Raw genomic sequence first — 71,499 nt, 5'->3', positions numbered from 1 at the left:
AATTCGAGGTGAACAGCAGTATGCATGCGTGCCTAGGTATACTTGAATTCGAGATAAACAGCAGTATGCATGCATGCCCAGGTATACTTGAATTCTACATAAACAGCAGAACAGATGCGTGCTCAGGTGCACTTGAATTCGAGGTGAACAGCAGTATGCATGCTTGCCCAGGTACACTTGAATTCGAGGTGAACAGCAGTATGGATGCATGCCCAGGTACACTTGAATTCGAGGTGAACAGCAGTATGCATGCGTGCCCAGGTACACTTGAATTCGAGGTGAACAGCAGTATGCATGCGTGCCCAGGTATACTTGAATTCAAGATAAATAGCAGAACAGATGCATGCCCGGGTACACTTGAATTCGAGGTGAACAGCAGTATGCATGCGTGCCCAGGTACACTTGAATTCGAGATCAACAGCAATATTGCATGGGACGTACTTCTACCAAAAATGCATATGCCGTTTCTCTGAATAAATGTGGAAGAAATGAAAGTTCTACATGCCCAACAACTCTTTGCCTCCATTTCCTTACGGTCGTGAAGCCACACCTGCCAGGAGCTACTAATCTATTTCCTCAGCACCAGAACCCTCTTGCTCATTTGGGGAATCCGTCTCCCTGCAGTTGACCTGTGGACCTCCAGCATCCTTGGGCAACCTGAGGACCCTAAGCCTGTAGCTGAGTCTATGATACGCAGGCTGGGAGGAATGTCCCCTCCACGAGGCTGCTGTGGACTCCCATTGCAGGAGAAATGAAACTTCGTAATACAGCGGAGGTCCCTGAATGAGCTTTTCTCCCTGGTGCATGGAAGTGAACTCAGTGTGTCTCTGGAAATCTGGAAACCTCCTTTTCTCAGTTCAGGCTGCCTGCATCATGCTGGTTTGCTTCCTGCAACAAAACAGGCCATCCAGACACCTCTCTGTTTTCCTTCAAATATATCCCCACGTTACCACAACATTCGTGGGCAGGACCTCGGTGCCTGAGGTCGGAATACAGACACCTCTGACATGGCATGGCTGTACCTGCAGATAACCCTTCCTCGGCCGTCACTGAAGCCACACCTCTACACAGCTGTCTGTTGTCTTACAGCGGCATAAGCTTAGAACAGATTTTTTTTTGACACGTATTATAGCACCTGCTGGCTTCATTTCCCTCCCTTATATCATAACATTGCTTGTTGATTTGTGTCAATGGATTTGCATCTTCTGCCCGGCACACACACACACACACATACACACACACACACACGTCCACCCCACTCCCCCCACTAGTGACCATGTATACTTGAATTCGAAGTAAATAGCACACACAAGAGGTATGTCCAGCACGTCATTCTCACAGGCCTGATTTCACAGCGGTGCTGGAGGCAAACCTCTCAGCCTCCAGCCTGTACAGATGGAATAATGACAAATTGTATAAATATGTGCAAATTGTCCAAATGATGTCATGTGTGCCCCGGCCTGCTCCCCAAGCGGGCAGAACGCTTCAGCGGAAGGTCAGGGCAGGCCTTGCTCTGAATTCAATTGAGGTAATTACATTCAATTTGCTTAAATGTATCACAGAGAAAAGCCCGGTCTGTTGATCTCAATCGTATTAAGAAGTTTATTTTCCGCTGGGGCAGGACTCCACGGCCTCACGGAGAGCAAGCCTTCTCTAGATGATGTCCTTCTCTCTCCTGCTTGATTCCAGGTTCTGGGGGCAGCCCTGAGAATGCCAGAGAGGGCCCCCGCCCCTGCCACAAGAAATACCTTATGGCTCTCTCCCTAGCCACCTGCAGGGCTCAGAATGGCCCCAGATAAGCGTGAGGATTTCTGTGCTTAGGGAATAGTTTGCCAGCTCTTTGCAGGTGTGGTTTGACAATGCCAGTGGTTTGACAATGCCAGTGAGTGAACAGAGCCTGAGGTTTCACCCCAAAAGATCATTGTGTGGTTTGTCTACCAGAGGCTCTCCTCGTTTCTGAGAAGAGGGAAGCAGGGCCCATATGCCTTTCGAGGTTGCCTCTGTCTCTAACGCAGTGTCACTCAATGCCAGCCTCATGACGGTGAGAGTCCCCTGAGTGGCCCACGCTGTCTTGTGACAATGCCACTTGTCTGTGAAGGAGAAAGCCAGGCTGACTTGCACACTGAGTGCTCCAAGGATGGAGGGGGTCCCCGGAGTGGGTACCACACCTCCCTCTTTGCAGACAAGGAGGGGGCAGCTCTGAGACCCACAGGGATGTAGGAGTGAGTGCGTGTGAGGCAGAACCGAACCTCCCCAGGAAGGGAGGGAAAAGCAGGTGGCTGATATCTGCAGGGTCCTCTTGTACCTGAAACTCCAAAACTTTACACTATTTTCAGAATAACAGCAGCAGCAGATAGAAAAGAACTCATGAGGGTTATGTCTTATAAAATAACAGAAAATATCTTAGGCAGACTGGGGAGTTCCTACCTATCTATTACCCATCTATCATCTATCGATCTATTGATCTATTTATCTATAATCTATCTAACATCTATCATCTATCAATCATCTATCATCTACTATATATCCATCATCATCTATCCATCCACCTATCTATCCATCTATCTATATGTGTATTTATCTATTGAATCTATAATCTATGTATCAGTTATCTATCTACCTATCATCTATCCCTGTAACTATCCACTTACCTATCTATCTACCTATCTATCCATCTATCTATCCATCTAATGTATTATCTATGTATTTATCTATTGAATCTATAATCTATGTATCAATTATCTACCTATCATCTATCTGTCTGGCTAGCTAGCTATCTATCTACCTATCATCTCTCTACTATCTATCTATCATTAACTATATATCCATCATCTATCATCCATCCATGTATCCATCTGTCTATCCATCTATCTATATATATTATCTATTGAATCTATAACCTATGTATCAATTATCTATCTACCTATCATCTATCCCTGTAGCTATCTATTCATCTATCCATCTAATGTATTATCTATTTATCTATTGAATGTATAATCTATGTATCAATTATCTATCTTCTATCCATCTAGCTAGCTAGCTGTCTATCTACCTATCATCTCTCTACTATCACCTACTATATATCCATCATCTATCTATTATCCATCCATCTATATATGTATTTATCTATCGAATCTATAATCTATGTATCAATTATCTGTCTACCTATCATCTATCCCTGTATCTATCTATTCATCTATCCATCTAATGTATTATCTATCTATTGAATCTATAATCTATGTATCACTTATCTACCTATCATCTATCCATCTAGCTGTCTATCTACCTATCATCTTTCTACTATTTATCATCTACTATATATCCATCCTCTATCTATTATCCATCCATCTATATATGTATTTATCTACCAAATCTATAATCTATGTATCAATTATCTGTCTACCTAACATCTATTCCTGTATCTATCTACCTATCATCCCTGTACTATCTGCCTATCTAGCTATCATCTATGCATCTATCCAGTTATCTCCCTATATATCTGTTATATATTTATCTACCTATCTCTATCATTTATGTAATCTAACTCATCTATTCCTATGTATTAATAATATAATATTAACTCATCTATTATTAACTAACATTAATAGTATAATAACTAATAAGTAACTAATTATTAACTAATTATATATTATTATATATTATTATATATAATTAGTTAATTATTAACTAATTATTAACTAATTAGCTAATATTATTAGTATAACTAATATAATTAGTATTATTAATGTTATTTAATATATTAACTAATATTTAATATATTATAATATATTAAATAATATTAGTTAATATATTATAATATATTATATTATATTAATTATTATTAATAACAATATATTATTAAATAATATATCATTAACTAATATAATATTAACGAATATATTAGTTATTAACTAATAACTAATATATTATTATTAATATATCATTAACTAATATATTAACTAATATTATTAACTAATAATTAACTAATTATTAACTAATAGTAGTATAGTAACTAATATTAATATAATATTATTAACTAATATATTATTAACTCATCTATTCCTATGTATTAATAATATATCTGTTATCTATCATTTATTTACCTAGGTCTGTCATTGCTTTAATTGTCCTAATTTATCTCTTTTCTATTAATTATCTATCTACCATCTATCTCGTTCTGACAGTTATCTATTTCTATCTAGTTTAACCTATCTAGTTTATTTCTTTCCATCTGTGATATAGTATGTCTATTGTCTATATATCCTTTTTTTCTTTTTTTGAGACAGAGTCTTATTCTGTCGCCCAAGGTAGAGGGCAGTGGCACCATCTCAGCTCACTGCAACCTCCACCTCCCGGGTTCAAGTGATTCTCTTGCCTCAGCCTCCCGAGTAGCCGGGACTACAGGCCCAGCCAATTTTTTACAGACCACCACGCCCAGCCAATTTTTGTATTTTTAGTAGAGACGGGTTTTCATCATGTTGGTCAGGCTGGTCTCGAACTCCTGACCTCCGGTGATCCGCCTGCCTCAGCCTCCCAAAGTGCTGGGATTAACGGTGTGAACCACCGCGCCCGGTCTGTCAATATACCTTTCTATCTCTCTCTCCACACACACACGCACACACATAATTGTTTTTGTAAGCGTCTGGAGAATACGTCTAATCATCTAATCTCCCATTTCAATTTGGGATCCATTTACCTCCACAGTCAACACCATCCAATTAGCAATAGCCACTTAAACACTTCAGGCATCTTGGAATGTCTATTTTTCTAAGCCAAGATCTAAAACCTTGGATGTCAGATTTTCCAGATCTCCTGCTTTGGGGACTGGTGTGAAAACGTCATTCGATGACAGGCCGACCCAGGTGGCCCCTGCCTGAACATCAAACGCCACATCAAACGCTCTGAACACGCTTCGGGCTCCAGGCCGGTGCTGTGTTTTTCCCCCCCGGAAAGGTCAGCTAGAGTCACCCTTAAAATAATGCACTTGTGTATTTTTCATTGTTTGGACAAGAAATTGGGAACAGGTTCGGGGTGCTCCAGAAAAACGTGTTAAGTTTATTTTTGAACAGAGGTTTATTTAAAAAAAAAAAGCCAAGGAAAAGTCACGCATGGGTTTGAGCTTCTGCCTGGCAGTACCTGGTAGACGCTGGTGTTGCAAAGTGGACACTTATCAACTTGATCCCTTCCCCGGGTCATCGGGGAAACCCGTGCCCCACACTCCTCTCACCTGCAGATGTGTAAAAGTGGCTGAGATGGTTTCTTTTAGAAGTGCGTTAAAAAGGACTGTAAAGGGCCAGGTGCAGTGGCTCACGCCTGTAATCCCAGCATTTTGGGAGGCCGAGGCGGGCAGATCACGAGGTCAGGAGATCGAGACCATCCTGGCTAACATGGTGAAACCCCATCTCTACTAAAATAAAAAAAAAAAATCAGCCGGGCATGGTGGTGGGCCCCTGTAGTCCCAGCTACTCGGGAGGCTGAGGCAGGAGAATTGCTTGAACCCGGGAGACAGAGCTTGCAGTGAGCCGAGGTCGCACCACTGCACTCCAGCCTGGGCAACAGAGCGAGACTCCATCTCAAAAAAAAAAAAAAAAAAAAAACCCATTAAAGATCGGATCACAAGGTCAAGAGATCGAGACCATCCTGGTCAACACGGTGAAACCCCTTCTCTACTAGAAATACAAAAATTAGCCAGATGTGGTGGCCCATACCTGTAGTCCCAGCTCCTCAGGAGGCTGAGACAGGAGAATCGCTTGAACCCGGGAGGCAGAGGTTGCAGTGACCCAAGATCGCGCCACTGCACTCCAGCCTGGGCGACAGAGCGAGACTCTGTCTCAAAAAAAGGAATTAAAAAGAAGAAAAAAAAAAAGGGCGACACAGTGGCTCACGCCTGTAATCTCAGGATTTTGGGAGGCCGAGGCGGGCAGATCATGAGGTCAGGAGATCGAGACCATCCTGGCTAACACGGTGAAACCCCGTCTCTACTAAAAGTATAAAAAATCAGCCGGGCGTGGTGGTGGGCACCTGTAGTCCCAGCTACTCGGGAGGCTGAGGCAGGAGAATGGCTTGAACCCGGGAGGTGGAGGTTGCAGTGAGCCGAGATCGCGCCACTGCACTCCAGCCTGGGTGACAGAGCAAGACTCTGTCTCAAAAAAAAAAAAAGGACTGTAAAACCACTTGTCCTAACCATGCTGGTTTGTTGATCTTCTTGATCCTTGGACGACCCAGTGTGGGGCTGTGACTCACACGCTTCTCTAATGTGCGGCCCTGAGCGTATAATCAACACGCTCGCGTCTGAAGTGAACTGGGATGCTGGTTTCCCGCAGACACCTGCCAGCGAGAAAAAGCTGAGATGCTGCTGGTTGCATGGGTCCCCCATAGAGTCACTTAAGAAAAGCAAAGGGACCGGGCGCGGTGGCTCACGCCTGTCATCCCAGCACTTTGGGAGGCTGAGGCGGGTGGATCACGAGGTCAGAAGTTCGAGACCAGCCTGACCAACGTGGCGAAACCCCGTCTCTACTAAAAATACAAAAATTAGCCAGGCGTGGTGGCAAGTGCCTGTAATCCCAGCTACTCGGGAGGCTGAGGCAGGAGAATGGCTTGAACCCGGGAGGTGGAGGTTGCAGTGAGCCAAGATCACGCCACTGCACTCCAGCCTGGGCAACAGAGTGAGACTTTGTCTCAAAAAAATAATAATAAATAAATACATAAAAAATAAATAAAAATTAAATTAAAATTAAAAAAAAAAAAGAGAGGCAGCACAGTAGCTCAGGCCTGTAATCCCAGGACTTTGGGAGTCAGAGGAAGGCAGATTGCCTGAGTTCATGAGTTTCAGACCAGCCTGGGCAACATGGTGAACCCACTGTCTCTATAAGAAGTACAAAAGTGAGCTGGGCATGGTGGTGCACTTCTGTAGTCCTAGCTACTTGGGAGGCTGAGGTGGGAGGATCGTTTGAGCCCAGTAGGCAGAGCTTGTAGTAAGCTGAGATGATACCACTTCACTCCAGCCTGGGTGATATAGCCAGACCTTCTGTGAAAAAAATTAAAAAAAAATAACAAAATAACAACATAACATGAATTTAAAAAGGGGTGATCAGGGCATGGAGGCAACTTTCTCATGAATGGGCTTAAGGCTTTTATGAAAGAGGCTTCCTGGTCGGGCGCGGTGGCTCATGCCTGTAATCCCAGCATTTTGGGAGGCCGAGGCAGGTGGCTCACGAGGTCAGGAGATCAAGACCAGCCTGGCCAACATGGTGAAACCCCATCTCTGCTAAAAATACAAAAATTAGCTGGGTGTGGTGGCAGGCACCTGTAATCCCAGCTACTCAGGAGGCTGAGGCAGGAGAATTGTTTCAACCTGGGAGCTGGAGGTTGCAGTGAGCCGAGGTCAAGCCACTGTACTCCAGCCTGGGCAACAGAGCAAGATTCCATCTTGAAAAAAGAAAGAAAGAAAGAAAGAAAGTAAGAAAGAAAGAAAGAAAGAAAGAGAAAGAAAGAAAGAGGCTTCCTGTAGCATTCATTTCCCTTGGTCTTCCACCTATACCATGTAAGGACAAGGTGTTTCTTCCTTCTGGAAGATTCAGCAGGAAGGCGCCATCTTGGAGGCAGAGAACAGCACTCATCAGATATAGAATCTGCTGGTGCCTTCATCTTGGACTTCTCCACCTCCAGAACCAGGAGTAAATAAATCTCTGCTCTTTATAAACCACAGTCTCAGGGATTCTGTTCTAGCAGTGAAAACAAATCCAGGCAGATGTAGATACATGATTTACGTGGACTCGAAGGCTAATAGAGATGAGGTTCACCTGGAAACTCCACAGGTGGGACCTTGACTAGCTAAGTCTAGGCTGACTGGAGAGTTCCTATCTGTATATTGCTTATCTATCACCTATTGATCTATTGATCTATGTATCTAAATATCTATCTAACATCTATCATCTATCTATATATTCATCATCTATCTTCTACCTATCAATCAATCATCTATGTATCTATCTATCCACCTACCTATCTGTTGATCTATCTATCTATGTCTGTGTCCATCCATTCATCCATCTATCCATCCATCTATCTAATGTATTATCTATCCATGTATTTATCTATTGAATCTATAATCTATGTATCAATTATCTATCTGTCCACCTACCTATTGATATATCTATCTATCCATTCATCTATCTATCCATCCATCTATTAATGTATTATCTATGTATTTATCTATTGAATCTATATGTATCAATTATCTATCTATCATCTCTCTATCCACCTACCTATCTATCTATTGATATATCTATCTATCCATTCATCCATCTATCTATCCATCCATCTATCTAATGTATTCTCTGTGTATTTATCTATTGAATCTATAATCTATGTATCAATTATCTATCTGTCATCTATCTATCTGTCTAGCTAGCTGCCTCCCTATCTGCATATCCTCTCTCTACTACCAGGAGTTCATCAGTGGGTCTTGATCCTCTCATGTGGTAAGTATCATCACAGCTTAGAATCTCACGTCTTCACCATCACCTCCTCTCTGTCCTATATAATTAGTTCCAAGGGTCTTAATTAGGCACTTATGTAACCCAGCACTGCTTATTGCAAAAGTTGAATCTCCAATGAAACGTTCTTAGCCTCCATGGAGATCCTGAGATTCTCTGCTTGGCTGTTCCCAACTTCCATGTCAACCTGGGGCTTGGGGCAACCCCTTCTCCATCTGGCATCTTGCCTCCTCCTTGGTGGCCTGGGCAGAGACCCTGTTCTCCCTGCCTGCCCGCGTCTCCATAAGCAAGGTTGCCCTGCTCATTTAGACCTCAGATCTGTGGAGCTGAGTTTCTGCATGCCTTAGGAGATGAGCTTTGAGGCCGGGTGCGGTGGCTCACGTCTGTATCCCAGCACTCTGGGAGGCCGAGGCAGGTGGATTGCCTGAGGTCAGGAGTTCAACACCAGCCTGGCCAACATGGTGAAACCCCATCTTTTCTAAAGATACAAAAAATTAGCCGGGGGTAGTGGCAGGTGCCTGTAATCCCAGCTACTCGGGAGGCCGAGGCAGGAGAACTGCTTGAACCCCGGAGGCGGAGGTTGCGGTGAGCCGAGATCACGCCATTGTGCTCCAGCCTGGGCGACAGAGTGAGACTCCATCTCAAAAAAAAGAAAAAAAAAGAAGATGAGCTTTGAAGGATGTGTGCAAAACTGTAAAAGCTGCAATGCTTGGTAGCATTTGCATACCCTTTTCCTTTGCAGGCTTAACCTTTGTTTGGGTAAACACGCTAATTGTTTTAAACACGATTTGAAAAGTCTGTTTTGTTTCACGAATGTTGAGGAATGAACCCAAGGACTGAGGCTTGCCAAACTCCTCAGGAAACCATCGACCCTGGCTTATCGCTGTGACAGCTCAGAATCCCAGAACCCACAGGGACTCCAAGCGCCTGTCACCCTCCTCACCGGTGCCCATTGAGGAGGGTGGCAAGGTGCTCCAATGGCCATCACAGGTGGCATCTCACTTTCATCTTAGTGGGCTGGCGAGGGTAGTGGCATCTTTGTAAATCCTAGCACTTTCTATGAAACGCAAAAGGTTAAGAGTTTGGGGACCTGGGACAGCATGGCTGAACAACTCTTAATTTTATGTATGTATGTATGTATGTATGTATGTATTGGAGATGGAGTCTCGCTCTGTCTCCCAGGCTGGAGTGCAGTGGCGCAATCTCGGCTCACTGCAACCTCCACCTCCCAGCTTCACGTGATTCTCATGCCTCAACCTCCTGAGTAGCTGGGACTACAGGCACCTACCACCACGCCTGGCTAATTTTGGTATTTTTAGTAGAGACGGGTTTCCACCATGTTGGTCAGGCTGGTCTCGAACTCCTGACCTCAGGTGATCCGCCCGCCTCGGCCTCCCAAAGTGTTGGGATGAGAGGCGTGAGCCACTGTACCCGGCCAACCCTTGAATTTAGGCTCAGAAGTTGCAATTTCCTCGGTTTTGCAACTTGTTCTCTGAAGAGGCACTGAACAATCACCCACCTTCTAGAAAGTTCTGATGTCTCTTCTGTAAAATGCCTGCCTCTCATGGTCTGAGGATCAAGCTGCATTTTAAAACAAAAGCACTACGTAGAAATTGCGTATTTCTCTCCATAAAGTAAAGATAAGAGGATCGCTGGAGCCCAGGAGTTTGAGACCAGCCTGGGCAATATAGTGAGGCCCCATCTCTCCAAATTTTTATCTTTTTTTGGAGACGGAGTCTCGCTCTGTCACCCAGGCTGGAGTGCAGAGGCGCGATCTTGGCTCACTGCAAGCTCCGCCTCCCGGGTTCACGTCATTCTCCTGCCTCAGCCTCCCCAGTAGCTGGGACTACAGGCGCCCGCCACCACGCCCGGCTAATTTTTTGTATTTTTAGTAGACGGGGTTCTACCATGTTAGCCAGGATGGTCTCGATCTCCTGACCTCATGATCTGCCCGCCTCAGCCTCCCAAAGTGCTGGGATGACAGGCGTGAGCCACCTTGTCTGGCCCCAATATTTTTTTTTAATGAATGGGACATGGTGGTCTGCTTCTGTGGTCCCAGCTACTTGGGGGGCTGAGATGGGACGATCGCTTGAGCCCAGGAGTTTGAGACCAGCCTGGGCAACATAGCAAGACCCCATCTCTACAAAATTTTTTTTTTAATTAATGAGGCACGGTGGTGCTCTGGGTTTGAGACCAGCCTGGGCAACATAGCAAAACCCCATCTCTACAAATTTTTTTTTTAATTAATGGGGCATGGTGGTACTCTGGGCAACATAGTGAGACCCCAACTCTCCAAAACATGTTTAAAAATTAATGGGGCATGGTGGGTCTGCTCCTGTGGTCCCGGCTACTTGGGAGTCTGAGGCGGGAGGATGGCTTGAGTCCAGGAGCTTGAGGTTGCAGTGAGCTATGATTGCTCCATTGCACTCCAGTCTGGGTAACAAAGCAAGACTGTCTCTCAAAAAAAGACAGAGAGAAACAGCTGTGGACAAAGGCAGGATGCCCTCTGCAAAGGCAAAGTCAAGGGATGGGGTCACGGTGTGGCAGATGGAGAGGAAGAGAGGAGAGATCCTTCCCTGTGTGGGTGGCTGTTGCTTCCTCCTCTCCTCCCTCCCTGACTCCAGCTCCCCACCTCCCTGATTTTTGGAGAACTTGACAATGAGTTGCCAAAGTGACATCTTCCTCTTCCTCAACTCTGGCACTGACCTTCCGCAAAACCACCAGCATGATCCCTTTTCTTCCAAAATATGCCCTGGAATTGGAGCACAGAGAAAATACCTTCCAGGGTCTCTCTCTCTGTATCTCTCTCTGTCTCTCTCTCTCCTCTGTCTCTCTCTCTCCCCTTTCTCTCTCTCTCCCCTCTGTCTCTGTCTCTCTCTCTCTCTCTCCTCTCTCTCTCTCCCCTCTCTCTCTGTCTCTCTCTCTCCCCTCTCTCTCTGTCTCTCTCTCTCCCCTCTCTCTGTCTCTGTCTCTCTCTCTCCCCTCTTTCTCTCTCTCCTCTCTGTCTGTCTCTCTCTCCCCTCTCCCTCTGTCTGTCTCTCTCTCTCTCCTCTCTCTCTCTCTCTTTCCGACCAGAGCAGCTGTGGGACCGCCCGTCACAAGAGACCACATAACTTCCCTTCATCAGTTTCCAGCAATCAGCTTGGAAAATTGTCCCATATGTGGGAGCGCCAAGCGGGGTGCGGGGTTAGGGCTGGGACACAGGCCACAGCGAGGTTACTGTCTGGCTGCAATTACGTGCACACTGCGGGAATCCGGGGGTGCCTTGGGGAGCTGCTGCACTCCGGTTCTTTATAATTGCACGCTCGGAAATTACTCACCCTGCAACGGCTGGGGGCCTTCCCGGTGCAGCCTCTGCCCATGTGTTCCCCGAGGAGGAACGGCGTAGTCTTGGCGGGCTTGTGGCATCTCTGCTGTGTTTATTTATTTATTTATTGTTATTTATTTATTTTTGAGATGGAGTCTCACTCTCTCGCCCAGGCTGGAGTGTAGGGGCACGATCTTGGCTCACTGCAACCTCCGCCTCCCGGGTTCAAGTGATTCTCCTGCCCCAGCCTCCCGAGTAGCTGGGTTGACAGGCACCTGCTACCAAGCCCGGCTAAATTTTTGTATTTTTTTATTTTTAGTAGAGATGGGGTTTCACCGTGTTAGCCAGGATGGTCTCGATCTCCTGACCTCGTGATCCGCCCGCCTCGGCCTCCCAAAGTGCTGGGATGACAGGCGTGAGCCACCGCGCCTGGCCCAATCTGTGGTTTTTTGGGGCCTGCCTTTTTTCACAGAGTGGTATCTTTTCAGATTCATGCACATTGTAGCCTGTCTCAGAGCTTCACTCCTTTACTGTTTTTATTTTATTTTACATTTATTTATTGCTTTACTTATTTATCTTTTGAGATGAAGACTTGCTGTCGCCAGGCTGGACTGTAGTGGCGCGATCTCAGCTCACGGAAACCTCTGCCTCCCAGGTTCAAGTGATTCTCCTGCCTCAGCCTCCCGAGTAGCTGGGTTGACAGGCACCTGCCACCACGCCAGGCTAATTTTTGTATTTTTAGTAGAGACGAGGGTTCCCCATATTGGCCAGGCTGGTCTCGAACTCCTGACCTCAGATGATCCACCTGCCTTGCGCTCTCAAAGTGCTGGGATGACAGGCGTGAGCCACCGCGCCTGGCCCTTCGTTGTGCTGGGTTTTAAAATCATCCCAAAGAGACCCTGTGGGCCAGTTATAGAGACAGTGGCCGGTGCTTTTTGAGGGGGATTCTGCTATTTAAAAGTCCAGAGGGTGCCCTGAGGGTGGATCACCTGAGGTCAGGAGTTCGAGACCAGCCTGGCCAGCGTGGTGAAACTCCATCTCTACTAAAAATACAAAAATTAGCTGGGCATGGTAATGGATGCCTGTCATCCCAGCTACTCGGGAGGCTGAGGCAGGAGAATCGCTTAAACCTGGGAGGCAGAGGTTGCAGTGAGCCAAGATTGCGCCACTGCACTCCAGCCTGGGCGACAGAGCGAGACTGTCTCAAAAATAAATAAATAGGCCAGGCGCTGTGGCTCACGCCTGTCATCCCAGCATTTTGGGAGGCTGAGGCGGGTGGATCATGAGGTCAGGAGATTGAGACTACCCTGGCTAACACGGTGAAACCCCATATCTATTAAAAAAAAATACAAAAAATTAGCCGGGGGTGGTGGCAGGTGCCTGTGCATCCAGCTACTCGGGAGGCTGAGGCAGGAGAATTGCTTGAACCTGGGAGGCGGAGGTAGCAGTGAGCCAAGATCACACCAGTGCACTCCAGCCTGGGAGACAAGAGCAAGATTTTGTCTCAAAAATAAATAAATAAATAAATAAATAAATGAAATTCCAGCATTATTATATACAAATATATATGCAGCTTTCCAGGGACAAATGGACTGTTCTAGAAAAAAAAACAAAAACAAAAACAAGGCCGGGCGCGGTGGCTCACGCCTGTAATCCCGGCACTTTGGGAGGCCGAGGCGGGTGGATCACGAGGTCAGGAGATCGAGACCATCCTGGATAACATGGTGAAACCCCATCTCTACTAAAAAAAAAATACAAAAAATTATCCGGGCGCGGTGGCAGGTGCCTGTCAACCCAGCTACTCGGGAGGCTGAGGCAGGAGAATCGCTTGAACCTGGGAGGCGGAGGCTGCAGTGAGCCGAGATCGCACCACTGCACTCCAGCCTGGGCGACAAGAGCGAGATTTTGTCTCCAAAAATAAATAAATAAATAAATAATGAAATACCAACATTATTATATACAAATATATATGCAGCTTTCCAGGGACAAATGGCCTCTTCTAAAAAAAAAAAAAAAAAAAAAAAAAAAGCCAGGCGTGGTGGCTCACGCCTGTCATCCCAGCACTTTGGGAGGCCGAGGCGGGTGGATCACGAGGTCAGGAGATCGAGACCATCTTGGCTAACACGGTGAAACCCCGTCTCTACTAAAAAATACAAAAAATTAGCCGGGCGTGGTGGCGGGTGCCTGTAATCCCAGCTACTCGGGAGGCTGAGGCAGGAGGATGGCTTGAACCCGGGAGGCGGAGGTTGCAGTGAACCGAGATCGCACCACTGCACTCCACCCTGGGCGACAAGACTGAGATTTTGTCTCAAAAAAAATAAATAAATAAATAAATAAATGAAATTCCAACATTATTATATACAAATATATATGCAGCTTTCCAGGGACAAATGGACTGTTCTAAAAAAAAAAAAAAAAAAAAAAAGCTTAAGTGTTAAAAAAAAAAAAAAGGAAACCGTTAGAGGTTTTTGTCAAATGATTCATGGAGACTGGCCTGGCAAATCCCGTTGAAAAGAAGGGCCGTCCTCCCAGACTCTGGGTGATAGACAGGTGGACGCCTAAGAGGAAAGCATTTATTTTCCGTGGTTAAATCGTTATTAAACAAGACACATACTGCAAACATTTCTTGGAAGGGAGCAACGTGAACGAGCCGTGGGCTGCCTGAAGAGCCCCAGATGTAAACCATTACATTATCCGAGAATTAAAGTGTTTTCACATTTCCAGTTTCACCCATCGGGAAGGCATTTGATTTGAAAGTGTAATTGGCTGATGTCATTTTTGGGGAAACACACAGCGTGCTGTGGGAGTATTAAGTCGCCGAAAAGAATGTATGGGGCGCGTGGCCTCCTTGCCTCTTTGCAGGTTTCTGGAACATGGGGTGAAGTCCGCACTATCTATGGGCATCCACAGTTGTGTGGATACCCCACCCACCAGAGGCTCCAGAATGATTTACCCACCAGAAGCTCCAGCATGATCCACCCCCCAGAAGCTCCAGCATGATCCACCCACCAGAAGCTCCACCATGGTCCACCCACCAGAAGCTCCAGCATAATTTACCCCCCAGAAGCTCCACTATGGTCCACCCACCAGAAGCTCCAGCATGGTCCACCCATCAGAAGCTCCACTATGGTCCACCCACCAGAAGCTCCAGCATAATTTACCCCCCAGAAGCTCCCACCATGGTCTACTCACCAGAAGCTCCAGCATGGTCCATCCACCAGAAGCTCCACCATAGTCCACCCACCAGAAGCTCCAGCATAATTTACCCCCCAGAAGCTCCACCATGGTCCACCCACCAGAAGCTCCAGCATAATTTACCCCCCAGAAGCTCCACCATGGTCCACCCATCAGAAGCTCCACCATGGTCCACCCACCAGAAGCTTCAGCATGGTCCACCCATCAGAAGCTCCACTATGGTCCACCCACCAGAAGCTCCAGCATAATTTACCCCCCAGAATCTCCCACCATGGTCTACTCACCAGAAGCTCCAGCATGATCCATCCACCAGAAGCTCCACCATAGTCCACCTACCAGAAGCTCCAGCATGATTTATCCACCAGAGGGTCCAGCATGATTTACCCACCAGAGGCTCCAGCATGATTTACCCACCAGAAGCTCCAGCATGGTTCACCCACCAGAAGCTCCACCATGGTCCACCCACCAGAAGCTTCAGCATTATTTAGCCACCAGAAGCCCCAGCATGGTCCACCCACCAGAAGCTCCAGCATGATTTACCCACCAGAAGCTCCAGCATAATTTACCCACCAGAAGCTCCACCCTGGTCTACTCACCAGAAGCTCCAGCATTATTTACCCACCAGAAGCTCCACCAGGTCTACCCACCAGAAGCTCCAGCATGGTCCACCCACCAGAAGCTCCAGCGTCTTCTAGAAAGCTGATGCTGCATGCCGTGTTTGCTTTCTTTTTCTGGGAGGTGGAGGTTGCAGTGAGCCAAGATTGCACCACTGTACTCTGGCCTGAGTGACAGAGGCAGAGACTCTGTCTCAAACAAACAAACAAACACAACAAAAACAAACAAACAAACCAAAAACCAAAAACACTTTTATTTTAGGTCCAGGGGTACCTGTGTGGGTTTGTTATATAGGTAAACTTGTGTCATAGGAGTTTGTTGTACAGATTATTTTGTCACCCAGGTACTAAGCTTTGTACCCAGTAAGTTATTTTTTCTGATCCTTTCCCTTCTCCCAACTTGCACCCTTAAAGAAAATGTGCCACATATGCGTGGAATACTATGCAGCCATAAAAAAGGATGAGCTCATATCCTTTGCAGGAACACAGCTGGAGCTATGGTATGCTTAGCAAACCAATGCAGGAACAGAAAACTAAATACCACATGTTTTCATTTAAAAGTGGGAGCCAGCCGGGCATGGTGGCTCACACCTGTAATTCCATCACATTGGGAGGCCAAGGTGGGTGGATCACTTAAGGTCAGGAGCTTGAGACCAGCCTGGCCAACATGATGAAACCTCATTTCTACTAAAAATACAAAAATTGGCTGGGCCTGGTGTCGCGTGCCTGTAATCCTAGACACTCGGGGGGCGCTGAGGCAGGATAATCACTTGAACCCGAGTGGTAAAAGTTGCAGTGAGCTGAGATCATGCCACTGTACTCCATCCTGGGTGGCAGAGTGGGACTGTGTCTCAAAATAAATAAATAAATTTAAAAATAAAGAATCTATCATGAAAGAGAGTTACCGGCCAGGCACAGTGGCTTACACCTGTAATCCCAGCACTTTGGGAAGCCGAGGTAGGCAGATCACCTGAGGACAGGAGTTCTAGACCAGCCTGACCAACATGATGAAACCCCGTCTCTACTAAAATTACAAAAGTTAGCCGGGCATGGTGGTGGACACCTGTAATCCCAGCTACTCTGGAGGCTGAGGCAGGAGAATCGCTTGAACCCAGGAGGCAGAGTCTGCAGTGAGCCGAGATCACGCCACTGCAGTCCAGCCTGGGTGACAGAGTGAGACTCTGTCTCAAAAAAAAATTAATTAATTAAAAATAAAAGTGAGAGCTAAATGATGAGAACATATGGACAAGAGACACTGATTTTTTTTTTCCTGGTGTTACCCGCATCACGAAGAATATTGTTTCTTCACCCCACTGATGCTTGGAACCACCTGTCAAGCAGTTTTCTCATATTGTTTTATTTAAATAGAAGGAAGAAGGGAAGACCCTGACCCTCCAGTGTACCTGGGGAGGAAAGAAGTAATCTATGTAACAGGAATGGGGAGAGAGAGCAGGTAGGTAGAGAGCTGAGTGTTTTTCCTCCTTCAGAGCCAGTGGTCATCCGACTGACTGTGACATGGTGTGGTTCCTTCCTCTTACACTTGTAGAGCTGACTGTTTTATACTTGTAGAGCTGACTGTTTTTTTGTTATTTTGCTTTTTTTTTTTTTTTTTTTTTTTTTGGAGATGGAGTTTCACTCTGTCACACAGGCTGGAGCGATCTCTGATCACTGCAACCTCCACCTCCCGGGTTCAAGCAATTCTCCTGCCTCAGCCTCCCAAGTAATTGGGATTACAGGCACACACCACCATCCCTGGTTAATTTTTGTATTTTTGGTAGAGACAGGGTTTCACCATGTTGGGCAGGCTGGTCTCGATCTCCTGACCTCATGATCTACCCGCCTTGGCCTCCCAAAGTGCTGGGATTACAGGCATGAGCCACTGTGCCTGCCTAGTTGACTGTTTTTGTAATCAAGAAACCTTGTGATATATAAACAGCCACTTTCCCCCCCCCAAAAAAAAATCACCAGAATATCTCCAGTATTGACAAACTGTGGGGTGTTGAGAGAATTCGAGATTGTCTTAGCAGCCTGGGACCTTTCCGTAGGCCTGAACAGAACAGTGGACAATGTTCTCATTGTTGAATCGGAGGACATGCTGCTATTTACAACAGCAAAGACTTGGAACCAACCCAAATGCCCATCAGTGATAGACTGAATAAAGTAAATGTGGCACATAGACACCATGGAATACTATGCAGCCGTAAAAAAGGATGTGTTCATGTCCTTTGCAGGGACATGGATGAAGCTGGAAGCCATCATTTTCAGCAAACTAACACAGGTACAGAAAACCAAACACCACATGTTCTCACTCATAAGAGGGAGTTGAACAGTGAGAACACATGGACACAGAGAGGGGAACATCACACACCAGGGCCTGTCTGGGGGTTGGGGGAAAGGTGAGGGAGAGCATTAGGACAAGTACATAAAGCATGCAGGGCTTAAAACCTAGGTGATGGGTTGATGGGTGCAGCAAACCACCATGGCACATGTATACCTATGTAACAAACCTGCATGTTCTGCACGTGTATCCCATAACTTGAAACATTCTGCACATGTATCCCATAACTTGAAGTGAAGAAGGAGAAGGAGAAGGAAAACAAGAAGGAGAAGTAAGAAGAAGAAGAAGAAGAAGAAGAAGAAGAAGAAGAAGAAGAAGAAGAAGAAGAAGAAGAAGAAGAAGAAAAGGAAGAAGAAGAAGAAGAAAAAGAAGAAGAAGAGGAGGAGGAGGAGGAGAAGGAGGAGGAAGGGGAAGGGGAAGGGGAAGTGGAAGGGGATGGGGAAGGGGAAAAGGGAGAAGGAGAGGAGGAAGAAGAGGAAGAGGGAGAAGAGGGAGAAGGAGAAGAAGGAGAAGAAGCAGAGGAGGGAGAGGAGGAAGAGGAAGAAGAGGAAGAAGAAGGAGAAGGAGAAGGAGAAAAGAAGGAGGAGGAGGAGCGGGAGGAGCAGGAGGAGCGGGAGGAGAAGAAGAAAGAGGGCGTGCTCACATGGAAATTTGCTTCTGGCACCCAATGATTAAAATGCACGCAAAATCTGCAATCACAGAGAGGGTGGTGATGATGGTTTTTAAACATGTCATTCGTTTGGAAGAAAACACTCATGTCCTTACTTTTCTGGATGTAATGCCAAGTACCCACGCTTCCTGTACAGACAGAACTTCATTTACTATTTATTCAGTTCCCTCAAAGAGCAGGGGGAAATAGTTCCCTTTTCTATTTTGGGGGGAAATGGGTTATTATTCATGGGGGTTTTATTAAGAGAATTGTAAATGATTTCTTCCCTGTCATCTGTCCAAACAGCTCAAGGGGGAATTTTATTAGAACCAAAGCATGTATTAAAAAGAGTCTCGGCCGGGCACGGTGGCTCACATCTGTAATCCCAGCACTTTGGGAGGCCGAGGTGGGTGGATTACCTGAGGTCAGGAGTTCAAGGCCAGCCTGGCCAAGAAGGTGAAATCCTGTCTCTACTAAAAATACAAAAATTAGCCAGCCACGGTGGCAGGTGCCTGTAATTCCATCTACTTGGGAGGCTGAGGCAGGAGAATTGCTTGAACCCGGGAGGCGGAGGTTGCAGTGAACCGAGATCACGCCACTGCACTACAGCCAGGGTGACAGAGTGAGACTCTGTCTAAAAAAAAAAAAAAAAAAAAAAAAAAAAAAAAGAGTCTCTAAAATCTTCATTGAAAATTCATTTAGTCTCAAGACATCATTTATTTTGCAAATGTATTCTTCACGGGAGGCACGTGAATTTGTAACATGATATAGCAATTTTGAAATTTACTTTTAAAAAGCTTTAAATAAGAAGGAAATATTTTCTAGGTAAATTTAATTGTATATAGAAGACCTAATGGGTGGGAGTCTGCCTTGAAAGCAGGAGACACGTCAATAAATAAGAATAAACAATTAGAATAAGAAAGAGTAACAAAGACACTGCCCTCTAAAGCTTCCATCCTGCTTGGAGGTACCAAGAGAAAGCAGAGAATCTTGGCCAAATACAATCTCGGGTAATGCAGTCAGGGAGCTGCCTGGTGAGTGTTGGAGGCCCCATAGGAATGCTGAGGAAGAAGAAGTTGAGGAAGAAGCAGCTTGTTACTAGGAGAATTCTAAGAATAAGAAAGGAGGAAGACAAAGTGATTTCACCAAAGATGTCCAAGTTCTAATTATCTAGGGGTAGACAGAATAATGGCCCCAAAGATATCCATGTCCTAATCCCCATGTGGGAGACAGAATAATGGCCCTAAAAATGTTACCAACATCCTATTCCCCATGTGGTAGACAGAATAATGTCCCCAGAGATGTCCACATCCTAATCCTCATGTGGGAGACAGAATAATGGCCCTAAAGATGTTACCAACATCCTATTCCCCATGTGGTAGACAGAATAATGGCCCTAAAGATGTCCACATCCTAATCCCCGTGAGGTAGACAGTATAATGGCCCTAAAGATGTCCACATTCTAATCCCATGGGGTAGGCCGAATAATGGATTCCAAGACGTCCACTTCCTAATCCTCATGTGGTAGACAGAATAATGGTCCCAAAGATGCCCACATCCTTATCTTCATGTAGTAGACAGCATGATAGCATGAAAGATATCCACATCCTCATCCTCATGTAGTAGAATAATGGCCCCAAACAACGTCTATGTCCTAATTCTCATGCAGCAGACAGAATAATGACCTCAAAGATGTCCACGTCCTAATCCCCATGTGGTAGACAGAATAATGGTCCCAAAGATGCCCATGTCCTAATCCTCATGTGGTACAGAGAATAATGGTCCCAAAGACGTCCATGTCCTAATACTAGGTAGTAGACAGAATAATGGCCCCAAGGATGTCTACATCCTAATCCCCATGTGGTTGACAGAGTAAGCGCCCCCTGCCCCCCCTCAAAAAAAAACATCCACATCCTAATTCCAGAAATCTGTAAAAACCTTTCATGGCTAAAAAGATTTTGCAGATGTGATTAGTTTAAGAATCATGAGATGAAATGACCCTGGATTATCTAGGTGGGTCTAAGGTCATCACAGGATCTTTGTAAGAGGCAGGCAGGAGTGCCAGAGCCAGAGGAGGTGTTGTTAGGACAAAAGCAAAGGTCAGAGTCACAGAAAGATTAGAAGATGCTGCAGTACTGGCTTCGAAGATGGAGGAAGGGTCCAGGAGCCAAGGAATATTCTAGAAACATGCCTCTAGAAGTAGGAAATGGCAAAGAAACTGATTCTCCCCCAGAACTTGCATCAAGAGGGAAGTTTTGCTGACACCTTGGTTTTAGGCCAGTGAGACCTAGAGTGGGCTTCAAACCTACAACACTGTAAGACAATACATTTGTGTTGCTTTAAGCCAATACGAACATGATCATTGGTGATGGCGGCCACAGGACACTCACAGAAGGAGTAATGTGCTGGAGGTCTGCAACAGGAATGAATTTGGCATGACTGGGGGGACGCCCAAGGAGGTAGCAAAGAAGAACCAGCAAAGGCTAAATGTGACTCCTTGTTTTAGAAGAACCCTCTTCAGAAGAAGAATCAATAAAGCCAAGGCTGAACTCAACTTTGTTTTATTTTCTCCCCCAGACATAATTTACATTCTTTTATTGGGACCGCAGAGTCCCAATTGGAGCAAGTTGCCAGGGACAGAGTTACAAAGAAGCCATAGGGAAGTAGTCAGATTGTATTCCAACTTTGATGTGAAATTATTGGAGGGTTTTGAGTGGCATGAGGGATGTCTTAGTCAGCTTGGGTTGCCATAACAAAAATCATAGACTGGGTGGCTTAAGTAACAGCCATTGATTTCTCATAGTTCTGGAGATGGGAAAGTCCGAGTTCGAGGCATGGCAGATTTATTGGCTGGAGGGGGTTCTCTTGCTGGTTCACAGATGGTGCCTTCAGAGAGAGAAAGAGATAGAGAGAGAGCTTTTGTGTCTCTTGCTCTTCTTATAAGGATACTAATCCCATCATGAAGGTCCCATCCTCATGACCTCATCTAAACCTCATCACCTCCAGAGACTTCACCTCCTAATATCATCCCATTGGGGATTAGGGCTTCAGTATGGTGCATTTTGGAGGGACATAACCAGTAGGGGTTAGGCCTTCAACATACAAATTTTGGGAAACTGCTATTTAGTCAATAGGAAGGGATGAGGGCCACAAGCTAAAAATCATCTCCATTTTAAAAAGATTTCTCTGCTTAAGAATAATTCCAGGATCAAAGCAGAAACCAGGACAGAAGCCAAAAGATCAATCAAGAGGATGTGGCCATGATCCAGATGACATACGTCATGCATCAGGGCGAAGAAGGCAAAGGCAGGAAAATCTGATCCATTTTGACAAATGTTTGAGGTCATTCAAGAGACTTGCCAATGAATTGTATAAGGGGGAGATGAGAGAAAGGAGAGTTCAAAGTTTCCAAAATCTTCTGCCAAAACACTTGTCAGGGGTGGTGGTGAATCCAGTGAAGGCTGTCCAGATGGTTTGGGATGGGTTAACTTGAAAACCCTAATCATTTTCCTGAGCTGAGAAGTTGAGGATACAGTTACATGCTGAATCTGAAATAGAGAAAAGATGTCAAATCCAGAGATAGGAATTTAGGATTTTGAGTGGATGTGTCAAGTCTTGGAGCTGAGTGAGATCCCCCGGAGAGAGAAGGAAGCTTATGTTTGAGCCCTAGTTCAGCCCAACATTTAGAAAAACCCCTTTGGGAAGAGGAGAAGAACTAGCAAAGGCTAAATGTGACTCCTTGTTTTAGAAGAACCCCCTTCAGAAGAAGAATCAATAAAGCAAAGGCTGAACTCAACTTTGTCTTCTTTTCTCCCCCAGACATAATTTATGTTCTTTTATTGGGAGTTTGTTTCCCACTCAACTTTTCAGGTTAGAGCCCTGAAGTCACGTTTGATTCTTCCCTCAACATCAAAGAGACACAACAGTTTGCTTCTGTGGTGACTGTTATTTTTGTTTGTTTGTTTCTTTGTGTGTGTGTGTGTTATTTTAATTTGTTTGTTTGAGACAATGTCTCGCTCTGTCACCTGGGCTGGAGTGCAGTGGCACAATCTCAGCTCACTGCAATCTCCACCACCTGGGCTTAAGTGATCCTCCCACCTCATCTTCCCTAGTAGCTAGGACCACAGGCACACACCACCACTCTTGTCTATTTTTTTATTTTTAATAGAGGTGGGGTCTCGCCATGTTGCCCAGGCTGGTCTTGAACTCCTGAGCTCAAGTGATCTGCCTGTCTTGCCCTCTCAAACTGCTGGGATTACAGGTGTGAGCCATGGTGCCCAGCCTTACTGGTGACTTTGAATGCCTTCTCACTTCTTCCTTCCCACTCCATGCTCCAGGTTCAAAGATTCCATTACCACCATCCATCCCATGCCAGAGGCTCCAGGCTTCCACCTTCAGTGCCATCCCTTCTGATCCATCCTATGCATGGGTTCCAAGGTAATAGGTCTAAACACATTTAGACCTATTTAATATGTATAAGCATAAATGTGGACATGACTGGTCACACAATGTTGGTGGTTTCTCATCAACTGCAGAGAACAGTTCAGGATCCTTACCTAAGTGTCTGAGATCTTTCATAAATTCACACATGGAAAGATGTGGCCTCTCTGTCTGTACTTCATCACCTCACACCCAACACCTCAATCTCTGCCTCCATCATCAATTTCCTAGTTCCCTGACTTTGCCTGCCCAGCCCTGAGTCATTGTAACATCTGATTCATCTTTTAAAGTTTAACAACAACAACAACAACAACAAAATCATCTGTTCTGAGAAGCCAGCCTTTCTCAGGTGCAGAGATTATCCCAGAGATAGACATATGGTGCAAGACAGGCTAATTAACCCTTCCCTTGAATTTGATCAGCAAAGACTGAGAGAAGGTGGGAGAAGCTCAGACTCTAAATCTATAGCCTCAGCAGCTGGATTTTTTTTTCCATCCTATCTTCCAAGACTTTTTCCAAGAGAATCTAGTCTGGAACACAGAGAGAAGCAGAGAGTTGAGAGAGTGACCAGAACTTGGGGGATCCCTGAGAAGCTGTCCACCTCTACTTTTTCAGACTGTTTTTCCTAGACTCCCTTGCAGCTCTGTGTGACAGTATGATGAACTTTGAGCTCATGGGAAGTAAGTAGGAATGTATTAAGACCGTAAAAATCTCCTTAATTTCTTAAAAAAGTGAACGTGAACTCTTCCCTCTCCTTTTGCTGCTAGCTGCAATGGAGATGTGAGGGCTGGAGACCATGTCACCATATTGAACCATGAGTAGAAAGTCACATACTAAAATGGTGGAGGCACAACATGGAGGATGTCTGACATCTTGAATCTGTACAACAACTTGGACCCCTTGTTCTGGCCTCCTATCATATCAGAGAGAAGCAAACTTCCATCTTATTGAAGTCATGATTATTTGCTTATTTCCATACATTTCTTTATGCAGTTATATGATATTTATTCCATCTATCTATCTATTATCTATCTATCATCTATCCTGTCTATCTATCCATCTATCCATCTACCCATCATCTATCCTATCTATCTATCTATCTATCTATCTATCTATCTATCTATCATCCATCTTATTCTATCTATCTATCTATCATCCATCTTATTCTATCTATCTATCTATCTATCTATCATCCATCTTATTCTATCTATCTATCTATCATCCATCTTATTCTATCTATCTATCATCCATCTTATTCTATCTATCTATCATCCATCTTATTCTATCTATCTATCCATCCTATGTATCTATTATGTATCTATCCATCTTATCTATCTACCTATCATTTATCTATCCTGTGTATCAATGTATCTATTATGTATCTATCTGTCCTAGTTATCTATCAATTACGTATCTATCCATCTTATTTATCTATCTACCTATTTTATGTATCTATTAAATAACTACATATCTATATATATTATGTATCATCTAGCTATCTATTTATCTATCTATCCTATGTATTTATCTATCATCTATTTATTCTATCTATATCTATTTTTTCTCTATCTATGTCTCTATCTATCTATCTATCTATCTATCTATCTATCTATCTCTCTATCTAGAGATTTCTTAAGTCCTTGGGAATCCTGAGGTCAGCTCCATCGTAGGATCTCACAGTTATATTAGGTCAACAATCTTCTTTCTTTGCCTAACTTAGTCTGAGTTGTGTTTCAGTTGCTGTTGATTGGAACAAACCTCAAAAAGAAATTGGGACTCTTATAACGTTGCATTTATGAGTGGCTGACTTGTGATGCTGCCTTCCTTGTCTCTGGATCCTGAGCCCTGCAACCAACCCAGTTCCACAGCCTGAGTATCTAACCGTTTCCCTGGCACTCAGTAACATTTGAACTGAAATGCCATTTTCTTGTTGGGATCATTATAATACTTTGGAAAACTGCCTCAGAATTAATGTGGTTATCCTTTGTATCTGTAAAATAAACACACATTTCTTTAGAAGGAGAAACTAAAGTGTCACAAAGACCTTCAGGGTCTGTTTTTCTTACACCAGAAGTCACACTCAGGCCAAGTAACATGTTCTGGTTCTGGCCCTTAGTGCTCCTGGTTGGACTAATGCCTGGGCCTCCCCCAAGGATTTCCTTCCCCATCTCTGCCTATTTTAGCCTCTCCCCAGGAGAAGAGGACATTGCTTTCATATTCTAACACCTTACCTGAAAATCCCACATGTCTCTAAAATAAAGATGGAGGAAGCCCCTCCATTATTTATTTATTTATTTATTTATGTTTTTGAAACAGAGTCTCGCTCTGTCACCCAGGCTGGAGTGCAGTGGGTCCATCTCGGCTCACTGCAAGCTCCGCCTCCCGGGTTCACACCATTCTCCTGCCTCAGGCTCCCGAGTAGCTGGGACTACAGGTGCCCGCCACCATGCCTGGCTAATTTTTTTGTATTTTTAGGAGAGATGGGGTTTCACTGTGTTAGCCAGGATGGCCTCGATCTCCTGACGTCGTGATCTGCCCGCCTCAGCCTCCCAAAGTGCTGGGATTACAGGTGTGAGCCACCGCACCCGGCCAAAGCCCCCTCATTATTAACCCCAAGCCATCCTTTTACGCATTGGATCCAGTGGGATCTCACATGGCTTTTGCCAACCACCCCCATCACTATACCTGGCAAGTGCTCAGAGTTCACCCACAACTCAAAACGTATTTGCTATTTCTGGCCTCGATATAAATCCTAAATTTCATGGCACAGCATATTACTCACTCTGGGGCCCAACCCAGTCTTGCCTTTTCAACAATACCACATCTGAAAACCATGCCGAAACCTCTTCTCCTTGGATTACCTCGGGGTCACCCTCCTCGGCCACTATTTTGCATTTCTACCTGCTCATTCATTAAATAATTCAAAAACGTTGACTGGGCATTTATTGAGTACAATTTATGGAGTATCTACAAGAGGAAAATATCATGCTGAACAAAACAGGAGCATGCTTGAGCTCATCCATCTCATGTGTTGGTGAAGAACAACAGTGAGAGGTAAAATTTAAAGTTTATTCCCCGGTAACAGATGATATGAAGGAATATAAGTCGGGAAGAAGATTGGAGGTTGGTGAGGTGAGTAGCCCCCTCACTCAATGTACATTTGGTCATATTGATCCCCCCAAAACACCCATTCTTAGTGATGTCATCTCTCCCCGTCTATCCATAACCCCCTCAACTCTTACCCCATCCATGAAGCCATCCTGGTCCATGGTCAACCTAGTCAACACCAATACTGTCAGAAAAGGCAATGATCCCCTTAGACAAGGGAAACTGATGTGTCTGTATTTTGACATGGAATTCTGTCTATATTGGACACACAGGAGCTGCAGCCCTGCTGCCCTCCCTATGTGCTTGTTCAAAGCCTGGCTGGTCTTTCTAGCAGGTTCCTCATGAAAGCAGGACTCATTTCAAGGTCTTCCCACTTTAGACAATGACAAATTGCTCCTGCTTCCACTTGAGCTCCTTAATGAGGAGAGAGAGAGCCTCTGGGGCTCCCTCTACCACTTGCCAGATGCAAACGCATAAACGAGGGTTGAATATTTATGGCATAAAGAGTGGGTGTTTACAAAAACAAATTTGCAATAATGTGTCTTATGGAGAATATGGATAGAAAAGTCAAAGCCTTCTAAAGCTGGCAAGCATTCCTTCCCCTCCTAAAGCCTCTTTAATTAATTTAAAGACTTTCTCATTGAAAAGCACAAATGAAGATCCTTATTAATCAGGGAAGCTTTCAGGCTGCTATCAATCATCTCTTATGTAAACTACTGTCTCATCACCCAAACTAGGTGTTTGATTATACTGATATGATTTATTTATCTAAATGGATCTATTTGTTCTTGAAACCCATGCCAAGTGACTGGAAGTCTTGCAGTAAACAACTCTCTGATGACTAGAGGTGCAAGGCAGCAGGAGTCCCTCTCTCCACATCTTTTCTTGTTGCTTAATCTCAGAAATGGGTGTTAAGGGGATTCCAGGGGACTCCAGATGATAGAATACAACAGAGTGGGCCTAGATGCTCTACCATATTGCACTATCATTCAACACAGAAATCCACACACCCCAGGATGGAATGCCCACCATTGGTGTACACTGGGAGATCCCGCATCTCTTAAAGGGTGGCTTTGAAGCCTGTATAATCCACATTGGCCAGTGGCAAAAAATAAATAAAATCAATAAAAAGAAGTGTACAAACATTTTCACAGGGAAGAGATGACGTCATGAAGACTCAGCCCCATGACTCTATGCCTCCCCTGACCCATTTTAAGACCATCCTTATAAGCCAAGGTGTATGAGTACATTCAGCCTCTGGTGCACCCAATCTCTAATAGGGAAGCCCATCATTTTGATGAATGATGACTATTTATTATCCATCTCTAAAAAGAAAACAAGTTGAGATTTATTAGCCCAGATGCAAGAAAGGAATTGAAGCAGACAACTCTCCTTGCTTCTCTGTCTAGACAGGGGGCAGTGGCTGACATTTTTGATACCCCTCCCTGCCTCACTTTTATACCCAGCTCATGTATCCTGCAGCTTCAGATTCATTGGGTTTGATAGCATCTTTGCCTGCTGAGTAGGGCCAGCCGTCCATTGTTAAATACGAATACTTCTGTTCTTCAACAAACCACTAATGAAGACCACCAGAGAATCATGAGGTGCCCCAGGGATTCTCTAGTTTCTACCCATAAGCTGCTGACCCCGTTGTATTATGTTCCCCTGACTTCTTTTGAGGTGAGGGTATCTAAGTTTTGGTCTTTGCCCTGCACCTATCTGAAGACCCTGCAGAAGAGTCTAGCTCAGGGCTTCCTCATTTCAGCACCATTCACATTGGCAGTGTCTCTGTCAGCACGTGCTGCTATAACAAAATACCACAGACTGGGAGGCTTCAACCACCAACATTTATTTCTCACAATTTGGGAGACTGGAAATCAGAGGTTGGAAAGCTAGTATGGTTGGGTTCCTGGTTTGCATGTGGCTACTTTCTAATTGTATCTTCACATGATACAGGGGGAGAGAGAGAGACAGAGAGGGAGAAAACACACCACCCTGGTCTCTTCTTATAAGGGCAGTAATTCTATTAAGACGATCCAACTATCATAACATCATCTAACCCTAATTATGTCCCCAAAGCCACACCTTCTAATATCATCACTCTGGTGATTAGATCTTCATCCCATAAATTTGGGGTGAACACAGCATTCCGTTCATAACAGGATGGGATGATTATTTGTTGTGTAGCTGTCTTGTGCTTTGCAGAATGTTTAGCAACATCTCCGGTATCAACCCCCAGAGGTCAATAACTTGCCTTCTTCTGTCATGACAACCAACAGTGTCTCCAAACATGGCCAAATGCCCCTGGTGGGGGCACAATTACCTCTGGTTTAGATTAAGGCTGAACAAACTTGACTTCTTTGCTCCTTACACTTGACAGGAAGGGCTCCATGAAGAACCATAGGCTCTTCATATGGTGCTGTCTGTGTCTCTTCTTGTTCTTTTCAGAGCCATTTTGTGGATTTGGAACCTGCTGGGCATGGTGGCTCAAGCCTGTAATCCCAGCACTTTGGGAGGCCGAAGCTGGCAGATCCTTTGAGGTCAGGGGTTTGAGACCAGCCTGGCTAACATGGCCAAATCCCGTCTCTACTAAAAATACAAAAGTTAGCCGGGTGTGGTGGTGTGTGCCTGTCATCCCAGCTACTTGGGAAGTGGAGGCAGGAGAATCACTTGAACCCAGGAGGTGGAGGTGGCAGTGAGCCAAGATCACACCACTGCAGTCCAGCCTGGGCAACAGAGACTCTGTCTCAAAAAAAAAAAAGGAACTTGAGGAGTCAAACAGAGGAAGGAGGACCCAGGTCAGGTGCAGACACAAGCTTCTGGGGCGGCCTGGAAACATCAGAAGCTCTGTCTAAAATCAAATCACAAGGCAGTGTCGGGAGCCCACTGAAGTGTAACAGTGAGCTCCAAGAGTATTTGTTAATGCTGTAACAAGCATACCCCCTTTCAAAAGTCTCATATGGGAAGGAGTCCCATGACTTAAAATACCCACGGCATGAGTCATGCCATCGTGTGGTTCTGGAATTATCGTACAGTGGAAGGCCACCATTCTCCCCACAGAGAACCGACTTCTCATCATAGCCTCTCAGACCTCATGGTAAACACACAGTCAAGGACCGTGGCTGGGAACATTTCCTCAAGGGAAAGTTATCAGTCGTGGAGTCTTTTCTGTCTCCAAGGAAGAAACTCAGGGCAGAACGTAGGTCGTCTTTGATGCAGGGAACACAAAGGATGCTCAAGGCAATGAGGTGATATCAGCCAACGTGGAGAGGGTATATCCTCAAGCGCTGTAGTGATTCATACGTCATCTCTGCCTTCTCTTCTGTGTATGGCACAGATTGTCATCGCTTGGAAACCTTATTCTAAAATTGCCTGATTCCGGCCGGGCGCAGTGGCTCATGCCTGTAATCCCAGCACTTTGGGAGGCCGAGGCGGGTGGATCACGAGGTCAGGAGATCGAGACCATCCTGGCTAACACGGTGAAACCCCGTCTCTACTAAAAACACAAAAAATTAGCCGGGTGTGATTGTAGGCGCCTGTCGTCCCAGCTACTGGGGAGGCTGAGACAGGAGAATGGCGTGAACCCGGGAGGCGGAGGTTGTAGTGAGCCGAGATTGCGACACTGCACTCCAGCCTGGGCGCCAGAGCAAGACTCCGTCTTAAAAAAATAAAATAATAAAATAAAATAAAATAAAATAAAATAAAATAAAATAAAATAAAATTAAAATAAAATAAAATAAAAATAAAAAATAAATAAAATTGCCTGATACCTATGTTTCTGCAGCCACGAGGGCTTGCCCATCAAAGACAGCATCTCTCAGCAGGTTAGAGTATTTTCTTCCGGAAGGCCAAATGCAGTGGCTCATGCCTGTCATCCCAGCCGTTTGGAAGCCAAGCTGGGAGGGTGCTTGAGCCCAGGAGTTCCAGAGAAGCCTGGTCAACATACAGAGATCCTGTCTCTGCAAAAAGTTAAAACGTTAACCAGGCATGGGGGTGCACAAGCGTAGTTCCAGCTACTCAGGAGGCTGAGGCAGGAGCATCACTTGAGCCCAGGAGTTGGAGGCTATAGTGAGCCGTGATTATGCCTCTGCACTCCAGCCTGGGTGACAGAGCCAGACCCTGTCTCTCTGTCTCTCCCTCTGAAAAAAAAAAAGAATATTTCCTTCCAAAATTGAAGACCTGAGCTTCCCCGTGACATCACCTCCAGAGAAGTTTCTTTTCTTTTTTTCTTTTCTTTCCTTTTTTTTTTTTTTGAGATGGAGTCTCGCTCTTGTCTAGGCTGGAGTGCAGTGGCACGACCTCGGCTCACAGCAGCCTCCCAGGTTCATCTGATTCTCAGCCTCCTGAGTAGCTGGAATTAAGACATGTGCCACTGTGCCTGGCTAATTTTTGTACTTTTAGTAGAGACGGAGTTTTGCCATGTTGTCCAGGCTGGTCTCAAACTACCGACCTCAGGTGATCTGCGTGTCTCGGCCTCCCAAAGTGTTGGGCTTACAGCTGGAAGTTTCTTTAAAAATGTAAATGTCCCAGGCCGGGCGCAGTGGCTCACGCCTGTAATCCCAGCACTTTGGGAGGCCGAGGCGGGAGGATCACGAGGTCAGGACATCGAGACCATCCTGGCTAACACGGTGAAACCCCATCTCTAGTAAAAATACAAAAATTAGCCAGGCGTGGTGGCAGGTGCCTGTAGTCCCAGCTACTCGGGAGGCTGAGGCAGGAGAATGGCGTGAACCTGGGAGGCGGAGGTTGCAGTGAGCCGAGATTACACCACTGCACTCCAGCCTGGGTGACAGAGCGAGACTCCGTCTCAAACAAACAAACAAACAAAAATGTAAATGTCCCTAACATTGAGATCTCTGCTTCAGATTTTGTGATTATTCAGAAAAGGTGAGATTGCGTTTTCCTCTTGTCCTATGAAAAAGCATGTGTGTTTTTGGTGAATGTCTATGTAGACAGTTTTCCAGAAAACAAATTATCTGCACTTAGAAGGGAAAAGTTATTTAAAATATATATGATAATTGTACGTCTGCTGTCATGTATGTGGCAGAAATTCCACATGGTAAATTTTTACAAATTATTAGATCAAATGACTGTATCTACTAAAAACATTTTTTTTTTTTTGAGACGGAGTCTTGTTCTGTCTCCCAGGCTGGAGTGCAGTGGAGAGATTTCAGCTCACTGCAACCTCCGCCTCCTGGGTTTAAGCAATTCTCCTGCCTCAGCCTCTCAAGTAGGTGGGACTACAGGCATGTGCCACTACGCCCAGCTAATTTTGTATTTTTAGTAGAGACAGGATTTTTCCATGTTGTTCAGGCTGGTCTCAAACTCCCGACCTCAGGTGATTCGCCCGTCTTGGCCTCCCAATTTTTTTTCTTTTTTTTTTTGAGATGGAGTTTTGCTCCGTCGCCCAGGCTGGAGTGCAGGGGTGCGATCTCGGCTCACTGCAACATCCGCCTCCCGGGTTCAAGCAATGCTCCTGCCTCAGCCTCCAGAGTAGCTGGGATTACAGGCATGTGCCACTGCACCCAGCTACTTTTTGTATTTTTAGTAGAGACGGGTTTTCAACATGTTGGCCAGGCTGGTCTCGAACCGCTGACCTCAGGTGATCCGCCCACCTCTGCCTCCCAAAGTGCTGGGATGACAGGCGTAAGCCACCGCACCCGGCCTGTTTTTTTTCCTAAAAGATCTTCTTCTCCAGTGTTTCATAAATTCAAAGTACTTATTTTCTGTGGTTAGTCTGTGTCATGAGACAGTCTCGCACCTGCTCGAATTGCGGTACCTAGAAACTAAACAACTTACCTATTTTTCACCCCAAACCATCTAAAGTTTAAGGTGACCTCCATAAAACGTGTCTTTTTTTTTTTCTTTTCTGAGCACCATCTTCCAGTTTCTCAAGTCATCTCTCTTTGTTGAATGTCAAACGGGATCCCAAAGTAATGCGTAGACTTTGTCCCGGCCATCGACCGCGGTCTGTGAAATAACTTGCGTGTGTTATGTTTTATTTTTATTTTTTTAATACCTCTCTGGGGAGCTGCGTGATCATTTAATTATTTATAGATTAAAGAGCATCGTCCCTAATTAACACTGCTCTACTTGTCGGTGGGCACAGTTTCTCGCTTTGAAGTTTGTCTGATGCTGTATTTTGGGAATTGCATCCACAGTTAGAGTTGGCATAGTTTTGGAATTCAGAACCTGCTTTTCCAAGCAATTATCTGATGGACGGCGATGGCGTCTGTCTGTTATCTGGGTTTGGGCTTCACCGTATCACTTCCTGAGAACCTGTTCTTCTATGTCAGTTCAAATGGATTCCTGATGCAAAGCCTTGTGTTCGCCCACGGCAGAATGTCTACATGAGTCTTTATGCTTCTCACGAAGCACTTTTGTGGAAAAGGGGTGATTACTGTTTGTCTTAGTTCATCTGAATTGCTATGAGAAAAATGTCATACAATTGGCCGGGCGCGGTGGCTCACCCCTGTCATCCCAGCACTTTGGGAGGCCGAGGCGGGCGGATCATGAGGTCAGGAGATCAAGACCATCCTGGCTAACATGGTGAAACCCCGTCTCTACTAAAAATACAAAAAATTAGCCGGGCGTGGTGGCGGGCGCCTGTAGTCCCAGCTACTGGGGAGGCTGAGGCAGGAGAATCGCTTGAACCCGGGAGGTGGAGGTTGCAGTGAGCTGAGATCGCACCACTGCACTCCAGCCTGGGTGACAGAGCGAGACTCCGTCTCAAAAAAAAAGAATAAAAACGACTCACTTGGCTCACTTGGCTCACGTCTGTAATCTCAGAAATCTGGGAGGCCGAGGCAGGTGGATCACCTGAGGTCAGGAGTTCAAGACCAGCCCGGCTAAGATGGCGAAACCCCATATCTACTAAAAATACAAACAATTAGCAGGATGTGGTGGCAGGTGCCTGTAATCCCAGCTACTTGGGAGGCTGAGGCAGGAGAATCACTTGAACCCGGGAAGAGGAGCTTGCAGTGAGCCGAGATCACGCCACTGCACTCCAGCCTGGGTGACAGAGCGAGACTCGGTCTCAGAAAAAAAAAAAAAAAAACGACTCACCAAGTCCATAGGCACCTCAGCCTTCCCTCATTGCAGTGAGAAAGCAGATCTTGCTATGTTTGTAACATGCAGAGGCAATTTTCTGTCCCTTCAATTTGAAGGCAGGATGGCGTTTTCTGCCTTTCACGTTTCCTCCAGGACGCCCCGACTTTACAGACAGCAGAAATTCCAGATACTTTTCTTGTCGTTACCATTTTGTTGGCTGTTGCTGGCGCCTTCCTCCTGTCTGAAGGGAAACTCGAGATCCCGGTACGGTGTGAACCCGGTTCACGCTTTGATTGTGTTTCGGGAGGAAACGCAAGGATTGTCAAGGGTACACCCTGCAGGTCATCACACATCAAAGACAGATTAAGCAGAAGTGAGGGATGCACTGGGCGTGTCTGACAGACGCCCGCAGGCCTCTTGAGTTTCCAGGAAATATTAGACCAGGGTTATGATTTGGAAGAGCGTCCACACCTCACAACAATCCACTAAAATTTCCGTTGCTGGTTATCAAAGAGGGCTGTGGGGTTGCTCACTCCACTCTTATCAGTGTTAACGGGGAGAAGGCTGAGGCTGAGTAGCTCAGATTCTCCAGTGTCTTGGAGGGGGCATGAGGTTCCCATCCACACAGCAGGTCTCGACGTGAAATCAGAAACAGAGGCAGGTGCCCGTGGCTGCACTGGGACCCAGGGACACAGCCCCGGACGGCCGCGCTGCTGGAGAAATCTCCCAGGCACCTGCAACACCATGGGGCCACCCGTCTCTGGAAGACCTGCTCACACCCTGCACAGCTGGGGCCCTCGCATCTATGAGAGCTTGTGTGGGCTCAGGGCACCTGCCTGGAGGTCTTGTCTGGTGTAGCCAGGCCTCCGTCTCTCTCTGTCTTTCCTCCTCTGTTTCTCTCTCTCTCTCCTTTTCTGTCCCTGTTTCTGTCTCTACCTCTTCCTCCCTCTTTCTCTCTCTCTCTCCCTCTCTCTCCCTCTGTCTGTCTCTTTCTCTATCTCTCTGTGTCTCTTTCTCCCCCGTCTATCTCTTGGTCTCTCCCTCCTTCTTTCTCTCTCTGTCTCTTCTTTTCTTTCTGTTCTCTCTCTCTGTCTCTCTCTCTTTCTGTCTGTCTCTCCCTCTGTCTCTCTGTCTCTTTGTGTGTTTCTGTTTCTCCCTCCCTCTTTCTCTGTCTCTCTCTCTCTCTTCCTCTGTCTCTCTGTCTTTGTTTCTTTCTTGTGTGTCTTTGTCTCTCCCTCCCTCTTTCTCTCTCTCTCTTCCTCTGTCTCTCTGTCTTTGTTTCTTTCTCTGTGTGTCTCTCTGTCTCTCCCTCCCTCTTTCTCTCTCTCTCTTCCTCTGTCTCTCTGTCTGTTTCTTTCTCTGTGTGTCTCTGTCTCTCCCTCCCTCTTTCTCTGTCTTTCTCTCTTCCTCTGTCTCTCTGTCTGTTTCTTTCTCTGTGTGTCTCTATCTCTCCCTCCCTTTTTCTCTGTCTCTCCCTCTCCCTCTCTTCCTCTGTCTGTCTGTTTCTTTCTCTGTGTGTCTCTGTCTCTCCCTCCCTCTTTCTCTGTCTCTCCCTCTCTCTCTCTTCCTCTGTCTCTCTGTCTTTGTTTCTTTCTCTCTGTATGTCTCTCTCTCTCTCTTCCTATCTTTCTGTCTCTGTCACTGTCTCTCCCTCTCTTTGTGTCTCTCCCTCCCTCTCTGTCTCTGTTTCTCTCTCCCCCTCTCTCTATGTCTGTCTCTGTCTCTACCTCTTTGACTCTCTCTCTTTGTGTGTGTGTCTCTCTCTCTCCCTCTTTTTTTTTTCTTTGAGATGGAGTCTCCCTCTGCCACCCAGGCTGGAGTGCAGTGGCGCGATCTCGGCTCATTGCAACCTCCGCCTCCCGGGTTCACGCCATTCTCCTGCCTCAGCCTCCCGAGTAGCTGGGACTACAGGCGCCCACCACCATGCCCGGCTAATTTTTTGTATTTTTTTTTTTTAGTAGAGACGGGGTTTCACCATGTTAGTCAGGATGGTCTCGATCTCCTGACCTCGTGATCCGCCCGCCTCGGCCTCCCAAAGTGCTGGGATGACAGGCGTGAGCCACCGCGCCCGGCCTCTCTCCTTCTTTCTATGTATATGTCTGTCTCTCTTTCTCTCTCTGTGTCTCTCTCAGTGTCTCTCTGTCTGTCTTTCTCTCTGTCTCTGTATCTGTCCCTCTGTTTCTGCGTCTCCCTCTTTCTATCACTGTCTCTCTGTGTGTTTCTGTCTCTTCATCTCTGTCTCCCTCTCTCTCTCTGTGTCTGTTTCTGCCTCTCTGTCTCTGTCTCTCTGTCTCCATCTCTTTCTCTCCACCTCCCTGTGAGGTGGGAGCCTCACCCTTAGCCCACTGCCTACCACCCTGGTCCACGCCTTTCCCCCTAACACCAACAGACGTAAAAATCACAGGTCCTTCCAGGACACTGCCTCAAAGTGGCCCCATTTCTCTTCATCAGATCTCTCCCTTCAATGCTAAGAAGTCTGTCTCCAACTCTGTGTTTCTTTCGGAAAAAAAAAAAAAAAAGGAGAGGAAGGCTGGGCGCAGTGGCTCACACCTGTCATCGCAGGACTTTGGGAGGCCGAGGCAGGTGAATCACAAGGTCAGGAGATCGAGACCAGCCTGGCCAGCAGGGTGAAATTCCGTCTCTACTAAAAACACAAAAAATTAGCCAGGCATGGTGGCGGGCGCCTATAATCTCAGCTACTTGGGAGGCTGAGGCAGGAGAATCGCTTGAAACCAGGCGGCAGAGGTTGCGGTGAGCCGAGATCACACCACTGCACTCCAGCCTGGGTGGCAGAGTGAGACTCTGTCTCAAAAAAAAAAAAGGGGGGGGGAATATTCAATTAATAAACAACAGCCTCACATATGCTCGCCACGGGGTTGAAGCAAAGCCTTCTTCCAAAAGCAAAAATTGGGAAAATATGCTACCGACAGCCTGGCTCTAAAGGGAATATTAAAGAGGGACTCCAAAGACAGAAGAGAAGCTGACCCAATGTGACATGAAAATTTAGGAAGGACTCAACAGCAGTGAGAACTCAAGATAATGTCAGTAATTGTAAATATATATTGACATTATAAAACCATCATGTCTTCAGGGATTTAAAACACACAGAGAATTAAAATGCATGACAATGGTGATATCCGAATCAGGAGGAAGTGCATGAATTTAGATGTTACAAGTTTTTTATTTTTATTTTTATTTTTATTATTCTTTTTGAGACAAAGTTTCACTCTTGTCCACCAGGCTGGAGTGCAATGGCACAATCTTAGCTCACTGCAACCTCTGCCTCCTGGGTTCAAGTGATTCTCCTGCCTCAGCCTCTGCAGTACCTGGGATTAAAGGCATGTACCACCACGCCCAGATAATTTTGTATTTTTAGTAGAGACGGGGTTTCTCCATGTGGGTCAGGCTCGTCCCAAACTCCCAAGCTCAGGTGATCCACCCTCCTCCACCTCCCAAAGTGCTGGGATTACAGGTGTGAGCCACCACACCCAGAGAATTTTGTATTTTTAGTAGAGACGTGGTTTCTCCATGTTGGTCAGGCTCGTCCCGAACTCCCAACCTCAGGTGATCTGCCTGCCTCGCCCTCCCAAATTGCTGGGATTACAGGTGTGAGCCACCGCACCCAGATAATTTTGTATTTTTAGTAGAGACAGGGTTTCTCCATGTTGGTCAGGCTCGTCCCGAACTCCCAAGCTCAGGTGATCCGCCCTCCTCCACGTCCCAAAGTGCTGGGATTACAGGCGTGAACCACAGCACCCGGCCTAGTGCAATGAATGTAAATGTTCCAAGGTATTTTTGCTTTGTCAGAAAAGAGGAGTAAAAGTAGTGAGAATTAGACTTTGAAAACCCAGGGGTGTGCTGTGATGTTTACGATAACCTCGGCAAGGCTAGTTAAAGAGTATATTACTTTCAAGTTAATGGTGCTGGTGAAGAGAGTAATTATACTGGAAAACAAAAAACTTAAATACACTAAAAGAAGATATAGACTAGGAAACAAAAACCGTAAATACACTAAAAGAAGATATAGCCTACAAAACAAAAACCGTAAATACACTAAAAGAAGAAATATACCAGAAAACAAAAATCGTAAATACACTAAAAGAAGATATATACTAGGAAACAAAAACCGTAAATACACTAAAAGAAGATATATACTAGGAAACAAAAACCGTAAATACACTAAAAGAAGATATAGACTAGAAAACAAAAACTGTAAATACACTAAAAGAAGAAATATACTAGAAAACAAAAGCTTAAATACACTAAAAGAAGATATATACTAGGAAACAAAACCCTTAAATACACTGAAAGAAGAAATATACTAGAAAACAAAAACCTTAAAGACACTAAAAGAAGAAATACACTAGAAAACAAAAGCCGTAAATACACTAAAAGAAGAAATATACTAGAAAACAAAACCTTTAAATACACTAAAAGAAGATATATACTAGGAAACAAAACCCTTAAATACACTAAAAGAAGATACATACTAGAAAACTATAACCTTAAATACACTAAAAGAAGAAATATACTAGAAAACAAAAGCCGTAAATACACTAAAAGAAGAAATGTACTAGAAAACAAAAGCCGTAAATACACTAAAAGAAGATATATACTAGAAAACAAAACCCTTAAATACACTAAAAGAAGAAATATACTAGAAAACAAAACGCTTAAATACACTAAAAGAAGAAATATACTAGAAAACAAAAGCCGTAAATACACTAAAAGAAGAAATGTACTAGAGAACAAAAGCCGTAAATACACTAAAAGAAGATATATATAGAAAACAAAAATCTTAAATACACCAAAAGAAGAAATATACTAGAAAACAAAAAGCTTAAATACACTAAAAGAAGATATATACTAGGAAACAAAAACCTTAAATACACTAAAAGAAGATACATACTAGAAAACAAAAATCTTAAATACACTAAAAGAAGAAATATACTAGAAAACAAAAACCTTAAAGACACTAAAAGAAGAAATATACTAGGAAACAAAAAACTTAAATACACTAAAAGAAGATAAGACAAAAAATATATGTAAAAAAGATAAGACCAGCAGAAAGCAAAAGCTGCTAATAAGCTGGTAGATATTAACATATGTATCAATAATTTTATTAAATGGAAATAAACTAGAGGTTCTAGTCACAAGATCATCAGATTAATAAAAACCAAGGCTAAGGCCAGGCGTGGTGGCTCACTCCTGTAATCTCAGCACTTTAGGAGGCTGAGGCAGGCAGATCACCTGAGGTCAGGAGTTTGAGACCAGCCTGGCCAACATGAAAAAACCCTGTCTCTATTGAAAAGACATAAATTAGCCAGGCATGGTGGCATGTGCTTGTAATCCCAGCTACTTGGGAGGCTGAGGAAGGAGAATCTCTTGAACCTGGGAGATGGAGGTTACAGTGAGCCGAGATTGCACCATTGCACTCCAGCCTGGCCAACAAGAGTAAAACTCTATCTCAAAAAAAAAAATAAATAAATAAAATAAAAATTAAAATAAATAAAAAAGAATAAAAATGAAAAAATTAAAGATCATTTTAAGATAAAGTCTTAACTAGTGATAAAGAGTAATAATCCTAGTTTAAAATGTTTTATTAATCAAGAAACATAAACATTCTAAATAGGTATGCATATAAAACCACAGCTAAAACATATATAAAGCAAAATGTGAAATTACTAAAAGAAAATGTAAAATATATACAATCGTAGTAAGAGATTTGAACATACTTTTCTCAGTAACTAAAAACAAGCATATAAACCAAGGGCATACTTTGAACAAAAAGATTAACAAGCTTGATGAGCTTGCAGTTATATATGCTGGCAACAAAGAATTAATTTTGTAAACACATATAATAACACATATTCACATAATGTGGAATAAAATACTATTTATGTTTGCATAAAATGATAGCAAAAGCCAGGGAGAAAAGATCAGAAAAAATAACTAATGGGTACTAAGCCTAGTACCTGGTTGATAAAATAATCTGTACAAGAAACCGCCATGACAGATGTTTACTTATGTAACAAACCTGCACATGTACCCTTGAACTTAAAATAAAAGTTTATTTTATATATATAAAATAAAAGTTTACTATGTATATATAATAAAAGTTTTATTTTATATATATAAGTGTATTTTATATAAAATAAAAGTTTTATTATATATACATTATATTATCTATAATATACACTATATTATAGATAATAGGTTATATAAAGTTTACAAATATAGAGTTTATATATAAACTTATTATCTATAATATAATGTATATTACATATAAACTTTTGTATAAAATTTATATACACTTTTATTATATATGATATATAATAGCATATTGTAATGTAAAACTTATATTTATTTATAATATCATCAATTAATTTATTTATAATAGCATAAAATATATTTAAACATAGTATAATAGCATAAATATCTAATATTTATAATAGGATAAAATGTAATATTAAAGAAAAAATCTGACAGTTATATATGATGTCTAGTCAGATAACTGCAAAATCTCACTGAGAGAAATAAAATAGACCATAAATAAATAGTAATATATGCCACGCCAGGTATTCTCCTTCTGAAATCTAAGTTTACCAAATTAGTGTTTGCACAGTGCCTCACACATTCCAGGTGCTTTAAAATGGTGAACTGAATTGTGCAAAGTATTTCATCATCAAGAAGAAGAGACTGAGTCACAGTTTCATGAAAGGTCCCAGTGAGGTCAGACTGTGGGATGCTGGGGAAGTTGAGCCTTGAGCTCCATCATATGCAACTGCAAATGGTGCCTCCACACCTGGTAGACAGGTGAGCCCAGCTAAACTCTGCTATTCTCACACTAGGAATGTGAATGCTTATGGGAATACAGAATTCACTCATTGGGAAACCTTACATGAATGTGAGTTTACAGCCCTAAAGTGAAGCCAATGGGCAACGATGGCTTGATCCCCAGCTGTATGGACTTAGGTATCCTTGTACTGTTACAAGACTACCGTGTGAATGCTCCCTGCAGAGTAACAGACCAAGACACTGAGACAGCAGGGTATGCAACAGAGAAAGAATTCAAAGATTGCAAGGTGCAGAGGGAGGAGATGGGAGGAGACCCTGAAGTCCATCTCCCTGAGGAGTTGTAGGCTGGAGATTTTTTCTTTTTTTTCTGAGACAGAGTCTTGCTCTGTTGCCCAGGCTGGAGTGCAGTGGCATGATCTCAGCTGACTGCAACCTCCGCCTCCCAGATTCAAGCAATTTTCCTGCCTCAGCCTCCCGTGTAGCTGGGATTACAGGCACACATCACCATAACTGGCTAATTTTTAGTAGAGGCAGGGTTTCACCATGTTGGCCAGGCTGGTCTCGAACTCCTGACCTCGTGATCTGCCTGCCTCGGCCTCCCAAAGTGCTGGGATTACAGACGTGAGCCACCGCACCCAGCCAGGCTGGAGTTTTAAAAGGGATCATGAACAGATCAGGACACCAAGAAAGCAGACTTTGCAGCAGATAAAAAACTCAATGCTTGCAAGGTGCAGAGCGAGGATATGGGAGGAGACCCTGAAGTCTGTCTCCCTGAGGAGTTCTGGGCTGGAGTTTTTAAAGGGATTATGAAGCACAAGGGGCTGGAAAATTGGGGTCATTAATTGGCTGGGGTAAGGGGGATGAAGCCATCTGGATGGGGAAACTGAAGTCTTTGGTGAGTCAGCTCCTGTGGGGTCCTTCAGCCCAGCTGGTGTCAGTATTATTTTTTTAAGCTATTATAAATATTAGATATCTATGGTGTCAGTAGCTGGCATGCAGGACCTGGAAGACTATCTCAAAGGGAAAACTAAATGTTTCCTGATGCTTAAGTTGTCACCTATAGAGCAGGGAAGGGGGACCGTAAGCTAGGATCTATGTGACTCTGGGACAATCAGCACCAAACAGCTATGAGGAAGCAGGTCAAAAAGAAAGCTTTTGGGAGGCCATGGTGGGTGGATTACCTGAGGTCAGGAGTTCCAGACCAGCCTGGCCAACATGGTGAAACCCCATCTCTACTGAAAATACAAAAATTAGGTGGGCATGGTGGCACATGCCTGTAATCTCAGCTACTCCGGAGGCTGAGGTAGGAGAATCACTTGAACCTGGGAGGCGGAGGTTGCAGTGAGCCCAGATCATGCCATTGCACTCCAGCCTGGGCAACAGAGTGACACTCTGTCTCCAAAAAACACAAAAAAAGAAAGAAAAAAAGAAAGCTGATTTCATGATGAATGCTGAGGGTTCTGCAGGCTTGGCCTATTTTCGTTTCTTCCCCTCCCTTCTTCCCTGGTTAATTTTATGGAGTTTATAGGGACTGGTTCAATACCCTCATTGACTGAGCCACCTCTTAGGCAATTGGCTGGAGAAGAAACTGAGGCACACAGAGGGAAGGTGGCGGAGCCAGGACCTCTGAGCTGCAGTGGCATGAATCAGGGTTCAGTCCTAGTCCCACCGTGTTTGTGTGTGTGTTTTGAGACAGAATTTTTGCTCCTGTCGCCCAGGCTGGAGTGCAATGGTGCCATCTCGGCTCACTGCAACCTCCACCTCCCAGGTTGAAGGGATTCTCCTGCCTCAGCCTCCCAAGTAGCTGGGACTACAGGCACCTGCCACCACGTCTGGCTGATATTTTGTATTTAGTAGAGATAGAGTTTCATCATGTTGGTCATGCTGATCTTGAACTGCTGATCTCAAGTGATCCACCCACCTCGGCCTCCCAGAGTGCTGAGATTACAGGCCTGAGCCACCACACCTGGGCCTTCCATGTATTTAATGGTGGCATGGATCCTAGCTGATTCTATGGTTATCTGCAGATATGTTGTTCCTGGGTCCTTGTTAGGCTGAACTGTAATCCCAGCACTTTGGGAGGCTGAGGCAGACGGATCACCAGGTCAGGAGTCTGAGACCAGCCTGGCCAACACAGTGAAACCCCATCGCTACTAAAAATACAAAAAATTAGCTGGGTGTGGTGGCGGGCACCTTGTCATCCCAGCTACTTGGGAGGCTGAGGCAGGAGAATCGCTTGAACCTGGGAGGTGGAGGTTGTGGTGAGCCAAGATCGTGCCACTGCACTCCTGCCTGGGGAACAGAACGAGACTCCTGTAATTAAAAAAAAAAAGAGCCAGACTCTGTCTCAAAAAATAAATAAATAAGCAAAAATTAAAAAAAGAGGAATTGTCATTCTATGTATAAAATGTTGGAAATGGAGAGTGGATTTGTCCTTAGCATTATTAAGATAAATTGCAGGGCTGAGATGGGGCAAATAAGAGAGGACCCAGAGATCCGGGTGTGGTGGTTCACGCCTATAATCCCACCATTTTGGGAGGCCGATGCCTGAGGATCACCTGAGGTCAGGAGTTCGAGACCAGCCTGGCCAACATGGTGAAGCTCTGTCTCTAATAAAAATACAAAAACTTAGCCAGGCGTGGTGGCGCGCGCCTGTCATCCCAGCTACTCGGGAGGCTGAGGCAGGAGAATCGCTTGAACCCGGGAGGCAGAGGTTGCAAAGCCAAGATTGCACCACTGCACTCCAGCCTGGGAAACAAGAGTGAAAAGCCGTCTCAAAAAAAAAAAAAAAAAAAAAGAGAGAGAGGACCCAGTGAGGTTTCTCAGGGTCCGTCTTGGAGGGTCCCAGTCGGCTCTGTGCAGCCCCGTCCTCCTGGCAGCCTCACGTACTCAGAAAACGGTCCAACAGTCCCAGGGGGACCCTCCCTACATCCCAGCCAGCCAGGCCTCTTGTGTCTGCAGTGTCCCCTTAACATAAATCTTGGTCCTGTAAAGCAGTCCACCTAAAGACGTCTCCGTGTGGTTTTTGAACACGGGAAGTTAATAATAAATATCATCTTTGTTTTCTAATTTTTTTTTTTTTTTTTTACTGAGTTGATTGAAATACCCGTGACAGCCCCAATCCAATCCTCGGGTGCAACGTGATACGGATGACAGGCGGTGTCTCTATGCAAACGTTCAGTTATGCAGAATCCAATGTTTTCTGGATTTTTAATTGAATCACTCGTCTCAAACTTGTTATTTTTAATTTACGACATTTGATTTCTGACACTGGCTTCTGCATCTCATCAATTATGCAGTCTGGAGACTCGGTTGCACGGGTGATTAAAAAAAAACTAATTAGGCAAGATTAAAATAAAAAAAAAAAAACCTAAAACAGAGACCTCTTAACTATGGACATGTTCCTGGGTAAAGGGAGGCTGATTTCACTGGAAATGCCTCATTTTCTTTGCAAGCGATTACGTTCGGTTTGGTACAATGTGATTGATTCTGACAGATGTGAAGGAACCCGGACTGTTTGCTTCCCCCTTCTCGAATATTCACCAGAAATTGCGTGACGCGGCCCGTTGATGTCAATTCCCCCCACAACTCATTGAATATAATTTTGTTAAGTGGGCAGGAAAAGGAAAATGAACAACGTGGAAGGGAACCCGGCGTTTTCTTTGGCAGCACGACGGGGTCGAGACAGGACTCTGTGCCCCACAGAGGAAACACAATTAGAGTTCCTGCCCTTTCAAGTCCTAGCTAATGACAGCAAAGAAGTAAAGTATAGGGGGAAAAAAAGTGCAACTTTTTGAAAAAAGGCCCTTCCTCATCCAGCAACGTGCAGGTTTTTTTTTTCTTTTTCTTTCTTTTTTTTTTTTAGACAGAGTCTGGCTCTGCCCCCCAGGCTGGAGTGCAGTGGTGCAATCTCGCTTCACTGCAACCTCCGCCTCCGAGGGTCAAGCGATCCTCCTGCCTCAGCCTCCCCAGTAGCTGGTGGTGGCGGGCGCCTGTAATCCCAGCTACTCGGGAGGCTTAGGCAGGAGGATCGCTTGAGCCTGGAAGGCGGAGGTTGCAGTGAGCAGAGATCATGTCACTGCACTCCAGCCTGGGGGACAGAGCAAGACTCCAATAAATAAATAAATAAAACTATCCAAATATGTATATTATATATAATTTAAATATATGTATACATTATATATAAATATATGTATACATTATATATAATTTAAATATATGTATACATTATATATAATTTAAATATATGTATACATTATATATAATTTAAATATATGTATACATTATATATAATTTAAATATATGTATACATTATATATAATTTAAATATATGTATACATTATATATAATTTAAATATATGTATATATTTTATATATATATATATATATTTCTTTATATATATATATATATATTTTTTGAGATGAGACCTTGCTCTGTTGCCAAGGCTGGAGGGCAGTGGCGTGATCTCGAGTCACTGCAACCTCTGCCTCCCAGGCTTAAGCAATCCTCCTGCCTCAGCCTCTCGAACAGCTGGGACCACACGCATGCACCACCATGCCCCACTAACTTTTGTATTTTTTAGAGTTGACGTCTCGCCATGCTGACCAGGCAAGGTGATGCACGCCTGTGGTCCCAGACACTCAGGAGCCTGGGGTGGGAGCATTGTTTGAGCCTGGGAGGCAGGGGCTGTAGTGAGCTGTGATTAAACCACTGTATTCCAGCCTGGGTGACAAAGTGAGACCTTGTCTCAAAAGGAAAAGAAGAAAAAAGGAAAGGAAAGGAAAGGAAGGGAAGGGGAGGGGAAAGGGAAGGGGAAGGGGAGGGGAGAGGAGGGGAAAGGAGGGGGAGAAGGCAGGGAAGGGGAGTGGACAGGGAAAGGGAGGAGAGGGGAGGGGAAGGGGAGGGGAAAAGGGAGGGGAGAGGGAGGGGAAGGGAGGGGAAGGGAGGGGAGAGGGGAAGGGGAGGGGAGAGGGGAAGGGGAGGGGAGAGGGAGGGGAGGGGAGAGGGAGAGGAGAGGAGGGGAAGGGAAGGGAGGGGAGAGGGGAAGGGAAGGGGAGGGGAGAGGAGGGGAGGGGAGAGGAGGGAAGGGGAGAGGAGGGAAGGGACGGGAAGGAAAGAAAAAAAAGAAATTGGAGAAAAGCATTAGGTTTTGGGACTGCAATTTCCAGCGGAGTTAATTCAACTTCTTTGACCAAATAACCAGCCACCCCGACCCCTGTCAATTAAACATCAGCCCCAGATTGCAAACCATTCTGAAGAATTTCGTTTACACACACACACACAGGCACAGTCACACACACATGCACACACACGTGCGTGCACACACACGTACACGCACACGCACACACATACACACACATACATGCATGCACACGCACACACACTCACATACATGCACACATGCACACTCACACATGTACATGCACATACACATGCACACACGCACACTCACACACATGCACGCACGCATGCACACACACATACATGCACACACGTATGTGCACACACATGCAACCTCACAGATTCATGCACACAGAATACATGCACACATACATACATGCACACCCATGCACGCACTCACATACATACATGCACACGTGCACGCATATGCACACTCACACACGTACATGCACATACACACATGCGTGCACACATGCACACACATGCGCGCACACACGAGCGCACACATACATGCACACACGCAACCTCACACACATTCATGCACACACATGCACAAACACACATGCGCATGCAGACACACACGTACCCACACATGCACAAGCTGAATGAGAATCCACCATCGTGTCATTATCGGGTTGATATTTATAGTTCCAAGCTCCAGGGGAAAGGCAGCATATGGAATATGGAGCAATCCTCCTGTAAAAGCTAATTTCTCAGCCTAATAGCTGGTCGCCGTGAAAGCCTTGAATTGCCGAAGGGGAATTAAGAAGTTAACTGCTGCCTGCCCTGATTTGTTGCGTTGCTTAAATTGCAAGGGGACCTCCGTTGCAACTCATGGATGGTGTGTCGGGTCTATGAAGGGGCCTAACCCCCAATTTCTCCCAAATTCCTGCCTAGATCCAAGGAACTTTTAGTCCATGCATGAGACTGTTGGAGAGGCTTTCCCTAAGAATTCCCGCAGAAGAGAAAGCATTCCTGGCAGAGAATTAGGCTCACCAAGTTCAGCCTGGTCTTCTCAAGAGACCACGATGCTGGCATGAGGAACATTTGACTTCTTTTTCATTTATTATTATTTTTTTTTGGAGAGGGAGTCTCGCTCTGTCACCCAGGCTGGAGTGCAGTGGCGTGATCTCTGCAACCTCCGCCTCCCGGGTTCAAGTGATTCTCCTGCCTCAGCCTCCGGAGTAGCTGGGATTACAGGCACACCACTACACCCTGCTAATTTTTATATTTTTAGTAGAGACGGGGTTTCACCATGTTGGCCAGGCTGGTCTTGAACTCCTGACCTCATGATCCTCCCGCCTCGCCTTCCCAAAGTGGTGGGATGACAGGCATGAGGCACCGCACCTGGCCAGAACATTTGACTTCTACCAGGCACGTTGGAAAGTGAACGCCGACCTCTCTGCATTCCCTGACTTATTTCCCCCAGAGTTTTCTTAGCTGGGAATCAGAAATGTGGCTTCCAACTTGATCCTTTCAAAGCTACAAACTCCAGCCAAACACACAGCATCAAGTCTTACTCATTACATCATTACAACCTTGGAACTGACACCGATAATTAGAAACGGGAAAAAAGAACAAATCTTTTTTTTTTTTTTTTTTTTTGAGACAGAGCCTCATTCTGTCAGCAGGCTGGAGTTCAGTGGCGCCATCTCGGCTCACTGCAACCGCCGCCTCCCAGGTTCAAGCGATTCTCCTGCCTCAGCCTCCCGAGTAGCTGGGATTACAGGAGTGAGCCACCACACCCCGCTAATTTTTGTATTTTTAGTAGAGACGGGGTGTCACCATGTTGGACAGCATGGTCTCGATCTCTTGACCTCATGATCCATCCACCTCAGCCTCCCAAAGCACTGGGATTACAGGCATCCACCACCACGCCCGGCTAATTTCTATATTTTTAGTAGAGATGGGGTTTCACCATGTCGGACAGTATGGTCTCCATCTCTTGACTTCATGATCTGTCTGCCTCAGCCTCCAAAAGCACTGGGATTACAGGCATCCACCATCATGCCCGGCTAATTTTTGTATTTTTAGTAGAGAAGGGGTTTCACCATGTTGGACAGTATGGTCTCGATCTCTTGACTTCATGTTCTGTCTGCCTCAGCCTCCAAAAGCACTGGGATTACAGGCATCCACCATCACGCCTGGCTAATTTTTGTATTTTTAGTAGAGATGGGGTTTCACCATGTTGAACAGCATGGTCTCGATCTCTTGACGTCATGATCCATCCACCTTGGCCTCCCAAAGCACTGGGATGACAGGCATCCACCACCATGCCCAGCTAATTTTTGTATTTTTAGTAGAGATGGGGTTTCACCATGTTGAACAGCATGGTCTCGATCTCTTGACCTCATGATCCATCCACCTTGGCCTCCCAAAGCACTGGGATGACAGGTATCCACCACCATGCCTGGCTAATTTCTGCATTTTTAGCAGAGATGGGGTTTCACCTTGTTGGACAGTACGGTCTCCATCTCTTGACTTCATGATCTGTCTGCCTCAGCCTCCAAAAGCACTGGGATTACAGGCGTGAGCCACCACGCTGGGCTAATCTTGAAAACTAGGCTCCTCATTGAGAGAGAAAAGGATTTTTCTGCATAGGAAGTTGGAGCCACGGTATGGAAGATTACCTTAAAATACTGCCATCTGCTTCACTAAAAACAAAAAAAAAACAAAAATCAATGACTTTCCGTTTCCTTCAAAAACATGTCTGTTGTGAACTGAATTGTGTTTCTTCAAAATATCTGTTAAGGTCCTAACTGTACATACCTGTGAACGTGGTGTTGTAGGAAATAGGGTCTTTGCAGATATTATGGACGTATAATGAGGAAAGACTGGAGCAGAGGGGATGCTCAATCCAATCAGTCGCGTCCTGGTAAAAAGAGGGAAGTTTCCATACACTTAGAGAGGAGAAGTCCACATAGAGACGGAGGCAGAGACTGGAGTGATGGGGCCACAAGCCCAGGGACGCCTGGAGCCCCCAGGAGCTGGGAGAGGCAGAAAGGACCCTCCCCTAGAGCCTCCAGAAGGAACTGAACACAATTCTAGTAGATTGAATGGTGATCCCTAAGAAACACGTTTATGTCCTGACTCATAGAACCTGTGAATGAAACCCTTCTTGAAAACAGAGTATTTGCAGATGTAATAAATTAAGGATATTGAGATGAGATCATCCTGGATTAGGGTGGATTCTAATTCCAATAACAAGTGTCCTTGTAAGAGACAGAAGAGGAGACACAGACACAGAGGAGAAGGCCACATGGAGATGGCAGCAGAGACTGGAGTGAAGCGGCCACAAGCCCAGGGATGCCTGGAGCCCCCAGGACCTGGGAGAGGCAGGAAGGACCCTCCCCTACAGCCTCCAGAGGGAAGATAATACAATTGTTTTGAATTGAACTACAGTCCCCCTAAAGGCTATCTCTACAGCCTAACTTCCAGAATATGTGAATGGCACGTTAATTGGATATAAGGTCTCTGCAAATGTAACTAAGTCAAGGATTTCTACATGAGATCATCCTGGAGTAGGGTGGGTCCTAAATGCAATGGCAGGTGTCTTTCTAAGAGACAGAAGAGGAGACACAGACACAGAGGAGAAGGCCACGTGGAGACGGAGGCAGAGACTGGAGTGATGCGGCCACAAGCCCAGGGACGCCTGGAGCCCCCAGGAGCTGGGAGAGGCAGGAAGGACCCTCCCCTAGAGCCTCCAGGAGGAACTAAACACAATCATAGTGGACCCAATACTGGCCTTCCTGGAGTCCAGAAGTCCTCCCTGTCTCTCCTCCATCTCCACGTGGCCTTCTCCTCCGTGTCTGTGTCTCCTCTTCTGTCTCTTAGAAAGACACCTGTCATTGCATTTAGGATCCACCTTACTTCAGGATGATCTCATGTTGAAATCCTTAACTACCTGCATCTGCAGAAACCCTATTTCCAAATAAGGTCCCGTTCACAGGCTATGAGACTGAGGATGTATATACAGTTTTTAGGAGGACTGTAGTTCAGGACGCGGAGAGATGAAATTTTTCTTGTTTGATCCTCTGGTTTTTGGCATCTTGTGACAGCATCCCCAGGAAACCCTTACAATATCTAAACCTTTTTCTTCTTCCAAGCGCTAGTCTGTCCGTTCCCTTCCCTTATCTGCCTCATCCCCTTGCCTCCGGAGTCCACCCTCATGGATCAGAGAGCAGAGAGTCAGGGCTCACGGCCTCAAGAGAGACACCCCCAAGCAGGGCCAATCCAATCCCCCACACTGCCCGTTTTCCAGCCCGTTACATTGCAGATGCCAGTTTGTGGTGAAAACATCCAGAACAGGTTTAGGCAGGAAGAGACGCAGCGTCTCAGCCCACCAGCCTACGGGAAGAAAGGGTGCTTGCAGCTGACCGTCTCATCTCTGCCTTGCTTTTCTGAGTCTGGGTTAAACTGCCACAGTGTCCGGAACCCGCTTACTCTGTCAACCCATCAGCAGCGATATGAGCTCACAGGAGCTTGTGGTTTCGTGCCCACACCCTTGAAATAGGTGCCCAAACTGCCATGCCCAAGATGTAGACGGGTAAGCTCCCTTTTACACCCCAAAGTCTCATTCTTTGAAGACCCCTCGTCAACAAGGATTACAATCTTTATATTTCCTGCACAAACCAGACATTAAAAAAAGAAGAAGAAAAAAACCCCACCAAAATGGCTCTTATTGATGACTGGAGAAATTCGAAACCCAGAGCAGCCCCTTTTAAAGTCAGTGGTGCCAAATCTATGAAAATGCAAAATCCTTTCCAGAATTTCACACACACACACATACACACTCTTCTCTAGGGACGTCGTTACAGGCTCATAAAAAGTCAAATTGCCATTCCCGCAGTGCTCCAATAATTTATACGTATCATTTGCTGTAGCGTCGGTGCGTTGGCCGGCTGACCTGACCACCTACGTACACACGGAGCCCTGGAACCCTCCACCCTGTCTTAGGAAGACAGGAATTTGCAATCAGAGGAGAGTTCCAAAGCCCAGTATCAATGTGGGTTTCTGAGTGAAAACACAAAAGCAAATGAATGCCTTCTCAAGAGCCAGCCCCCAAGTTTACAACCCAATCATCTCCTAGCTGGCCCAAGAAGCACCTAATGATAACTATATCTTTATCAAGGTGGTACATTTTCTGACTCTTACTGTCATCACAGAAAAATAATCGTGACCATCATACTCTGGGGACTGTGGTGGGGTGGGGGGACGGGGGAGGGATAGCATCGGGAGATACACCTAATGTTAAATGACGAGTTAATGGGTGCACCACACCAGCATGGCACATGGATACATATGTAACTAACCTGCACATTGTGCACCTGTACCCTAAAACTTAAAGTATAATAATAATAAAATAAAAAATAAAAAAATAAAAAAATAAAAAAAATGTCATATCTGCCTATTAAAAAGATTAGAAGCAAAAAATAATAATAATAATAATCGTGACGACGTCTCGGAAAAGACGGAGTTAATTTTGCTGAGGTTGACTTGGCTGTGTGGACATAAGACTCCTTTTCCTGCTTCAATCCTGGATTCTTTTTTTTTTTTTTTTTTTTGCTTCTAATCTTTTTAATAGGCAGATATGATATTTTTTTTTATTTTTTTATTTTTTTTTTACATTTTTTTTTCCCCATGAGGACGCCAAAGTTCAGGAGAAGTTGGCAACACAGCGAAACATTCATACCTCTGCAAAGCCCAGGTCTTTAGCCTGTGTGGCTGTTTCATAACTTTGCAACTGTTTGACCCGGCCTTTTTAACGACCGGCCATAAAACCCAAGCTAATTAGTGGCGGCAGGAAGCGGGCCCCACGTCTGGCCTCCCCACATTCTGGGGTGAGCCCGTGACTCCTGCTCACACTTTGCTGCAAACCCCACGTTTATCCCAAAGTCATTTGTCTTTACACCTCGGACCAGCCAAGGGCGAGAGTGGCTTAAAACAAGAGCGGCATCCAAGTAATTTTCCCATAGAGGGGGAAGCAAACAAAGGTCCCCATGATGGACGCTGCAAATCGGTGCTTCCTTGTAGAAATGGTCTATGGACATGTCTATGTAGAAACGGTCATTTTTTCCTTGAAAAATTAAATCTCAGAGCATTAGTTAACTTCTGCAATGAGCCCACACGCCTCATTCTTCTTTTTTCAGTTCTAAAACGGCAGGAAACCTACATTAAACTGTGTTGTGTGTCCATGTGTGTCTTGAGTGCGTGTGTTGTGTTTATGATGTGTTTGTGCGTGTGTCTCTTGTGTGTTGTGTGTCTGTTGAGCGTGTTGTGTGTGTGTCTGTTGTGTGTTGTGTATGTGTGTGTCTGTTGAGTGTGTTGTGTTGTGTATAGATGTGTGTGTCTTGTATATATGATGTGTTTGTGCGTGTCTCTTGTGTGTTGTGTGTGTTGAGCGTGTTGTGTGTCTGTTGTGTGTTGTGTATGTGTGTGTCTGTTGATTGTGTTGTGTATAGATGTGTGTGTCTTGTATATATGATGTGTTTGTGCGTGTGTCTGTGTGTTGTGTGTCTGTTGAGCGTGTTGTGTATGTGTCTGTTGTGTGTTGTGTATGTGTGTGTCTGTTGAGTGTGTTGTGTTGTGTATAGATGTGTGTGTCTTGTATATATGATGTGTTTGTGCGTGTGTCTCTTGTGTGTTGTGTGTCTGTTGAGCGTGTTGTGTGTGTGTCTGTTGTGTGTTGTGTATGTGTGTGTCTGTTGAGTGTGTTGTGTTGTGTATAGATGTGTGTGTCTTGTATATATGATGTGTTTGTGCGTGTCTCTTGTGTGTTGTGTGTCTGTTGAGCATGTTATGTTGTGTGTGTGTCTGTTGTTTCTGTGTCTGTTCAGTGTGTTGTGTTGTGTATAGATGTGTGTGTCTTCTATATATGATGTGTTTGTGCATTTGTCTGTTGAATGTGTGTTGCGTATTAGTGTCTGTTGATCCCATGTGTGGTATTGTGTATATACATGTGTGTTCTGTATAGATGTTGTGTCTTGCGTGTGTGTCTGTTAAGCATGTGTGGTATTGTGTATATACATGGGTGTTGTGGATAGATGTTATTTCTTGATTGTGTGTTTGTGTGTGTCTGTTGTGTGTATACGTGTGTTCTCTATAGATGTGTCTTGACTGTGTTGTGTGTGTGTCTGTTGATTGTGTGTGGCATTGTGTATACACATATGTGTTGTGTATAGATGTTGTGTCTTCAGTGTGTCTTGTGGGTGTGTCTGTTAAGCATGTGTGGTATTGTGTATATACATGTGTGTTGTGTATAGATGTTGCTTCTTGACTGTGTGTTGTGTGTGTGTGTCTGTTGTGTATATACACGTGTGTTCTATGTAGATGTGTCTTGAGTGTATGTTGTGTGTGTGTGTTGATCGTGTGTGGCATTATTTATATATATGTGTGTCGTGTACAGCCGTTGTGTCTTGAGTGTGTGTTGTATGTGTATGATATGTTTGTGTCTGTTGACTGTGTGTTGTGTATGCGTGCGTGTGTCTGTTGAGCGTGCTGTGTTGTGTCTATACATGTACGTTGTCTAAAGGTGTGTGTGTGTGTCTTGAGTGTCTGTGTTGTGTATGGATCTGTGTTTGCACCTCGGACCAACCAAGGGGGAAAGTGGGTTGAAGCAAGATTGGTATTGGCCGGGCGCGGTGGCTCACGCCTGTCATCCCAGCACTTTGGGAGGCCGAGGCGGGTGGATCACGAGGTCAGGAGATCGAGACCATCCTGGCTAACACGGTGAAACCCCGTCTCTACTAAAAATACAAAAAAATAGCCTGGCGTGGTGGCACACGCCTGTCATCCCAGCACTTTGGGAGGCTGAGACGGGCAGATCACCTGAGGTTAGGGGTTCGAGACCAGCCTGCCCAACATGATGAAACCCCGTCTCTCTACTAAAAATACAAAAAATTAGCCAGGCAGGGTGGCGGGTGCCTGTCATCCCAGCTACTCGGGAGGCGGAGGCAGGAGCATCACTTGAACCCGGGAGGCGGAGGTTGCAGCGAGCCGAGATCGTGCCACTGCACTCCAGCCTGGGCTGCAGAGCGAGACTCTATCTCACACACACACAAAAAGGCTGTGGGGAGGCAGATAATTTGTAACAATTCAATCCTGCAGCTTTCCACCTGCAAAAGCACCGCATGGTATTTGATGAACCTTTTTTTTTTTTTTTTTTTTTTTTTTCCCAGACGGTGCCTCGCTCTTTTGCCCAGGCTGGAGTGCAGTGGCACAATTTTGGCTCACTGCAACCTCCGCTTCCCGGGTTCAAGTGATTCTCCTGCCTCAGCCTCGCGAGTAGCTGGGATGACAGGCACCCGCCACCACGCCTGGCTCATTTTTGTATTTTTAGTAGAGATGGGGTTTCGCCATGTTGGTCAGGCTGGTCATAATTAACGTCTTGTTGGGTTTAACTCGAAATGCAAAAACGTCGAGTCTGTACAGCCTATATTTGTAGGTTTATTGCAGTTCACTTCCTTTGGCTGCTAGACCACACGTAATTCATGGCAAACTCTAGGAGGAAAAGAAAAAGAGAGAAAGAGAGAAAAAACAAAAACAAAAACAAAAACAGAGTTTCCACCATTCCATCATTCCCCTTCTTTATTCATTCTGTTTGGTGCCTTAAAAAAATCATTAAAGAAAACATATATAAAATGTAGATTTACTGTTGACGTTTTTAATTTGGACTCAAGACACTCATCTGTTGAGCACACGCTGGAGTGAAAGACACCGTCTGCTGTAACTTAAAGTGTCTGGGCCGGGCGCAGTGGCTCACGCCTGTCATCCCAGCACTTTGGGAGGCCGAGGCGGGTGGATCACGAGGTCAGGAGATCGAGACCATCCTGGCTAACACGGTGAAACCCCATCTCTACTAAAAACACAAAAAAATTAGCCGGGCGTGGGGGCAGGTGCCTGTAGTCCCAGCTACTCAGGAGGCTGAGGCAGGAGAGTGGCTTGAACCCGGGAGGCGGAGCTTGCAGTGAGCCGAGATCGCGCCACTGCACTCCAGCCTGGGCCACAGAGCAAGACTCCATCTCAAAAAAAAAAAAAAAAAAAAAAAAAAAGCCATCGTACCCGGCCAGGAAAAGAGTTTAAATGCTTTTGGAGTTACAGGGGAAGGAAGCTGAGCTTGTGTCCAAAGGCATGGAGGGCCCTTTCTCGGGGGCTGGAAAGCATCTCTCTCTGTGCAGAGTGACAGGTGACAACATCATCTTTCACCACAGAGCCCAGGAAAAGCTGATTCTGAGAGTTAGTACGATGTTGCCTGTTATGAAAATGAAACCAAAATGATCCTACATAGGAGTGATCTTTTTGGGTTTAGGGTTGGTAACACCCATCTACACCGGGGCTTAAAATGTGTGGGTCCTAGGCTGGGCGCGGTGGTTCACACCTGGAATCCCAGCACTTTGGGAGGCCGAGGCAGGTGGATTATCTGAGGTCAGGAGTTCGAGACCAGCCTGGTCAACATGGTGAAATCCCATCTCCACTAAAAATACAAAAATTAGCCGGGCGTGGTGGCGTGCACCTGTAGTCCCAGCTACTCGGGAGGGTGAGGCAGGAGGATTTCTTGAACCTGGGAGGTGGAGGTTGCAGTGAGCTGAGATGGCACCATTGCACTCCAGCCTGGGTCCATCTCAAAAAAAAAAAAAAAGGGATGAAACATCTGATCCAAAAGAGATTGGGTCTGCCGGGCGCGCTGGCTGACGCCTGTAATCCCAGCACTTTGGGAGGCCGAGGTGGGTGGACCACAAGATCAGGAGATCGAGACCATCCTGGCTAACACAGTGAAACCCCGTCTCTACTACAAAAAAAATACAAAAAATTAGCCGGGCGTGGTGGCGGGCGCCTGTAGTCCAAGCTCTCGGGAGGCTGAGGCATACCCGGGAATGGCGTGAACCCGGGTGGTGGAGCTTGCAGTGAGCCGAGATCACGCCACTGCACTCCAGCCTGGGCGACAGAGTGAAAGTCCATCTCAAAAAATAATAATAATAATAATAAAAGGGATGAAGTATCCGAGAAATACCAAAAGAGGTTCACCTAGACTACCAAAAGAGATTGGGTAAAGAAAACCCAAAACACACACACACACACACACACACACACACACACACGCACACAGAGAGAGGGAATTGGAGAATGCGGTTTGTTAAAATGAGGTTTCTGAGAGACCCAAATTGCAGGTGTGCGAGGACCTGACAGTGGTTACGATTTCCCGACTGTGTCTGTGTTCCGGGGTCTGACCCTGCCTGGGGCCACCCTCAGGAGGAAGGAGGTCATTTTCATCCCAAATGTTCACTTTCTTTGATGATTGCATTTTCCTCCTTTCCACGATGAGGAATCCACAGACTAAAGAGTTAATATGTGTTAAACTGTGAGTTGCAACTTCCTCTGACTTTCTTCCCAGCTGGATTTCAGAGCACTGTTCCAGAATCTTACCTGACGCCCATGAATTGTGCATACGGGTCCGCCCCCTGGGACACACGATGTCTCCTTGCTGTTTAGGCAAAAAGACAACCATATGCTGTGTGCACTGCCTGAACCCCTTGGATAGGAGTCCTGGGCGGACGACGAGTTATTTGGGGATTGAAGTGTTTCCATTTGGGAGGAGTCCATTTAAGAAAAAAAAAAAAGAATGCAAAATCACAGAAGTGACTGTGTGTCCTTGTACACGGGGGCTTGAAATGTGGGTCCTGGCTGTGGACTGTGTGTCTGTCTACACCGGGGGTTAAATATGGGTCCTGCCTGTGGACTGTGTGTCTGTCTACACCGGGGGTTAAATGTGGGTCCTGCCTGTGGACTGTGTGTCTGTCTACACCGGGGGTTAAATGTGGGTCCTGCCTGTGGACTGTGTGTCCATCTATACGGGGGCTTGAAATGTGGGTCCTGGCTGTGGACTGTGTGTCTGTCTACACGGGGGCTTCAAATGTGGGTCCTGGCTGTGGGCTCTGTCTAGGGAATGTCTATGGAATGTATTGTTCATCCGAGATGGGGTACAGAAACAGAAAGGGCCAGCAGTCTCAACTCTTACCAGGAGGCCGGCCAAATACCTTCTGCAAATGTCACAGAAAAATATGTGACTCCATGAACACACAGCTTGGGCCCTTCCCCACGTCGGGAACGCAGCTCTTGTTTCTTTCTGACCTGCTCACTCAGGGCGAAGCTTCCTGTCCTGGTGGTGGAGATAAACCTCCTTCTGTCAGGCTGGAGTTTTCTTCTGGGATTCCCGGAGCAGGAGGGACGTCTTTTCCTCTACGTTCCGAGCAAAGTTCAGAGGGGTTGTGGGAGGACAGAGCTGGGGTAGTGTCTGATACTCGAATAAGATATCCTTCTTCTTGATTCTATATCACCCTTCATGTGTCTTCACAATATTAAAGACAGGGGCAGGTGATTCTCCTGCCTCAGCCTCCCAAGTAGCTGGGATTACAGGTGCCCGCCACCACGCCCGGCTAATTTTTGTATTATTAGTACAGATGGGGTTTCACCATGTTGGACAGACTCATCTCGAACTCCTGACCTCAAGTAACCCGCCCGCCTTGGCCTCCCAAAGTGCTGGGATTACAGGCGTAATCTCACCCCATCCACTGTGGGTGGGGATGTAAATTCGTGCAACCGCAATGGGGAGCAATTTGGAGGTTCCCTTACAAATCGAGCTATCGTAATTGGGGAGGCCGAGGCAGGCAGATCACCTGAGGCCAGGAGTTCGAGACCAGCCTGGCCAACATGGTGAGACCCCGTTTCTACTAAAAATATATTAAAAAAAAAATTAGCCAGGAGTGTCGGCTGGTGCCTTAATCCAGCTACTGGGGAGGCTGAGGCAGGAGAATCACTTGAACCCGGGAGGTGGAGGTTGCGGTAAGCCGAGATCCCATCACTGCTCTCCAGGCTGGGCAACAGAGTGAGACTCCGTCTCAAAATAATAATAATAACAATAAATAAAATAAAATAGAGCTACCATAGAATTCAGCAATCATACTCACTGATGGGCATACACCCTCAATAAAAGAAGTCAGTATATTGAAGTTTAGGAGGCCGAGGCTTGTGGATCGCCTGAGGTCAGGAGTTGGAGACCAGCCTGGCCAACATGGTGAAACCCCGTCTCTACTAAAAATACAAAAAAGTAGGATTACTGAATTCTATGGTAGCTCTATTTTATTTTATTTTATTTTATTTTATTTTGAGATACCTGCAATCTCATAGTATATTGCAGCACTGTTCCCAAGAGCTGAGATTGGGAAACAACGTAAGTGTTCATCAACAGGTGAATGGATAAAGAAAATGAGCCGGGCGAGGGGGCTCACGCTTGTAATCCCAGCACTTTGGGAGGCCGAGGCAGATGGATCACTTGAGGTCAGGAGTTCGAGACCAGCCTGGCCAACACAGTGGAAACCTGTCTCTCATAAAAATACAAAAATGAGCCGGGCGTGGTGGCGGGTGCCCGTAATCCCAGCTACTTGGGAGGCTGAGGCAGGAGAATCGCTTGAACCTGGGAGGCAGAGGTTGCAGTGAGCTGAGATCACGCCACTGCACTCCCGCCTGAGTCACAGAGAGAGACTGCTCAAAAAAAAAAAAAAAAAAAAAAAAAAAAGAAGAAGAAGAAGAAAAGGCCGGGCAGGGTGGCTCACGCCTGTAATCCCAGCACTTTGGTAGGCCGAAGAGGGCAGATCACAAGGTCAAGAGATCGAGACCATCCTGGCTAACACGGTGAAGCCCCATCTCTACTAAAAATAGAAAAATCAGCTAGGCATGGTGGTGGGCGCCTGTCATTCCAGCTATTCCGGACGCTGAGGCAGGAGAATCGCTTGAATCTGGGAGACAGAGGTTGCAGTGAGCCGAGATCGCACCACTGCACTCCACCCTGGGTGACAGAGCGAGACTCTGTCAAAAAAAAAAAAAGAGAGGAGAGAGAGAGAGAGACAGAAAGAAAGAAAGGAAGGAAGGAAGAAAGGAAGGAAGAAAGAAAGAAAGAGAAAGGAAGGAAGGAAGAAAGAAAGAAAGAGAAAGAAAGAAAGAAAGAAAAAGAAAGAAAGAATGAAAGAAAGAAAAAGAAAGAAAGAAGAGAAAAGTGTTACACATATGGAATGGAATACTATTCAGCCATGAAAAAGAATGAGATCTTGCCATTTGCAATAAAACGGATGGTCATTATGTTCAGTGAAATAAGCCAGGCACAGAAAGACAAACTCTTCATGTTCTCACTTATTTGCAGGAGCTAAAATTGAAAACAATTGAACTCATGGAAATAGAAGAGTAGAAGGCTGGTTCTCAGAGGCTGAGAAAGATAGTGGGGAGTTTGTGTGGAAGAGGTGGGGAAGGTTAATGTGTACCAACAAATAATTAGAAAGAATAAATAAATCCTAGTTTTTGCTAGCATAACAGGGTGAGTATCATCAATAATCACTTCATCGTACATTTGTAAATAACTAAACGAGCATAATTGAATTGTAACACAAAGCCTCAATGCTTGAGTTCATGGATATCTTATTTACCCTAATGTGATTACTGCATATTGCATGTGGGCATGAAAACGTCTCACCTACCCCGTAACTATATACACCTACTATGTACTTGCAGTAATTAAAAAAATGAATAAAGACAGGAGTAGAGCAGGGGAGAATCCAATGAATAATTTGTCCCCACATTTATCAAAGGAGGTAAAGAGATAGAAACAGGGAAGACTTCCTGGGGGTTGACCATGGAGGGGGAAAAAAAATTCAATATTTCATTCACTTCCTTTAAAAAAAAATCAATGTAAAATTTCTTTTCTTTTCTTTTTCTTTTCTTTTATCTCCTCTTCTTCTTTTTTTCTTTTCTTCTTTTCTTTTCTCCCTTCCCTTCCTTTCCCTTCCCTTCCCTTCTCTTCCCTTCCCTTCTTTTGCCTTCCCTTCTTTTCTCTTCCTTCCCTTCCCTTCCCTTCCTTTTGTTTTCTTCCCTTCCCTTCCCTTCCTTTTGTTTTCTTCTCTTCCCTTCCCTTTTTTCTTTTCTTCTCTTTTCCTCTTGCTGGTAGCCAGCAACATATGTGAGACTTTGGTTACACCAAGAGATGAAACTCTGTGTTCCCTCAAACAAAAACCACCCAAACAGAGTTGGAGACTTTGTGGGTCCCAAGGTGGGGAGGTGAAGGAGTTATGGGGTTACAGAAGAACAGTGATAGGACGGGATTTTTTTTAGGAGATTTTCCCCAATCAGGGGTAGAGTAAGCTGTGTTTGTTTTGTGCTACACCTGCCTTGGGGAAGTAGGAGATCATGGAGGTCACCCTGGTCTCCCAAACTGGAGAGCCCACCCCAAAATCTACATCAGTAAGACGCACACCATCTCCACCATTTCTTAGAGTGTGGCTTGCAGCGACTGAGGTATGTGGGGGCGAATTAGACTCTTTACCTCATTATTTAGTGCTGTATTTGTGAGACGATACGCAATGCCGCTATTATTTTCAAGATGAAGAAAGTCACCGTGCATAGCAACCACCAGGAATCCGAAGGAGTTGCTATTCCTGCCTTCCACACACCCGGCTCTGTTTTCTGATGCCCACCCTGATTCTTGGGAGCCTATATTCCAGTCCACCACACGTTGCCCCATGACCACAAATTTAATTTTCCATAAATAAATCAATGTAAAATTTCTTTTCTTTTCTTCCTTTCTCTTCCCTTTCTTTTCTTTTCCTGTCTTTTCTTTTATCTTCTTTTCTTTTCTTTTTCTTCATTCTTTTCTTTTCTTCCTTTCCCTTCCCTTCCCTTCCCTTTCCTTCCCTTCCCTTCCTTCTCTTCCCTTCCCCTCCCTTCTCTTCTCTTCTCTTCTTCTCTTCTCTTCTCTTCTCTTCTCTTCTCTTCTCTTTTCTTTTCTTTTTTTTTCTTTTCTTCTTTTCCCATCTTGCTGGGAGCCAGCAACATATGTGAGACTTTGGATACACCAGAAGATGAAACTCTGTGTTCCTCCAAAGAAAAACCACCCAAGCACAGTTGAAGACCTTACGGGTCCCATGGGGACCATGAAGGAAAATTTATGGAAAATTAAGGTATTTTCCACTGATCTGTGTAGATATCTGCCATTTCATCGTTAAAAATTACAGCTTTGCATTCCAGAGCGCGGGCTCGTGGTAACAAGTCATTCCTATGCACTTCCTGCCTCTCATCCCAATTATAATTCAAATATAAATGCAGCCTGAGACTTATATGGAATAATTATTTTATGAATTATCAGCCATTGTGGCTTCAAGGTTTTTGTTTGTTTGTTTTGTGTTTTCGTTTTTGTTTTTCTGAGAAATTCATGCCGATAGAACCCTGGGAATAAAAATAAAATAAAACTCCATATTGTGAGTAAATAACCGACTCTCTTCTCTCATCTAGACTCTAAGAGCCTTCCCCACGGCCACTTCTAAATTAATTGCTCTTACTCTCCCTCCAGTTTTTGCTTTTCCTGGGTAGAAGGTAGATTAATATGCAACACGTCTGGCTTCTGTAATCCAAGCCTGCATTGCTTTGTCATCCTGAAAAGGATCCGGCCATGACTCAGTGGCCTGTAATCTTCCACTTTGGAGACCCCTCGGGAGGCAGAGAGATTTGTACAGGCATGGAGAGGAACTCCAAAAACCACAGGGGCCATTCAAAAAGCAGACATGCAACTTACAGAACATCGTAAAGTTATAATTCCTAAAACAAGCCTAGTGAAAAAAAAAAAAAAGAAATCCAGTTCTGTCTACTCCAATTCATATAACTCATAATGCTTTTTTTTTTTTTAATTTGAAAACTTTGGACTATTATTTGGAAAGGCCGATGTGACCCCACTTGATTGATTTCAACATTGATCGCTACGAATCAGGAAAAAGAATTAAGCGTTTTTCCTACAAGCTCATTTCTCAACGCCACAAGGGATTTGGAAAGGAACTGCTTTAAGATGTCAGAAGAATACTCAAGGACATTTATCTCAAATGCCTGTATTTAAAAATTGCATTAAAAAATAGGTTTCGAATTCTATGGTGAGCTATAATATCATCCAGTGATTTCTGCCACAGTAATACGACCACGTGTACCCTGGTCAGTAATCTGAGAGTCAGCGGGATGAATAACTGCCTGGATGTGACAGCGTCTGTTTAAAACGGCTCACACTGTTTCTTGAAATGTTTCTACAGTGGAAATCTTGCCTGTCTTGGAGAACTGCAAAGTCACTTTATTATTATTAATTATTATTATTATTATTATACTTTAAGTTGTGTGAGATACATGTGCAGAACGTGCAGGTTTGTTACATAGGTATACACGTGCCATGGTGGTTTGCTGCACCCATCGACCCGTCATCTACATTAGGTATTTGTCCTAATGCTATCCCTTCCCTAACCCTCCACCCCCCAGCAAGCCCTGGTGTGTGATGTTCCCCTCCCTGTGTCCATGTGTTCTCATTGTTCAACTTCCACTGATGAGTGAGAACATGCGGTGTTTGGTTTTCTGTTCCTGTGATAGTTTGCTGAGAATGATGGTTTCCAGCTTCATCCATGTCCCTGCAAAGGACATGAACTCATCCTTTTTGATGGCTGCATAGTATTCCATGGTGTCTATGTGCCACATTTTCTTTATCCAGTCTATCATTGATGGACATTTGGGTTGGTTCCAAGTCTTTAATATTGTGAATAGTGCTGCAATAAACATACGTGTGCATGTGTCTTTATAGTAGAATGATTTATAATCCTTTGGGTATATACCCAGTAATGGGATTGCTGGGTCAAATGGCATTTCTGGTTCTAGATCCTTGAAAAAGTCACTTTTTAAGAGCTTTGACTCTGTCCATTTTACCCACCCCAGCTAAAATGTATAACATTTATTTTTGGGGATTCAGAAATGATAGTCAATTATCAGCCAGAGAAAACCTTAATCCAAAATGCAAAAGGGTCATGGATGATGTTTTCAAAATCCAGAGTTTACAAAACTCACATGTGCTTCCTCTTACACAAGCAGGTGCCCCCAACCCCCATCAGCCTGATTTTTTAAAAACACTTTAAAATATGGGATGTTTTTGTTGGGCAGTCATTGAACTTTTGTTTGAGTACATCCTGGTTCACTGTCAGTTAAACGCACGGCAAGTCCAACAGAAATGCATTCCTGAAAGATGCGGCTGGACTCTGTGAAGATTTGCACCACTCTAGGAGGTTGAGGCAGGAGGATTGCTTGAGGCCAGGAATTCGACACCAGCCTGAGCTACAAAGTGAGACCCCATTTCTACAAAAACTGGAAAAAAAGTAGTGGGGCATGGTGGCGTGTGTCTGTGGCCCCAGCTACTCTGGAGTCTGAGGTGGAAGGTTTCCTTGAGCCTGGGAGTTTGAGGCTGCAGTGAGCTGTGTTTGCACCACTACACTCTGGTCTGAATGACAGAGTGAGATCCTGTGAAAGAGAGAAAGAAAGGAAGAAAAGGAGGGAGGGACAGAGGAAGGAAGGAAGAAAGGAAGGAAAAGAAGAAAGAAGGAAAGAAAGAAAGAGAAGAAAGGAAAAGAAAGAAAGAGGAAAGAAAGAAAGAAGGAAGAGAAAGGAAGGGAAGGAAGGAAGGAAAGGAGGGAGGGAGGGATAGAAAAAGAAAAAAGAAGAGAGAAAGAGAAAGGAAGAAAGAGAGGAGAAGAAGACAGAGAAAGGAACAAAAAAGAAAGGAGGAAGATAGAAAGGAAGGAAGGAAAGAAAGGAAGGGAGAGAGAGAGGGAATGGAGAAAGGAGGAAGGAAGGAAGGGAGGGAGGGAGGGAGGAGAGGAAAATGAGGAAAGATGGAAGGAAGGAGGGAAGGAAGGAGGGAGGGAAGGAAGGAAAGAAGGAAAGAAAGAAGGAAAGAAAGAAGGAAGGGAGAGGTAGGGAGGGAAAGAAAGTAGGGAGGGAAGAAAGGAAGAAAGAGACAGAAAGAAAAAGAATGAATGAAAGAGAAAGAGGAAGGAGAAAGAAAAGAAAGAAGAGAGTATAAAGAGGGAGAGAGAGAGAGAAAGCCATTTTTACACGATCACAGAACCTAGGAATTACTTTTACTATAAAATATCTTTAACACGTCAATGATCCTATGGTTGGAATTTTAGGTCAACAACGCTGTTTCATTTTACTGTCAAGAGTGAAAAATCACACTGATGTGAAATTGGGAGTAAGATTTTTTAGAGAAAGTTCAGCATAGGTCATCGGGCTGAGCACCTGGTCCTTTGGACAACAGTCAGTCACAGCGTGGGTATGGTAATTGAATATTTGGTACACTCATTTTGTATTAAAAAAATACACCCCTGGCAGGGCGCAGTGGCTCACACCTGAAATCCCAACACTTTGGGAGACCAAGGCGGGCAGATCAGTTGAGGTCAGGAGTTCGAGACCAGCCTGACCAACATGATGAAACCCTGTCTCTACTAAAAACACAAAAATTAGCCGGGCGTGGTGGCGTGCACCTGTCATCCCAGCTACTCGGGAGGCTGAGGCAGGAGGATCGCTTGAACCCAGGAGGCGGAGGTTGCAGTGAGCCAAGATCGCACCACTGCACTCCAGCCTGGGCAACAACAGCGAAACTCTGTCTCAAAAAATAAACAAATAAACACAGTCCTCGGTTCCTCTTGTCATCTCCCTCTTCTATTTATGACTCTTACACGTTCAAAACAGCAATTCCAGAATCAAATCATCATACATCACTGCACTGGTATTGTCCTGTTTCGGTATTTGCAAGTATTTTGGGGCTGGGCGCAGTGGCTCACGCCTGTAATCCCAGCACTTTGGGAGGCCGAGGCGGGCGGATCACTTGAGGTCAGGAGTTCGAGACCAGCCTGACTAACATGGTGAAATCCCATCTCTACTAAAAGTACAAAAATTAGCGGGTCATGGTGGCGGGCACCTGTAACCCCAGCTACTTGGGAGGCTGAGGCAGGAGAATCGCTTGAACCCGGGAGGCAGACGTTGCCGTGAGCTGAGATCACGCCACTGCACTCCAGCTTGGGTGACAGAGCGAGGCTCCATCTCAAAAAAAGGAAAAAGAAATTTGTCTCTTTTCAGGACTAAGGAAAGCAATCATGTTATGCGCACAACAACCATCCTGCTTTGAGTTCAAACACCAAAGAAAACCTCGTGCTGGCTCATTTCCCTTAACGTTAAGTTGTTGCAAAGTGGTGAGACTTCTTCCTTTTTGATGGCTGAATAGTATTCCATGGTGTGTGTGTATCACATTTTCTTTATCCATCCCCCACTGATACTTAGGTTAATTCTACATGTTGGCTCTCGTGAATAGCCTTGCAATGAACATGGGGGTGCAGACCTCCCCCCTTTTTTTTTTGATATACTGGTTTTATTTTCTGCGGATGCATACCCAGAAGTGAAATAAGACAAATGCAGCCAGTTCTCACTCCCATGTGGAAGCTAAAAGAGTTGATCTCCTGGCCGGGCACGGTGGCTCACACCTGTCATCTCAGCACTTTGGGAGGCTGAGGCGGGCAGATCACCTGAGGTCAGGAGTTCAAGACCAGCCTGACCAATACGGAGAAACTCCGTCTCTACTAAAAATACAAAAAGTAGCCAGGTGTGGTGGCACATGCCTGTAATCCCAGCTACTGGGGAGGCTGAGGCAGGAGAATCGCTTGAACCCGGGAGGCGGAGGTTGCAGTGAGCCAAGATCATGCTATTGCACTCCAGCCTGGGTGACAAGAGCAAAACTCTGTCTCAAAAAATAAATTATATAAAAAAAGAGTTGATCTCCTAGGAATAGACAGCACAGTGGTGATTACCATAAGCTGGGGAAGGGAGAGAGAAAGAAGGGATGGAGAGAGGTTGGTCCATGTGTACAAAGTTACGACTAAATAGGACTAAATTCTGTTGTTTTAATTCTCTGCAGGGTGACAATACTTAACAAGAATATATTGTATATTACAAAATAGTCCAAAGAGAGGATTTTGTTGGTGGGAAGTGTGGGAAGGGGACGAGGGATAAAAGACAACAAATTTGATACAATGTATACTGCTCGGGTGTTGGGCGCACCACGTTCTCAGAAATCTCCATTGAATAACTTCCTCATGTCACCAAATACCACCTGTACTCCAATAACTTATGGAAAAGGGGAAGATACATATTGCAGGGCATGGTGGCTCATGCCTGTAATACCAGCACTTTGGGAGGCTGAGGCGGGTGGATCACCTGAAGTCAGGAGTTCAAGACCAGCGTGACCAGCATGATGAAACCCTGTGTCTACTGAAAATACAAAATTAGCCAGGCGTGGTGGCTCATGCCTGTAATCCCAGCTACTCGGAAGGCTGAGGCAGGAGAATTGCTTGAATCTGGGAGGTGGAGGTTGCAGTGAGCCGAGATCATGCCATTGCACTCCAGCCTGGGTGACAAGAGCGAAACTCCGTCTCAAAAAAAAAAAAAGATACATATTCCTCAGCCACCGGAAAATGAGATTTCTGAGCAGCTGGATCTCATAATTACTGTGAGTTGTCATTACATGATATACACATGCTTGGAAACATTATATTATATGTCATAAATGTGTACAATCATTATGGAGATTTTTTCTTGAGACAGGGTCTTGCTCTGTTGCCTAAGCTGGAGTGCAGTGGTGCAATCACGGCTCAGTGCAGCCTCTACCTCCTGGACTCAAACGATCCTTCCACCTCAGCCTCCCCAGTAGCTGGAAATACAGGTCTGCACCAGTAGGTCCAGCTAATTTTTGTATTTTTTTTTTTTTGGAGATGGGGTCTTGCTATGTTGCCCAGGCTGGCCTTGAACTTCTGGCCTTCTGATTCTCACACCTCAGCCTCCCAAAGCGCCGGGATTACGAGCGTGAGCCACTGCGCCTGATCCAAACGATAATTGTTAAACATAAAATAAAACTGTAGAAAAGAAGAAAATCTAATGGCGGTTTTTGTCTTTTCATTGGCTCTGTGTTACTTTGTAGCTGCAACTTTTCTTTCCTTCATTAAGTCAGTTCCAAATTTGCAAACTTGAGTGAAAGGTGAGTGAGTTTTCTGTGTATCTTCTTGGCATGGGGTGGTGAGTGTGGGTGCCCGTGTGTGTGTGTGTGTGTGTGTGTGTGTGTGTGTGTGTATTTGTATGTCCAGGGTTCCTCCATATCCCTGCAGAGACTTGGGGCTCCTTAATATCCATATAATTTCTATTTTGACCAGAAAGAGGAAGAGTCAACGTTTTGGAAACTCCAAACTCCACCAAGGGCTTGGCTGAAACAGGTGTGTGTCGTTTCTCCCACCAGCCACCTCGCCTGCGAATCTTGGAACTTATCTTAATGAGAGTTGCCTCTGCCCACAGCTCTGCTATGAATAATGTTTTTGTATGTAAAGGAGAAGCAAAAACATTTTTTTGACCTCTTGGAGCACGGAAATCAATAAGAAGTTGATAAAGCAAAGTCTGTGCCTGCCGAAAATAAAACAAGTGTGGTTTGTTTATTCACCAAAACCTTCGCGTTGTCAGGCCTGCCTCGAGATGATTTATAGACCAACACCCCACGAAAATCATTTAAAGCAGATTAGGTTCCTAGGACAATCCCCTCTAATATGACAAGCTGATAGGGGCTGACAGGTAACTAGGTTGCTCAGGATGGCAAGCCAGTTCCAGAAATTCTGATGAAATTAAAATATTAATGGTACCGCCGGGAGAGGAAGATTGAGTGCAAGGTGGGTGAATTCTGTATGAGGACCGAGGTGCAAACACAACGTCGCAGTCGCTGTGCTGGAAGCAGAAGCCTGGGGGTGCCAGGGGAAGTTACCTTTGCTAAACCCAAAAGCAGGGCCTGCATTGCAATGGACTGTGCGGTGCTGGGGGCAGGGTGGGGACAACGCACCTGCCAGGCTCAGAGGGGAACACGGAGCTTCCCTAATCACCTCCTCTCTCCTGCAGCTGCAAAGGTGATGGCCACAGACCCTCGTCTCTGCAGCTCTTAATTCGCCGGTAGCCTCTCCCGTGCCCCTCTGCAAATGCCCGTTTGCAGGGTACTTTAAACCAATATGCAAATGAGCCCCCAGCACAATCACTGTGTACAGACTCTCCAGGAAACTGTCTTGTGCCGGCTGGATGAAAGCTTATTGCTGTGTGCGTGTGTGTGTGTGTGTGTGTGTGTGTGTGTGTGGTTTTGTTTTTACCCTGCAGAGAAAAATGCAAAGAATCTTGCCCCGGCCACAGGAAAAGGAGATTCCTCAGCAGTGTACATTTGCTTCTTTCTTTCTTTCTTTCTTTCTTTCTTTCTTTCTTTCTTTCTTTCTTTCTTTCTTTCTTTCTTTCTTTCTTTCTTTCTTTCTTTCTTTCTTTCTTCCTTTCCTTCAGACACAGTCTGGGTCAGTCGCCCAGGCTGCAGTGCAGTGGTGCGATCTGGGCTCACTGCAACCTCCGCCTCCCAGGTTCAAGCGATTCTCCTGCCTCAGCCTCCCAAATAGCTGGGACTACAGGTCTGAGCCACCACACCCAGCTGATTTTTGTACTTTTAGCAGAGACGGGGTTTCACCATGTTGGCCAGGCTGGTCTCGAACTCCGGACCTCAAATGATCCACCTGCTTCAGCCTCCCCAAGCGCTGGGATCACAGGCATGAGCTGCCTCTGCACCTGGCCTTGCTCATTCATTTCTACACCATTCGTAACTGTGAAGCGATTCTCGTCTGGGCCCCTTAAACGCGTTCTGCCAGATTCTGAGGATGGAATTGGCAAACACTATGGACAAAGTTCTACCGATGACACCCCGTGTTCTACTAAACCGGAGTGACTTCAGGTACAAGCAACCTGGTATCAATTAAAAAACAAACAGGGCAGGTGCGGTGGCTCATGCCTGTCATCCCAGCACTTTGGGAGGCCGAGGCGGGCGGATCACCTGAGGTCCGGAGTTCGAGACCGGCCTGGCCAACATGGTGAAACCCCGTCTCTACTAAAAATACAAAATTATCCAGGCGTGGTGGTGTGTGCCTGTAATCATGGCTATTTGGGAGGCTGAGACAGGGGAATTGCTTGCACCTCGGAGGCGGAGGTTGCAGTGAGCCAAGATTGTGCCACTGCACTCCAGTCTGGGCAACAGAGCCAGAATCTGTCAAAAAAAAACCAGAGAAAGAAAGAAGAGAGAGAGAGAAAGAAAAAGAAAGAAAGAAAGAAAGAAAAGAGAAGAGAGAGGAAGGAAAGAAGGAAGGAAGGAAACAAAGAAAGAGGAAGGAAGGAGAAAGAAAGAGGAAGGAAGGAAGAAGGAAAGAAAGAAAAGAAAAGAAAAGAAAGAAAGAGGAAAGAAGGAAAGAAAAAAGAAAGAAAGAGGAAGGGAGGACAGAAGGAAGAAAGAAAGAAGGAAAGAAAGGAAGGAAGGAAGGAAAAAAGAAAGAAGGGAAGGAAGGAAAAGAAAGGAAAGAAAGAAAGAGAAAAGAAAGAAAGGAAAGAAGAAAGAAAGAAAGGAAAGAAAGAAGAAAGAAAGAAGAAAGAAAGAAAGAAAGAAAGAAAGAAAGAAAGAAAGAAAGAAAGAAAGAAAGAAAGAGAAAGAAAAAGAAAAAAAAAAAGTTAAGCCCTCAACAGCTTAGGAAAGCTTTGGTTGCTCAGACAGAGAAACGAATAAATGGTTCAGAGATGGGTAGTTGGGTGGGGTGGGAGGCGCTTATTCTCAGGAAGCAATTCCCCAAAAGCAAATGAGATCCTTAAAATACTGAAACTCTCTCCAAAAAAAAGAAAAAAGAGGAAGCAGACGGCGTTTTGGAGGCCAGGCTTCCAGAGGGGAGCTCTTGGTGGTGTTCAGAAGGAGCTTGTGTTTGCTTCCAGTGTAGACTTTTACAACCTTAAGGCTACAAATTATAGACGCAGGAAAGGGCACCAGCTCTGCTGCAAGAGTATTACACAGACAACTGGTTTTTGTTTTTGATTTTGAAACTGGGTTCATTTTTATCTTTGAGAATGTGAGCAAAGTGACCCCTATGTGCAGAATCACTGAGGTCCTGCATTGCAGGGTGACCCTTGGCTGGACAGACTCAGGGACAGGGAGGCAGCTGGAGCAGACAGGCCCTGTCAGTCACCCCAGCCACCACTACCCGGGGCTCTGGAGTCCTAGGCCAGGCCGAGGCTGCTGGCCACTTTCATCCCAGGAGAGGTGGACGTCAGGAGTGAGTTTTACGGTGGGAACAGCTTGATGTGACCGTCTCAGAGCTCGGCTGTTCCCAGGCTGACTCCATCTCAGGTTTCTTGCATTCATGACTGGGTGTCCTAAAAATTCAGAAAGTGTTTCTTGTAAGAGGAAGAGAGAGAAACCCCATGCAGGGAAACTCTAGAGGGTCCACTGGCTGTGTCCTTCCCTACACAGCGCTGCCCCAGCCACACATGTCGCCCGATGGGGCCAGAAAACCTGCTTACACCTCACTCTTTGCTCTAAAATAAAATCATGTTGGTCCAGGCTGTGGGAAGCCCAAGGTGTTTTGTTACAAAATAAACGGATTTTATTTTTTTTTGCTATTACTGTAAGATCTTGATCTAGAAAAGGAGACAAGAAGCATGTAAATATATATATTTTTATAAACATGGACATATATTTACATATTAATATGAACATGCATTTATCTATTAAACTCAAATATACATTTTATATACTAAATACAGATATACATTTTGTCTATTAAATATGAGTGTATATTTACATACTAAGTATGAATATACATTTCATATATTAATACAAATATATGTATTCATTAAATATAAAAATATACATTAAATATAAATATAATTTATACATTAAACATGTTTTTATACATTAAATATAAACATCTTTTATATATTAAACATAAACATATACATTAAATATAAACATATCTTATATATTAAATATAACTTATTTTTATATATTTTATATATTATACAATATATAAGGTATATATAATATATAATATATAAAGTATATATAAACTTATATGTTAAATATAAACGTCTTTTATACATTAAATATAATACATTTGGTACATTAAATAAAAACATCGTATACATTTAATATAAACATGTTGTATACATTAAACATAAACATTTTATACGTTAAATGTAAACATATCTTTCATATAAAATATAAACATACCTTATATATTATATATAAATATATTTTGGACATTAAATATAATAATATATTTGGTACATTAAATATAAACATTGTATACATTAAATATAAACATCTTTTATACATCAAACATAAACATTTTATCCATTAAATGTAAACATATCTTATATATTAAATATAAACATCTTTTATACATTAAATATAAGAATACGTTTGGTACATTTAATGTTTACAATACATTAAATATAAACATGTATTTTAGACATTAAATATAAGCATATATTCCGCACATTAAATGTAAACATATTTTATACATTAAATATAAATACTATATATGTTAAATATAAATATATATTTTCCATATTAAATATAAATATATATTCTCTACGTTAAATATAAACATATTTTCTATATTAAATATAAACATGTATTTTGCATAGCAAATATAACTATACATTTTCTATTTTAAATATCAACATGTATTTTGTATATTAAACATAAACATATATTTCCCATATTAAATATAAACATATATTTTTATATGTCAAATATAATATACATTTTCTATATTAAATATAAATATATATTCCCTGTATTAAATATACACATATATGTTAAATATAAATGTATATTTTCCATACGAAATGTAAACATGTTTTGTACATTAAATATAAATATGCCTCTTAGATATGGCCTGTGTTGGAATGTGTACTAGATTGAGCATATAATGTCTATTCAATATAAAATTTATATTTATATAATGCAATAATGATTCACGTTGATTGTAGTTAAGAAAAACAAGCCCCAAATTCGAGAGAAATATGTAAGAAGAGAGACAGGAAGAAAAAATAATAAGGCAGGTAAATGCAACAGACAATTCGAGACCCACAAGTGCAGAGCAGGCTTCCCCAGGCCCGGGGAATGTCTCCTGGGCTGATAGGAAGCCCTCAACCCCCAAGTCCTTCTCAGCCATAAACCGCCTGAGCACAGAGCCAGAGGGACCATGTTGGGGCTGGGCCTCCCGACTTCAGTTCCTCTCATTCTGTGCAAAAGGAAAAACAATTCAGAATCTACAGAGATTTACACGTGTGTAGATGTGGACAGAGAAGGCAGGGCACGGTGGTTCACTGGCCCAAGAAGACAGTGAGTCCCCGGAGGAACAGAAGAATATACGTCATGCTAATATGTGTCATCCCGGTGCTTTGGGAGGCCGAGGCGGGTGGATCACTTGGGGTCAAGAGTTCGAGACCAGCCTGGCCAACATGGTGAAACCCCGTCTCTACTAAAAACACAGAAATTAGTTGGCCGTGGGGGTGGACGCCTGTGATCCCAGATACTCGGGAG

The 71,499-nt window shown here is 44.6% G+C and overlaps 12 annotated features.

The window, feature by feature from the left end:
* Positions 42,816-61,611: an enhancer, noted in NCBI's record as "18796 nt extended CNE9 fragment from 19kbCNE9-betalacZ transgene". NCBI's record gives its function as "enhancer in mouse E13.5 embryo fore and hind limbs, mostly restricted to the zeugopodium, also weakly in hindbrain, and in E13.5-14.5 radius and ulna mesenchyme" and the evidence as "EXISTENCE:transgenic organism evidence [ECO:0001131][PMID:23575226]".
* Positions 42,942-43,774: an enhancer, noted in NCBI's record as "CNE9 PCR-amplified transgene fragment". NCBI's record gives its function as "enhancer in day 2 and day 3 zebrafish embryo eye, fin and blood" and the evidence as "EXISTENCE:transgenic organism evidence [ECO:0001131][PMID:21731768]".
* Positions 42,946-43,770: an enhancer, noted in NCBI's record as "CNE9 fragment from short CNE9-betalacZ transgene". NCBI's record gives its function as "enhancer in mouse E12.5 neural tissues, including hindbrain and neural tube" and the evidence as "EXISTENCE:transgenic organism evidence [ECO:0001131][PMID:23575226]".
* Positions 42,947-43,768: an enhancer, noted in NCBI's record as "CNE9 or ECS4 reporter construct fragment". NCBI's record gives its function as "enhancer in ovo in chicken limb buds, and in human U2OS osteosarcoma cells" and the evidence as "EXISTENCE:reporter gene assay evidence [ECO:0000049][PMID:16385461, PMID:17200153, PMID:22791839, PMID:26631348]".
* Positions 43,080-43,124: a conserved region, noted in NCBI's record as "conserved region; CRCNE00011105 more deeply conserved sub-region". NCBI's record gives the evidence for it as "EXISTENCE:sequence alignment evidence [ECO:0000200][PMID:21731768]".
* Positions 43,175-43,323: a conserved region, noted in NCBI's record as "conserved region; CRCNE00011104 more deeply conserved sub-region". NCBI's record gives the evidence for it as "EXISTENCE:sequence alignment evidence [ECO:0000200][PMID:21731768]".
* Positions 49,849-50,874: a meiotic recombination region, noted in NCBI's record as "meiotic double-strand break mapped by DNA meiotic recombinase 1 chromatin immunoprecipitation followed by single-stranded DNA enrichment and sequencing on the Y chromosome in the germ cells of some male individuals with the PRDM9 A/A genotype". NCBI's record gives the evidence for it as "EXISTENCE:chromatin immunoprecipitation-seq evidence [ECO:0000229][PMID:25395542]".
* Positions 50,357-50,532: a mobile genetic element, noted in NCBI's record as "direction; reverse".
* Positions 50,388-50,400: a nucleotide motif, noted in NCBI's record as "nucleotide motif; similarity to the predicted 13-mer PRDM9 A binding motif (LD hotspot motif), CCNCCNTNNCCNC".
* Positions 50,421-50,422: a chromosome breakpoint, noted in NCBI's record as "proximal breakpoint sub-region, recombines with the distal breakpoint sub-region within the SHOX downstream enhancer, distal recombination region, resulting in a recurrent 47.5 kb deletion". NCBI's record gives the evidence for it as "EXISTENCE:nucleotide sequencing assay evidence [ECO:0000219][PMID:22791839]".
* Positions 66,214-66,964: an enhancer, noted in NCBI's record as "CNE8 PCR-amplified transgene fragment". NCBI's record gives its function as "enhancer in day 2 and day 3 zebrafish embryo skin, fin, central nervous system, muscle and heart" and the evidence as "EXISTENCE:transgenic organism evidence [ECO:0001131][PMID:21731768]".
* Positions 66,463-66,769: a conserved region, noted in NCBI's record as "conserved region; CRCNE00011103 more deeply conserved sub-region". NCBI's record gives the evidence for it as "EXISTENCE:sequence alignment evidence [ECO:0000200][PMID:21731768]".

Source organism: Homo sapiens, chromosome X (genome assembly GCF_000001405.40).
Source record: "Homo sapiens chromosome X, GRCh38.p14 Primary Assembly".
NCBI classification, from domain to species: domain Eukaryota; kingdom Metazoa; phylum Chordata; class Mammalia; order Primates; family Hominidae; genus Homo; species Homo sapiens.
This window is presented reverse-complemented; position numbering and strand designations above follow the sequence as displayed.